Raw genomic sequence first — 72089 nt, 5'->3', positions numbered from 1 at the left:
CCGACTTCTATGACTCGCCATACTTGATAATTCTCTGCTTTGTTATAGATCTCCATCCTGTTCTTCTAATAGGCGTAGAATTTTCCATTGAACATTGGAGGTCTTTCAGTGGAATAACCTTCCTCGAGTTTCTCGTAAGCGTTCATACTTTCCAGGAATTTTTTCTCAACAGGTTTCCTGTATTTTTGTGAGATCCTGCTCTTATACCAACTGATAGTTCAGTAGGAACACTTGACAAGAGGGGGGTGAATTGTTTCTTGGGCACTTGGGTAAGTTTCTTGCGGAATTTAAACAATAAAGAAACTGTGATCAATGAGCGAAGATAGATATGAAACTAAGGAACCTTCTTGACCCTAATCAAGAAGAACCTCACAACTCTTTTGTATTGATGTAATACCTCTATTACAAATACGCTCTTTAACTCGAGTTCCTCTCGAACACGAGTTCCCTACAGCAATCCCCGTCGATTACTGTGCTCCTCTTTCTCACTCTGACTTAACTCACTCTTTCTCTCTCTGACTTAACTCAAGTCACTCAAGGATCACTCAACCCTTAAAACCAAAATACAATTTGATAGATAAACTCTAGTACATAATAAAGCTTATAGCAATAAGGAACTCAAGGAACACTCTTTTTGTAAACTGATTCTTTTAAAACGTTTAAGCTCTTTAAGATATATTTTGCAGAGATCAGTTGTGTTTTAAAAAGCAAAAACTCTTTTCCTTTTATAGAGGAGTTTTACCTAAGGTTGGATACCCATGTTCCCTTCAACTACCCACTAACTGTTACTGCTCAGTAACATGGGCATAGTTGGAGAGAAACAGGAGAGACCAAATCAAAACACTACTTGCACGTTTAAATGAAAATACTGGGGATAGTTTTAAGGATCATGGAAAATCTTTTGCTTGAGAAACAAGGAGAATGTAAATCAGAACCCTATGTTTATATTTATTAATTAAATTCATTTTATTTATTAACAAACTTTTTGTTGTTTAAAAATCTTCTATATTTACAGTTAATATTTTCATTTAAAATGTACCAAAATACTTATGTTCCTTTCTTTCCAAACTACGTATAAACAATCACTACTAGAAAATGCCTTTTTAACGACAACACAGTAACGACAAAGTCAATTTACAGTCGTTAAATGCACCAATTCTTAAATGGACTTGGTCCACACTAAGTTTATTGTGGACCATGCCTAAAAGAAGGTATAGAAGGTTAATACCTTGTTCCTAATTTATTTTGGCATATTTGTTAATGATTATTATGAAAAAAAATATATCAAATTGGTGTCGTAAATACATGTTGTGCTTGAATAATATGATTATAAGTCACAATTAACTTTTAAAAACATAGGTTACTATGATACAAAAAATAGTTACTATATCTAATAAATTTGTTATTTAATTAATTAAAGTAACTATATGAACAATAAAGGTCACTATGTATGTAAAAAGGGTGCTAAAGAAAATTATTAATTTTGGGTCCACACTAATATTATTGTAGACCAGGTCCACGCAAGTGTAATCCCGTTAAATGAGTTAGCGCGTTATTTTATTACGACCAAGGAATACGATCATCGTAATTTGTGAAAAAGGGAAGCTGGAAAATAAAGTAAAATAAAATTAGTTTGTCGTTATTCCATTCATTCCCGCAGATTTGTGAAGTCCGCCTCAAGTTTACTAACCCTCAGATAAAACCCTCAAACCCTAAATTGAACTTCTCAAGTTCTTCGTTTCATATGAGCAATGAGCCGCTTCTTCGGTCCGGAATTCCTAGCAAATTCTTCAAGTCCCTCTTTCTCTCTTTATTTCACCAAATATGCTATGGATTTAGGGGTTTATTAGTCGTTTTTGTTCAATTGATTGATGAAGTTGGGTTGGATTTGGCTGTCAAATTCTTTAATCGTAATTATAAAATTCTGGTAAGTTCCCTACCTTTCTTTAATTTATACAATTTCTTTCAAAGCTTACTTTTGGTTAATTGAACAGATAATTTGAATTTATTTATTTTTGCTATTGCAGCAGAAAATTATGTAATTTATTAACGCTCAAGCCGAAAATGGTTATTTCTGCAATCGAGCATATTGGTATCCTACTTTAGGGATATACGAGTCTAGTACAACCAATTCGCAGGTAAATCTTCAAATTCATGTCTCAAAACCCTAATTACCTATTTCTCGGGAGTTTTTCATATGCATTTGTGGTATTTTACTCCTTGGAATGTTTGTAAACAAATGGGTATGTGTTGAGAAAATTTGAGAAGATGTCATTGAATTGATGAATATATCTTAGCTGGGTACTGAGATTCATTAGTTAGTTTTATGTTTTTAATATTTGTCACGTTGGAGTTCGCAGAGTTCTCTTTGAAAAGACAACCAAATTGCCTGATACTTATACCTGATACTTGACTGAGGCTCTGATGTTCGCAGAGTTCTAAAAGTGTAGTAACCTTTAGGGGATGGTTAGTCTCTTACATGATATACATCAAGGAAGTAAGCGTATTGTTACACGCAACAACTAATGTCAGCATGCCATAACCCAGATTCTGAATCTAGATGTATGAGTGCCAATTTCTTCAGTTTATTGCTCTATCTTGATGCTGGGAACTGATGATTTACTTAATACAGATAACTTGACTGAGGCTCTGATGTTCCTGTCACATTTTGTTGGTGATGTTCACCAGGTTAGTGCCTTTTCTTGAGACAGTGTGACTCTCAGTGAGGATGTTGATGAAAAAAGCTATCATGATTCATTTACTTAGTTGCATATATTTCATACAGTATTCCTTTCTGTTGGAGTCAAGTCAGCTGTGGGACTATAGTTTGTGCTTCAGATAACCAAACTACAGTTCAGTATATCATGATTCATTTACTTAGTTGCATATATTTCATACAGTATTCCTTTCTGTTGGAGTCAAGTCAGCTGTGGGACTATAGTTTGTGCTTCAGATAACCAAACTACAGTTCAGTATCCTTTTAGCATATAAGCATGTGAATGTAAAATGACTTGTACTGAAATATTTCAAACTATGCGATGCATATTGTCAAGCTATGTAAAATGTATGTATGTCTTTTTTTTGACTGAAAGTGGGCAGTGATACTGAATCCATTTATTAGGGGATCACAGCTTTTCCTGATTCTAAGTTCTAACAGTATATCAACAAATTCTTCTATTTGCTCTTGCAAGCTGTCTAAGATGGGAAGAAAGGAGTCCGTCGTATATTCGTATGGATAGCAGTATTCATAAATGATGTTTCCATATTGCTATAGGTTAATTGAAACTGTTTAAAAACTTTGGGAAGGAAAGTAATTATGATGAACTGGAGGACTAAGCAGACTGAAGTTAGTAACTCCATCTGTTGTAAATCTTGTGATTAAGACTGCAAATTTTCAAATGAAATAAAATATGAATTATCGAGCCTCGGAGTTGGTTGGGCTACAATTTGAATTCTTTCTATATAAAGATATCATTTCTTGTTTTACATATGCTTTTAGTCTTGGTCAGTAGAGCCTGCTATCGCCACTACAAGCAACTAGCAACTCTTGACTACTTATAAGTAGACCTGTCAAAAATCGACCCGACCCGAAAACCGACCCGAACCCGACCCGAAAATACCGGGTCCTGAACAAGATTTTGTGACCCGTAACCCGATTTTATCCGAACCCGAGCAACCCGAAAAGTAATGGGTCAAAACCCGACCGAACCCGTTTTGGACCCGACCGATTGAAAATCATTGTATTTATACTAAAAAATGAGATTATGAGAAAATTTAAGCATAATAAGCACGTTGTTTTTACTATTGTTGTGTGTAATATGATTTTATTTATACTTATACGTCATTTTATAGTTGAATTTGACTAAATATAAACTTGTGTAGGAAAATTTGTTAATTTCTGCTAATACTTTGTATATTTATCACCTAAATTAATGAAAACATAATGCGCGTTTTAAAATCTCTCAACCCGTTGGGTCGACCCGAACCCGAAAGTTCTGGGTCTTGAACAAGCATTTGTAAACCCGAACCCGAAAATGACCGACCCGATTCAATCCGAACCCGAAAATAATTTTTTACAACCCGACCCGACCGACCCGTTTGACAGGTCTACTTATAAGGGATGCTTTAGCAAGTTTATTTTTAACAAGGGTGTAAGCCTCTAACTGTAGTTTTGATTTTATATGACATGACGCCACATCTTCGCTGATATAACCTTATAGCATTCTTTTCATGTTTACATTTTTCTGTTACCAACTTCCGTAATTAGCATTTAAATAATTCACTACAATAGGTTACGTTGTTCTTAGATCCACTATTTGGCTTGTATCTAGGTTGTCAATCATTTGATTAATTAGCTGAGGCTAGAGATGTGGGGGATTGTTTGCAAGCACATGAAGCTCGGATATCTCATATCTGCTTCTAAGGCTCAAGCAGCTTTCAGGAGGCAACGTTCCATTGGTATTTTTCCTCTTTCATTCTGAATTATGATTAACAAGATGTCATTTTTACATTCATGGAAGGGCCACAAAATCTCTTGTAAACTTTATAGATAGAATACTCTGCATAATTTCTTGTTTTACTCTACAAATTTACTTTTCTTGTTATTAATGTGATTTTTTTGTGCAGGTAGCACATGAGATTTTTAAATCCAATCTCCAGATCGAGTTATAGGTTTTAAAGGAGTAATAAAGTTTAAAGATACAAGGGACAACATTGTAGTAGAAAAAGAACTCCACCAGAACAAATTTCTTGCATGTCACGTGGAGGAAGTGAAGAGAACAACGAAATGAAGACAATATTACTTTGGTTGAGTTAATGAAAATATTCGAAGATATGTTGGTGTCACAACTTAATGTTGCAATTCCTACTTCACAAGATGGTTCTGAAATGTCCAAGTACTTAAAGATGTGAAGTTATCACACTTCATATCGGTTTAGAGTCTTTGATTTTTGTTTTTTTTGGAAGTTTAAGAACAGGAAATTATTTAGATATTCCTCTAGTTTATGACATGAAATTTAATCTTTAGTGTGGATGTTTGGTTGTTTTGATGAGCCGTATCATAATTTTTATTGATTTTGTTTAATGAAAATTTTGTTTAGTTTATTATGTATTTTTGAAATATTGAATAAAATAGCAGGTTTAGCCGATTAAAAAGACAAAATATGTTTGTTATTGTTCAACTACAAATCAAATTTGGTGGTATATTAAATTTCTTTTCGCGTTGATTTAGCTGGTCTGTTCGATGTTATTGAATGCACAATAACGACAACAAATTGAATCGTCGTAATAAATGAACGTCGAACAAACTATTTTGTCGTTAATAAGGAACGACAGACACATCATTTCGTCGTTAAAAATTCGCGACGAACATTGTCGTTAAAACCAATAACGTCGGAACCTGTTACGACAAAACCAACGACGAACTTTGTTCGTCGTTAAAGGTTTTAACGACAACTTTTTGGCCTTATAACGACGAAAAAGTTCGTCGTTATAAACCATTTTTCTAGTAGTGAATATTAAATACTTACATAATCCTAAACATAATCTCATATGTTATAGTCTTCATCATGCTTGCACCTTTAGGAAGCTTCACTCGAAGTCTTCACAGTTTGTTCCTTCTCTGGAACAACGAGGATCCACATAGTATATGAGGATCTCGCCTTAGGAACTCGCCTAAGGATCTCGCCTTTGTAAACTTGCTAAATGATTAATTTTTCAACGTAGTGTCTGACATGGATCAAATACTCGCATATATTCCACGTTGCTTAGTTTATCCAACTCGGGGTCTCCTTAACTTAGCATTATCCCTCTAAGGATCTCGGAACCTAATTTGCAACATAACGTAATCAATAGTCAGGAGTTTGCTTTGTCATCATCAAAACTTTAGGGTCAACAATAAGTCTGCGCTCAACACATCAGGCTAGATGGATGTGTTTCATCAAGTTTATAATCATTTTCAAGAAACTTATGCATATGGAAGTATGTATATGGTGGATGCACGTACATACGTGGGCAGACCAATTCAAATACATCAAGACTCTTTTTATGACAATTATTTCATGGGCATTGTTAAAATATAAAAGTATAATCTACATGTGATTATGGGATTGAATTAGTTAGTTGTCCAACGCCGAACAAATAGAGGAAACTTAACTTAGATACTCCCTATGTACCTAAAAGATTGCCACAATTTCCTTTTTGGTTCGGCCATTTGAGCTTGCTCCATACCATATTTTTTTTGGGTACAAATGAGGGCCAAGCCCTAAACACGAAACAGAAAAATAAAATTAACTACTAACTAGACGTGGCAAGGTCACACCTACAATGTCCTCATGAAGTGTGCGACCAAATTCAAGTGGCGGGACCTGTATTGATTCTATATTTGATCCTTAAGTTACACCATGATTAGCTAACCAATCCGTCGGTCTATTGTCCTCTCTAAAACAATGAAAGAAGGCCACTTCCCAATTACAATTTCCAACTAGGTGTCGACAGCTATGTACAATTTAATGTGAGTACATTCTCCACCATAAGGCTCTGATCCTTGTATAGCAAGTAGAGCCACTTTATTGTCCATATGTACCATCAACTTCTTCACTCCCATTCTCATGGAAAGCTTTAACCCAAGTTTAGCCGCCTTTAACTCGACTTTGAAGGATGAGCATACCCCAAAATTCACTGTGAAGGCATGCATTGTAATAGCGCAATTTTTTCCAGGTGTTTTTAATTAGAGGCTAATTACATTTTATTATCTTAAAATAGATTAAAACAGTTTTAATAAAAGATGAGTATTATTATTGTATTTTATCTGTTCAATGTGTAAGAGAGGAAAATCTGTTTTTTTTTTATTTTAAATATAAAATTACAATTTTTCCCTTGGTGAGAAAAATAAAATAATTTCATATGCCTTGCTCTTCCATGCTATGTGTCACTCATGGGAGTTGCCACACACAAATATTGGTGTCATTTTCTTGTTGATTCTTCACAATTGAGTGGCAAGTAAGGTAGAAAATAAATTTGTTTAATGGTTTCTCCTAGGTGCAAACACTCACAACCCAAAAATCTCTCTCCTCTAGCTTGATTATCTGCTGCTGCTTCTGTTTCGTTCGTTTTCTACAACACGAGTTCGGATTTTTCCAATAGTTTCTTCAGGAAAGTTGTAGCCCTTGAAAAGCTAATCAATTTAGTCTCAAGAATCACTCAATTTGGAGTTGTATTGTGGGAGATACACCCTCTTCTTGTCACTGCTGCTGCAGTTGTTGTTTCCAGAACTAGCTTCTGTTTGTGATGTTTTGAAGATCTTACGCTAATTTTTCCCTTCTTGTTTCTAAACAAAAATTTTAGATATCTTTGCGTAGATGAATTTAGGCTCAAACGTCACTCAATTTGGAGCCGTATTTTAGGAGATATGCTCTTCTGAAATCAGTCGCTGCTGCTGGCTACAAGTTGTTGTTGATACCTCAATTTATTGTTGTTGCGGCCTTGTTGTTGTTGATCTTTCCTCTGAGTTCCCAACTCTGGTTTGATTAGCGAAGTAGAACCCTTGTTAAGATAATATATGGAGCTTATTAAAGAGCTGAGTTCATGCATATATTATGAAGATTGAACTATGGATGTATAATTGGGAGTTCAAGCAAAGGAGTGATGGGTATCATGAAATTGGTGTTGATGATCGGATTATGAACCTGAGATCGTACTCTTGGGGTATTATTGTCGTATGCTTAAGGTACACATTGTCCATCCACTTTGATGAAAATTTATGGCTTGTGCTAATTATCTTTACTTTAAGAATGTGATTTACGTATAACAATATGAATTTTGATTTAGGTTTTACTTATACTATTGTGATTTGGAAAGCCCAAATATGATGTGAATATGAACATTTTTAGAATTTCAGTGAGTTTAATAATTTGTGTTTTTAATTTATATATCCCAATTGATTTAAACATGTGGATTGTGAAATCTCGATTTTTGAGACTTGAAATTTTGATTGTGAGGCATTTTGATAGATTTGAACATGAGACTTGTGCCAATTCGATTGTGAGACTTGTGAAGATTTGGTAGCAAGATTTATTAAAATTTGGTTACGTATTGGAGAATGTGACCAATGTGAGATTTGTAAAGATACATATACTTGTTAAGAATGAAATGGGTTGTATTGTGATCGGAATTCCATACTCTAAGTCGGCTTATGTTAGCTTCCTTATATTTAGTACATTTCGAGAAATACAATTGAATATCATTCTGGGTAATCAAGTTATAGATATGACAAATTTTGAAATAAGGTACGGAGTACAGAGAACTATGAGTGTGACTCATATATATATTAACCTATATTTGGATTAATAAGGTTTAGCAAGAACTATCGTTTGAATCGTAAGCGACAGACATATTTCCTTTGTATTCTTTTGTTTTTCTTGAACTATTATTTGAGCCATATAATTTTATAAAAAGATCTATAAATTATCTTTATGAAATAATTACTTTCTTTATGTTATAGTTAACGTTATCACTAAACGGTAGTTTTACCAACATACTAGTTATTGTATAATTTTAACTCGGATATGACGATAAGGATTGGTTACAACGGAAAAGGGCTTTTTGAAATAAGTTTTATGAATTGGGTAACCATAAAAATAAACTAATTTATTCTTCTAAAAATCAAGTTTTGAGCAACTCAACATATAATGTATTTTGATTTTCCGAATTATGATTTATGGCCTATATTTACCAAGTTATCCTTTATCGAGTTGTGAAGCTCGTCGTTTATTAAATTATTTTATTTGAGATCTTTATATGGTTTCTGTAAAGAGTATGTTTGAATTTAAAAGACCAAGATTATTCTTTGACTAAGATGAAATAATATAAATGATATATATTTTGATACGATTAGAATGTGTATTTATACATCATTTTATACTTTATTCTTAATGAGAATTAATTTTAAGATCTAAATTACAGTGTTGGGTCTGTAACCACATACGGTCAAGAGAAAATTAAGTTCACTAGTCTTAATCGAGCTATTAAGCTAACTTGGGTATAACCTATATGCATCTGGAGTTATTATAAGGGAGATTTTGGGTTATTATACTTGGAGTTATGAAGGTTACGCATTAAAAGGATATGAGCTTATTATGCTATTGTGATTATAAGCTAATGGTTTGGAGGTGTGATCTTTGTGTCACAGATCAAATTGAATGCGCAATTGTGTAATTCAGATTAAGGATTTCGATGGATTAATAGTGAATTGGAAATTTAAGCTGGAGAATATGATTTGTGATAAGCTTAAGAAATACGATTTGCCTTGAAGTATCTGTATTCGAGAGTGTCGTTAAGAATATAAACCTTATATATATACTATGTTAAAATTGTTTTTCAAGAATCGTGTGTACGGAATTTGTGAAAAGCTATGAGTAATACATTATGATCTTTAAGCAAATATTTTGGACAAATTTATCACTTTGTATAAGTATGGTTTGTGCCAAGATTTTCAATTGTGTTTATGATTTCAGATGAGGTTTTGTTGTGACACACGACTTTGAGTAAGTGTGATTATATATATTTCCTAAATTTATTGGATAAGTTTTCAAATGTGTTTTAGTGGGGAAGAAGCCGTTAACAACGGCCATGAACAACATTTGTGTATTTGTGTGTGATCTGTGTATATGCACATTTGTGCATTTGTGTAAATGTACATATGTACATCTGTGTGGGGACATGTCCTAAAAGTCTTGTAAGCATGTGTGAAAAGGTGGGTGACGACCCCTAAAAGTTTGGAGACAGTGGTTCTTCAACCCATCTCTATTCGTGTTCTCTTCCCCTAGTTAGTTTATAAGTTTTAAAGACAAACATGTTAGAATTTGCTGGAATAAGCAAATATTGTGAAAGAATAAGTATGTTTATGTGTTTTGAAATATCAAACATATATTGTTTGCGAAATTCGAAGTGTGATTTTGATACGTTATTTATCATTTATAAGAAGTATTTTTGGAAAATTTATAGTTTTGGAGTATCAATAACTTATAGTTACTCTTTTGAAAAGTTTATACTAGTATTATGATACAATTTCAAAAATAAATTATCGAGATCGATACGAATCGAAGTTCCAATGGCTTTGAGATAATATATATGTGTATTGGTATGAGAGATTCAGTATGGAGAATCATTAGTGGCTATTATGTTCGAGATGTGTTTGTACTTAGCTTATGTTCGTCATTAAAATCATGAGAGACGAATTGTGAATCCATGATGGATACTTTTCCGGTATGTGTTAAGGTTTGATTATGTTGAATTGTGGATTTGAAGACTTCTTATGCTATGAACATCTTTTGAACACCTAGTGAATAAGTCTGAAACCTTTGTTTAATTTATTTAATCAATCACGAATACTACAGTTATGATTAAAGATTTTATGTGAAATGATTTAAGTTCTTGCAAATTTGAAATATGATTTTTGATCGGATCAAATCGATTTTACCTTACAAATAAATAACTCACGAAATTATGTTTTAAGCCACTAAAATGAGTTTCAGGTTGGGCAATGTGTACTCAGTTTCCCTGACTTTGTTCTTTGAACCTGTCCTGGTGGGGGCAGATTCCTATTCGTGATTTTGCAGGTTTAGTTAATGCTGGAAGTTGAATCAGGGATCGCGAATGCAAAAAAAACGATATATGCTAGCTGAATTTCATATATAAGGTTGTAATAGTTTTTGTGTGAATATTCTTAAGCTAAATATGAAGAGTTATTGAATTTCATGGATTAGTTCCTTGTTGGTTAAGAGCTAAGTTTGATTAATGCTATTAAGTAATTTTACTTAGCAGCTCGTTAAGAGCGGGCTGTTACATGCATAATGCATCCTCCCTGTTTCATCCCTTATCAGCACCCCCCTCCTCCTGCAGCACCGGCCTGGAAATCCTTTCGCAACACTATCGGTGTTAAGATCATACCAATCTCGTGGTGGGGCTTTTCATCTTTTGTAGACTTCGCGAACCTGTCTCATAATATTACTAGAGTTGTTGACAATCTCCTCACCTAGAGTTGTTGCTCCATGCCGTTAACAGTATTTGGTCCTCACATGTTTTCTGTCACAGTCTATTATTTAAATTAGCAAAAATATAAAACTACCAACCCACATTGTTTCATTTTACATTATATCTTACTCTCTCCGTATTTTAAAAAGATATACACTTTGACCTGCACGTAATTTTAGGAGAGTGAATTGAATTTATTAAAATAAGATGAAAGTGGCCGGGTAGTGGATGAATTATTTATTTAGTAAAAAGATAATGTAAGTAAGTGTGAGGACCACAAGAAAGAGAAAAATATGAATATAATTGGAAGTGGAGACCAAGACATATCAAAAAAGGAAAGTGTATCTCTTTTTAAAATTCGGAGAGAGTAATATAGTGAAAAATGTGGTATGGAGTAATCTTTTAGGAACAAATAGAGTATAAGATTGGTGGACTACTGCACCTTTCACTAATTGATTTTATCTCTCCCATCTCCTCGTGTATGTTTTGTGTTTGACCAATTGTTGTTTTATCGGGGATTGAACATCATAGAACCCATAAACAAACTACTCAATAATATTTTTTTTAGGAAAATGATACCGATCATTAGTTTTCATTATTAATCAAGCAAAAATCAAATGCAATTACACCCTATACAATACTCGGGCAACCCCTTATCCATACTCGTGTAGAAAATTCGAGTGGGTTAAGGTATGCCATAATATGGGCCGCTAAGTTGTCCTATCTATAAACATGAACAAAACTAATTGAATAAATAAAATTAGCTACCTCATGAATTGAATTTCCCTGCCAATAATTCCCAAGTACAGACCATCTCTTGTCTCCTCGGTCAATTACCAATTTAATGACCTGGAAACAATCACTTTCTACCACCACTTTCCTTGCACCACACTGTATTGACAATTTCAATCCAAGTACCATTTCTTTAGCTTTTGCTACACTTACTTCCACTAATGTACCACTTGTAGACATGTTTCTTGCACCACAAACCCCTCCTCGTCCCTAGCTAATAACCACCCCCATCTCATCCCCTACACCTTTGAAGATAGCCCCGTCAACATTAACCTTCAAGAACATTGCAGTAGGTGTCCTCCAAGTTTCCCTGGTGTTGTCTGTCATGCGCACCTACACCCCCACTTGTATGTCATCTTCTAGCCCTCCCCGACGCCTTACACCAGTACCCTCCTGCACAACCTTCTCAAATGCGTGCAAGGCAGAGGTTGTTATTGCTACTGACTCACTTGGTCACTTAGGTAAGGTACCATGAACTACCGCATTACGTTTGTTCGAGCACATCAATGTAAGCATTGCGCCTCATTTTTATCCTCCTCATTCAGATAGTCCACCCCCACCCAACTCAATCGATCACATTACCCATACTCGGACATTCCATCATCCACCGACAAGTTGTGGGTACAGTGGGTGAATGTGTACTATATGAAAGGGCATGATCCTTTGCATTGCTCTATTCCTAAAAACTGTTCTTGGGATTTGAAGATGATATTTGATTGCAGGGATTTAGTTCAACAATTTGGAGGTTGGAACAACATTATTGTCGGGGAAAAGTTATCCATCATTAAGGTTTACAAAGCTCTTCAAGGCCCTGGGGGGATTGTGCTAAAGTGCCTTGGAAAAGAATTGGTTGTAATAACAAAGCTACTCCAAGGAGTGTTTTCCACACTTGGTTGGTTGCTCATAACATGTTGTACACAACTGATAGGATTCATGCTTGGGGCCTTAGTTGCTCTGTTGATTGTATTTTTTGTAATACTGGAAAGGAGTATGTGGAGCATCTCTTTTTTGAATGCTCTTATGCATTTGAGGTGTGGCAGTGCTGTTGGTTTTGGATATTGTCAGAAGAGTTCATATATGGTTTCTCCAGGAGCTGAAAATTGCAAGCAAAAGAAGCTTGAAAACAAGAGCCATTTCTCAGCTATATGTTATGTGCTTTTCTGAAACAATTCACCATATCTGGTTGTCCATGAACTCTGTTATTTTTAGGCATATTACTAAACCTACTTCTAGCATTGCAAATGAGATCCTTATTAAGGTCTCTTGTAGAAGCTCTGATGAGCTTAAGAGCATATTATTGAATTAGGTTTCTTTGGCAGTTAGGGGCTTGTTAATGCCTTAATGGAGTTGTTGTTTTAGAGCCTTGGGTTTCTTGTATTCCTTGAGTTCTTTTTTCTCAAGGCTTTGGTTATTAATACAATCAATTATTAATTGCCAAAAAAAAAAGAGTAATGCTCTCACTCTCTCTCACATCTATACCTAGTATTTAAAAAACAAAACCAAAAATCAAAACTATAAGGCCACGTGTCTCCTCCCAGCACCCTCCTTTTCATTAACCCCCCCCCCCCCCTCCAAATTCCTACTCATATCACTACTCTTCCATCTTCCCCATTCTCATTCAATTCCAATTCAACCTCCTTTTCATTAACCATCATTCAATTTCATAATCAATTTCAACTCTCAAATTTATGATTCACGAACATCACCAGTCTCCCATATCACCATCAATTGGAATTGAATATCTTGATTTTATAATCAATTCAAATAAACCCCTAAAAAAAATCTTCAATTGAACCTCGAATTAGCATCAATACCTTCAATTCCATCCCACAATCTTCTCCCCATATTTAATAGCCTTCACTTACTAATTAATTTCCCCCCAAAACATTAATAATTTCTTAAATCGTGTTTGTTACTCTTTGTCTGTACAAACGGTCATTGATATTATGTCTCTCATCTCTTAATCCAAATCCTTCATCTATTTAACACAGTATATTCGACAATAATAATGGTATAATCGGGAGCCGAAGACATGTATTTTTTTTTTGCTTTTTTGTTCCCATTTTGTGTGTGTTTAATTTCTGATTTTCAGGTGCAAAATTCTATGTATTTTTCTTTAATAGGTGTAATTTCCAACTTGTAGGATCGAAATTGATGTATCGTTGCATTTTTTATAGTTCTTGTTTGTTGAGTAATGAAAATTTTCCCCTACTTAAAAAAATTTGATATTTCCCCCTGTTTCTTTATGGTATTTTGTAGATTGTATTCTCATACGAAGTATTTAAATGTGCTTGATTATTTTGTGGTTATGTATTTGTTTTTCTTCGTCACAATTGCATGGTATCAATTTGAAGATAAGAATAGGAGACATCACAAGTGCATCTGCTTGCTATTGCCTTCGTCATGCGTTGTATACACCAATGAATGAGACTCTGTGAAAATAGATACACTACTAATCAAAAACTATGATTTGTTGGTATTGCATGATTTAGTCGTGGTAGTTGAGAAGCTAAACTCCAGATTAGCATTTTTAGATTAAAATTGATGTATTGTTGCTTTTTTACGAAGTACTTACTGTCCGTTGAATAATTATCTTTTTTCCCCCTGTTTTTATACTATTTTGTAGTCACGATGTTAAATTGTGCTTGGATTATTGTTGGGTTGTACCACCATAGTTTTTGTTAGTATACTTTTTTTTTTCAATTGATAATCTTAATGCGATATTTACATATCAATGAATATTCTTATATAATATCATGCGCGTATATATGTATGTATATATGTGAAGGAAATAATGCCCTTGGTCCAAGTATGCATTCTATGTTAAGTCTAATAAATGCGGTTCAGTATTAATTAACAAGTTAATAATTCAGTGAGATCAAGTGAGCTGAATGCCTAGCTAGAGGCCGCTTCAGTTCAAGTGGAATTAATGATATTAATCCACAGCTTACTCTTGACTGAACCCGTAGGGTCACACAAATAGTACGTAAACGAATCAAGTATTTAATGGCATTAAATACTCCATCTATGAATATTCGGAACCGACGGATCTTGGTTTCAGTGGGAGCTAAGATCGTCACAGGCAAGAAATGAATACTTCGGAAACGATGATATTGCCGGAAACGGAAATATGGATCGTATCGGAAATGTAAATATTATCCAAGTCGTAGATGTTGCCGGAAACGGAAACATGGTACGTATCGGAAAATATTATCGGAAATGGAAATATTGCCAGAATCGGAAATATTGCCGGAAACGGAAATATTGTCAGAATCGGAAATATTACCGGAATCGGAAAATAATTCCGGAAACGGAAATATTAAATATTTGTTCGAAACGGAAATTAATTCCGGAATCGGAAATATTAAATATTGTTCGTATCGGAAATGAATTCCGGAATCGGAAAATTTAATCGGAAGCGCATCGTACGAATAAGCATCGGACGAGGCCTGCCGGACGAGGCCCAGCACGAAGCCAGGCCATCGCCCAGCAAGCCAAGCGCGCCGCACAAACAGCCACGCCAGGCCCAGCGCAAGGCCAGGCCCAGCAGGCTGCGCAGCGCGCACAGCGCGCGCGGGCGCTGCGTGGGCTGCTGCTCGCGCGCACGCATGGGGCCCATCGTGGCTGCCGTGCGTGTGTGTGCAAGTGTTTGTGTTCGTGCACGTTTCCTAAAACATGCAGAGTTCGGTTAATGATTAAATTCCTAATTCTATTTGATAAATTAATTAAATTAGAGTTCTTGTAGGATTCTAGGTTTAATTAATTTGTATCTGAATAGGATTTCGATTCCCTTTCCATACCCCTATAAATATGAGGCTAGGGCTCACAATTTATAACAAGTTTAAAAGTATTCAAAGTGAGTTTTGAGAGAAAAATTCAGCCACATTCCTTGCTCAAAAGTGCCGAAAATTCTAGTACCTTAAGGGCGATTCTAGTTGGTCAATCTTAAGGCGGATCCGGACGTGCTGTGGACTATCTACGGAGGGACGACACTTGGAGTCCTAAATACTTGTTCTTGTTCGGTTCGGGCGCAGCTAGGGAAGGCACGCAACAAAGAGTATGCATCTAAATTATGCTATATGATTATGTGTAAATAATATGTATTCCTGGGTTAATGGTTGTTTCCGCATGATTTATGTAATATCATATGTATCATAACCTAACAGTGGTATCAGAGCCCCTTATTATTTTCATAATCTAAATTGCATGAACATGGTTAAATATTACAAATTTGCAAGAATTAAAAGGGGTGATTAATTTTCGTAATTGTTAATTAATTGCAAATTGCGTTTATTTAATTATACGTACGCAGTTTTTCGGCAGTTTCTTCGTTACTCATCCGAATTGAGTGATTTTTGTGTCAATTCCGCATGTAAAAGGCATTCTAAAATTTTAACAAAAATAGTATTTTTCTGCCGAACCCAGAATTCTCAAATCCGAAGCCCAACTATGACTTTTCGAAGGTTTTAGTTTTTCGAATGCAAAATTTCGTAAATTTAAGATGTTAAATTAAATATTTGCGATTCTTGTTGATAAATCTTGAATTTTTGATTGACCTACTGCATATGTTTAACAAGTTTGAATGCCTAGTCTTGTTAATTATGCAATCTAATTTGTAATTATGATTAATTTGTTGAAAATTAGAATAATTTAGAATTAATTTGATTTTCATAATTAATTGTAATTTAATTAGAAACCTATGATTAAAAACCACCATAAAAATTGTAAATTTATGATAAATTTTAAATTTTTATGACCTAGACTTGAATCCATAACAATCGGAAATCAATTGGATAATGAATTTTCGATTTTTCGCCCTAAAATTATGAAATTAATATTATTTATTAATTTGTCATTAATTTTAAATATAAATTTTAAATTTTTATGCGATTCGTTCATAAAACTTGCACGCACGAAGCAATGGACGCTTCGTGTTACCCTTAAGGGGTGTTGTATAATGCGGGCATGCGACGACGAGCAAGGGAGCTCGTCGCCCGTGCGGCACGAATGCAATGAGCAAGGGCGTAGTGCACGAGCACAAGGCAGCAGCCCTGCCTTGTGTCGTGTGCCACGAGCAATGGACGAATGGGCATGGGCGAAGGGCGAGCCAAGGCAGTCGCGTGTGGGCAGCAAGCGAGCTGCGCCACAACGCGCGCTGCCTCGCACAAGAACGCGCAGCCTCGCGCGCAGCGAGCGCAAGCTCGCGTGCCACGAGCGCTGCGCCCAGCATTGCTCGCGCGCACAACGAGCAAGGACTCGCGCGCACAGCCAGCATTGCTCGCGCGCACAGCGAGCGATGTCGCCCGCCCAGCGAGCGATGGCTCGCGCGCCCAGCGAGCGATGTCGCGCGCCCATCGAGCGATGTCGCGCGCCCAGCGAGCGATGTCGCGCGCCCAGCGAGCGATGTCGCGCCTGCACTGCGAGCGATAGCTCGCGTGCGATGAGCGCTGGCGCGCGCAGCGAGCACCAATGCGTGCGGAGGCTTGCGATGGGGATGCAGCAGCTATGCGACGAGCGCATGGGCTGCGCGCACATGGCCAGCAATGGCTGTGTGCGTGCGGCCCATGGGCGTGCAACGCGTAGGGTGTTTGCGTTACGATTAAAGATCGTTTTGAATGTTTAATTTGAAAATTTCAGTTCACGTAATTTTAATTAATTTTAAAATTAATAATTTAAATTATTTTCTTGGATTTTAATTTTGAATATTGTAATTATAATAAATTTTATTTATTCTAATTATTTTACTAAAATTAAAATCATGAATTAATTTAAATACGACTGAAATTAAATTAAACTTTTGGATTCAATTATAAATTGATATGAGCTTTAAATTTTAATTAAATTTGTATGTTTCCGGTTGGACTAGAAATACATTTTTATGTTTAAAATTAGTAAAGCATATAAATTTATTGGTTTAAGTGGGAGCGCTTTTTAGTCATAAACTCTTGATTAGGTCTACAAATCCTTAAGGTTAAAACAACTTGATTAGAATTAATAAGGACTGAATAATTGGTAGATTATTGGTGCCCTTGATTAATTGCTGCAAATGTTTACGTGATGCATAATGTGTTTTACTAACCAGCTATGTGGGCCATTCATGATAATGAATGGGTGAATGGTATATATTGTATATGTACTGTTTTGCAGGTTATGAAGTGACTAGTATGGCCCAAATAGGATAGAAAATATGGTCTGCGTACCATTAATTTGAATGTAATTGGTCTAAAGTACCAAAGTTATTTTTCAATTCAAATATGGTCTGCGAACCATCAAATAGTTGTAATTAGTTATAGCTTATCCTATTTGAAGAAAATGGTGCCTCCCACGGAGATTTTCAAGACGGACTTTGAAGCCAAAGCTTCAAGATGAAGTCGGGCCATACTAGATCACATTTATCTTATGCATGTTTTAAGTTATTTATTGCTTTTAAATATGTCTTAAAATGCATGAGATCAAAAGCTTGATTATGTTGCATGATTAAGGATTTTAGTTCACTTAAAATCTAACCAACATAGTAAGAGCCTTAAGTTCCAAACTTAAAAAAATTGAGTTAAAAGGTGCCATGCCAAAATATACACTTGCTTGGATATCCTTTACATCAATCTAGTAATAGTTTCCGCTCAGCGAGGTGTTACTTATTGGTCCTAAAGGGGCAAGGTACACAAATAATTGTGAGTACATGTTAGTTTTGGTGAAACTCAACGATATAAGTAAGGAGTCCTTTTATGTCGTGGCAAAATCGATAGGTTTACCTAATAAGTTCTTAGACGTACCTATCAACCAAGAGTAGTTTCTAGACTATTAGCAAAAGGCTTTTGCTTACCTAAAATGTTTTAGAATTGAGTCGACAAACTGTGCTTAATTCTTCAATGGTTTTAGGGTCTTGGAATCATTTTATTCACACCTGCCGGAACAATAAAATCGAATAAAATGCTAATAACTTGTTTGAATTGCATGGTTGCTTTAATTTCAAGTTATTATTCATGATAAATGTTTAGACTTTGCATGCTTCAATGTATGTTTTAATTATTGTTTATAATTAAATATCTTGCACTGCAATAAATCCTTTTAGAAAGGTAACAGTAAATTTCCTCGATTGGTAGTGAATCCAAGAACGATTCACGGAAAAGAGAGAAAGTGAGAAATTTAAAATGTACGTTTCTTATATCGACTTTTATGGTTGTTTTCGAATATCAAAATCGAATGGCAAACCAATTGGTGCTTGTGAATTCAAAATACAATGTAGTTTTGAGATCATAAAGCATTGAGTTTAATACGCTCAGCTTTACCAATGGTTAACAACCTAATATCTTTGTCCATTTAATTCTCGAATGAGTCTAGTCCCTAGACATTCGAATAGATCGATGCTTAGAGAACTTTAGAAGCTTCTGGTAAGATCATCTAGTTGAAACAAAATATTCAACATAAATTAAAATGGTAAAGAACCTTGTTGGTGACATTGGACATGTCTAACAAAGTATAAAAGTCAACACTAAAGAATTTAATTCTTAAGCCTATAAGAAAAGGTACAAGAAATAGGAAAACGAGGAACAAATGAAATAAATTTACGATTCCGTTTCTACCTATAAGTTTATGTTTAAAGAGAAGTGACCTAGCAATCAAACTTCCTTGGTATCATATACCGCTTGAGGTTCTTACTTCGGTAATAACTCAAACAATGGAAGCTAGGATACACTAATGACCTACAAGTGGGAAATGAAGCATGGCAATGCTACATTAATTGTAGGGTCATCTAAGTTTGTTTTAAGTCCTTTCAAAGGCTGGAACTAAATGGCTATTTTGTTCCATAATCAGCATACCTAAATTTCTGCTTCAAACACAGAAAGACTCACATTCAGAAGAACAAAAACAATGATTGTTTGTTTGTTTATTTGAATGAAATGGTCATTTAAGGAATGAGTCAATATGCTTGATTAAAACAAATAACTCTTTAAAGAACTTTACTAGGTTCAAATCAACCCCTTGATTTGAGTTCCACTAATCTTTGGCATTGTTGCTTAGACCATATCAACAAGTTAACATTCAAAAGCTCTATTTTAATGGACTTTTGAAAGTTGATTGATTTCTAGATCATTTTAAGACAGCTAGTCTTACTTGTTGAAAGTAACAAAAGATATGAACTATTGTTAGAACGCCTAGACAATAGAGTTCAAAGCTAAAGAAAGATTTTATGACTTTATTATTTCACACAGATTTGAGTGAATATAGGTTTATTTACTCAATTTGATATAAGTTTGAATCTGTTTGGCTAGTTCAAAGATTCAGAAGTATAAAATCCACTTGGCAAGAAATCATAAAGATCTAGGTTAGATCATGTTGATGATTACTTGAGACCAAATATGATCATCAATGATTGTGTGTTATAATTTCACAATCTAGGTCCATAAGTTATGGCATATCTACGTTGGAATGATCGAAATCAATTAGTACTTGATTCGATCAATGATGAATCATAAAGACTTTTCCTATAATTTCTAAAACAAAATGCTCAACTACCACCAAACTAAACCAAATTCGTCAAAGCTATTGAAAAGTAATTTCAGAATATCTTTTCATAATATATCTAAAGAGTTCCTAAACTCAGTGGGAGCTTACTGTTTGTTATTCAACAAACTAAGGCCCAAGTATAGATATATGTTTCATTGTGATTTATTCAAATGAAACACAAGGGTATTGTTTCTACCACGAATTTTTGAGAACATAATGTTTGTTTGCTCGAAATAATGTCCTTTTGGAGATTCGTTTCCAAAATGACAAGTGGGAGAAAATAGACCTCGAAAACTTTCGAGGCGAACAACAAACATAAACGGACATTCCGGAGGCTTTTCGAAGTGCTTCAGAAAATCCGAACTTATTCTTTAAGGACTTTAGAAGTGGCTTTAAAGAATAGATATCTCTTAGAAGACTTTACAAGTGCTTCAAGGAGAACAGAATATTCAAAGGACTTTCAAGTGGCTATTGATATTCTATTGTTTGATGTTCTATACCCAAGTAGGCATAGAATTCAAGTCATTGAAACTATGAGATTCTTCTATTAGATAGTGAAGAAACATAGAGATCAGGTCAATGAAACTATGAGATTCTTCTATTAAATAGTGAAGAAACCTACAACTTGCAGTCAAACTATTATCATGTAGATTAATGAGTTTGTGACTTGTAAGAAAGCTATGACGAAACCCAGATTCCCTAAAATGGTTAGAGGCCATATATAGACTCAAATGTTTTAAATGGTTAGAGGCCATAAAACATACTCAATGTTTTGATGACAAAATTGAAATTTTGTTGATTTGCAAGAATAGTTTCACACCTATTGGTTGCAAGTTTGTTTTAAGGATAAAAACCATCAAACATGGAATTGTGTTCACACACAAAGCTAGATTAGTTTCTAAAGGTTACAAGCAAATTCATGGCATGGATTGTGTTGAAACCTCATGCAAAACCGTAATGCTTAAGTCTATAATTCAAGCAATGATTGCATATTGGTACATATGGCAATTGGATGACAAAACGTATTCCTCAATCAAATGATGGAATATAATATGTACATGGTATGTCATAGAGTTTGTGGATCCAAATAAATGCTTGAAAAGGAAAGCTAGCTTATAAAATCTAAGTACAGATTTAAGCAAGCAATTGGGAATTGGAACTGTATTTTAGTGAAACTAATAAGTATTTTAGTTTCATAAAATATACATGATTCTTATAGATATATAAGAAGTTTAGTGGGAGTACTTAAAACTTAATTGGTCCTATGTGTATCACACACATATCTCTCTATTGTGAAATAACATTCAAATGCTAATGACTTAGATTTGAAATTATTCATCAATAATGGACCATGGCGAAACTTAGTACATACTGGGTATTAAGATCTATTTACAAAGATCTTATGATATTATTTTGGATTAAGTAATGGCATTTACTAAATCAAACACGAAAGTCTCCATTGGAGATATTCGACCCATGTGAATAAATCTAAGTAAAGGATGTTTGAACTATGTATAAGCATTTACTAAGTTAACATCAAAGAATCTAATGAGATTCTTCACCTATATTATATGTCAAAGAATTTAGCTGGGTTCAGTATCTACTGAAATTGAATGAGCTAAAGTTACATGAATAGAATTCAATTGGGAATTATTCTACAAAAGAATTTATCATGTATGATATAATATGAGGATCGCCAAAAACGTATCGTATGACTTTAGGCATGACGAACATATACCAATCTCTATTGATCTAAATGAAGACCAATTAGATTGAGATCAAGAAAAACTTATGGTACCTGAAAAGGTACATAGGATTACTTCTTGATTCAAGGAAATAAAGATATGCTAAATATTGATGCTACACGCATAAACACTGGCAAAGGATCAAGCAAGACCCTTTGGAGTTAACCATTGACAAGGACGAGCTAAAGAGCATCGTGTTTTGAAATGGCAACATGGATTGAAGACCATGAGTTGTTGCGTGGGAAATTAAATATGTTCTAAGATATAGCTGGAAAGTCTTCCACATATCTGTGAACTGCTTGGATAAGCAAATCCAAACAAAGCATCACTAGCAACCTAAACAGTTGAAGTAAAAGTACTTATTGCCTAAGAAGCAATAAAACAGAGGTGTTTATATTAATGAGTTCTTCATTGAACTTGGGTGGATCACATGTCTGCTAACTTGATGATTCTTCATTGCAAAATGCGTAGAACCACTATCGAAGTAAGAAAGACTAGATCACATAATAAACAAACTCAAAAGATCTTATCATCATATCTCGAAGAACATTCGATGAAAAGGATATTAAGATTGGCAAAGCATGATAACTAAACCTATGCAACAAGTGAGAAGCAACACTCACATTGTAGCACTGGAAATCAAGCATAGCTTTGAATTCCATGAACTGTTTTAGAAGATGGGTTTGAGGCCCATGGTTGTAAAACATTGGGGTTGAACATTTATCATATATGAAATGTATTTTCATATTCCATTTAATCTTGGTTTAGTATTAAATGATGAGTCCCTTCAATTTGACGATATATTCAAGATAGACTGTCAGGACCAGTCCTGTGACTAAGAAATGTCTATCAAGTGAACTTGAATGTCAAAGGTTGAAAATGGTCCCTAATCGGAGTTTTCTATAAAATTGGACGCATAGAAAACGTTAGACGATTAGAATGCAAGATGACTAGTAGTTCTGTTTCTTGAACTATGTGGACATGGCAATGTCATAATCATTTGCATAGATACTTACTTTGGGAAGACTAGTATCGGACAAGACCTATGAAACTTTACTGTAAGAGATGAAAGTCTGTCATAAGTAAATTTCATTAAATTATTAGACACTAAATCCTCAATACCTGAGTGATTTGAGATTACTTGTTTGAGAACTGGTTGCTTTGACGTTGACCAACCGTCGCACCGTAAAAGGAGGCTATAAAGGCAACTCTCAGGTAATCACCTATCAAACGAAGTCTAATCTCAAGATCGCAAGATTGGGATTGTCCTCCCATAAATCGGGATGAGATGCTTAAAAGTTGTACAAGGCCACTCGGAGAGCTAGAAACTGTGAAATGCATGGCCGTGCTCGGATGAATCATAGGCTATGATTATCTGTTTATTTGATCAGTTGAACTCTGAAACCGAGGAACACCTCTGGACATAATAAGGATGACAACTCTTACCTTATGTTCAAGAGCAAGCATCGAGCGACAAAGGAATTAGGAAATGCACACTTGTCCCTAAGGACAAGTGGGAGACTAAAGGAAATAATGCCCTTGGTCCAAGTATGCATTCTATGTTAAGTCTAATAAATGCGGTTCAGTATTAATTAACAAGTTAATAATTCAGTGAGATCAAGTGAGCTGAATGCCTAGCTAGAGGCCGCTTCAGTTCAAGTGGAATTAATGATATTAATCCACAGCTTACTCTTGACTGAACCCGTAGGGTCACACAAATAGTACGTAAATGGATCAAGTATTTAATGGCATTAAATACTCCATCTATGAATATTCGGAACCGACGGATCTTGGTTTCAGTGGGAGCTAAGATCGTCACAGGCAAGAAATGAATACTCCGGAAACGATGATATTGCCGGAAACGGAAATATGGATCGTATCGGAAATGTAAATATTATCCAAGTCGTAGATGTTGCCGGAAACGGAAACATGGTACGTATCGGAAAATATTATCGGAAATGGAAATATTGCCAGAATCGGAAATATTGCCGGAAACGGAAATATTGTCAGAATCGGAAATATTACCGGAATCGGAAAATAATTCCGGAAACGGAAATATTAAATATTTGTTCGAAACGGAAATTAATTCCGGAATCGGAAATAATAAATATTGTTCGTATCGGAAATGAATTCCGGAATCGGAAAATTTAATCGGAAGCGCATCGTACGAATAAGCATCGGACGAGGCCTGCCGGACGAGGCCCAGCACGAAGCCAGGCCATCGCCCAGCAAGCCAAGCGCGCCGCACAAACAGCCACGCCAGGCCCAGCGCAAGGCCAGGCCCAGCAGGCTGCGCAGCGCGCACAGCACGCGCAGCGCGCAACGCGCGCGGGCGCTGCGTGGGCTGCTGCTCGCGCGCACGCATGGGGCCCATCGTGGCTGCCGTGCGTGTGTGTGCAAGTGTTTGTGTTCGTGCACGTTTCCTAAAACATGCAGAGTTCGGTTAATGATTAAATTCCTAATTCTATTTGATAAATTAATTAAATTAGAGTTCTTGTAGGATTCTAGGTTTAATTAATTTGTATCTGAATAGGATTTCGATTCCCTTTCCATACCCCTATAAATATGAGGCTAGGGCTCACAATTTATAACAAGTTTAAAAGTATTCAAAGTGAGTTTTGAGAGAAAAATTCAGCCACATTCCTTGCTCAAAAGTGCCGAAAATTCTAGTACCTTAAGGGCGATTCTAGTTGGTCAATCTTAAGGCGGATCCGGACGTGCTGTGGACTATCTACGGAGGGACGACACTTGGAGTCCTAAAGACTTGTTCTTGTTCGGTTCGGGCGCAGCTAGGGAAGGCACGCAACAAAGAGTATGCATCTAAATTATGCTATATGATTATGTGTAAATAATATGTATTCCTGGGTTAATGGTTGTTTCCGCATGATTTATGTAATATCATATGTATCATAACCTAACAATATGTACGCTTGGTATTATATAAAAAAGAAAAGTTGTGTTATTAGATTTTATAAATCGAATACCGAATAATAGATTAGGTTGCACAGTTACTTTCATGTAGGAAAAGAGAGATTCTATTTGCGATTTGTATTTAGTTAATGGTTATGTTGATTTTAAATAATCATTTTTAAAATTAATTCAATTAAATTGTTAAGTTAATGAGGGTATCATGATCATAGTCTATTTCATAGAGGCACTTAAAAATCATTCTTGTTTATAGTCTCAGGAATTCTCACAGAGATCAGCTCAAAAAGCCATAATAGAGAATTTTCGGAATATTTGAGCTCAAAAAGCCATGACGAAAAATTTCACAAATCTAAATGACCTCTTTCACAGAAAGATGGTTAATTGAAGATCTGAGGCTTTGCATTCATAGGAAGATATATCAATTGACAATAGTCACCTAAACTTCGAATACAAATTGACAGTTACGGAGTATAACACTAAAATATTTTTTCCTCCTTTAAGTGTAAGTATGTATTACTCCGTATTCAACAAGTTGTTACTCCATTAGTCATTACTCTATTATCATTTTTCCAATGCGAAAAAAACCCATCAATAATGAACACGCCTCCAAGAGAGGAGACTAACTATTACCAATGCCTATTTTTACTTTTTCTTTGAAGGAACCAATGCGTACTTAAATAATTGGATATTTTAAAAATGCTTTTTACATTCCCGTCAAACCAATATATAAGTATATAACCATCCCGTTCATCGAAGGGTGAGCAAAAACTAGTTACATTAAAATAAGCACTCAACTATCTACTTTTCAATAAAATAAGGCAAAATTGCCAAAAAGGACCTTTTATAGCTTAAAATTTGCGAGAAAATGACCTTTACGACAAAGTCAAATCTTAAACAAAAATTTCTTTGCGAGAGACAACTTGTTCCAACTTTCCGGCATTGACTTCAATTTTCAGCCTTTGACCACGACGTATAGGACACGTGCTACTTACTTTGGCTATTTTCATCATTTTCCCTCCAATTCCTACATATAAATAGCAAAAACAAAAAAAATTGACTTTTTTTCCATCTATTCCCCCCACCCCCAAACCCAGAATATCTTAGAAAAAAAATCAATTCATCCACATCACTCAATATGCAAGTTCGAAAGGTGGATGTTTTTTCTAATCAATCATCCCCCATCGGAATTCGAGTGTATTCAGCCAAAATTTGGTAACAGTGGTGTTGTAATTTTTTGGAATTTTGATGTAGGAAAATTAGGTTTTTTCCCCTTCTGTGAATTCAATTGAATTGGACGTTGTTTGTTACTTGTTTCAGAAAATATAGCTCCCATCACAAAGTGAAATGTGAATGTGGGTTTCCTGTTACTAAGATGAAAGGGTCCAGAGGTTTTGTGGAAGAAAAAAAAGTTCAATGTTTTTGTTATTTATATGTGCGAATTTGGAGGAAAAATGGCGAAATAGCCAAAACTAAGTGGCACGTGACCTACACGTACGTGATGGTCAAAGGCCGAAAAATAGAAGTCAATACCGGAAAGTGGGAACAGATTGTCTCCCGCAAAGAAATTTTAGTTTAATGAATTTGTCAGAAAATTTTTATAAGGTCATTTTCTCGCAAATTTTGAGCTATAAAAGGTCCATTTTGGCAAATTGGCCATAAAATAATACCCCACTATCTATTTTCCTTTTTTTTTTCTTATAAAATAATATTTGATAACCTAACAACAACTTATCTCCTAAAACTATGTGATATGGTATAAGTGTTAAAACTTATTTGAGAGGGAGTACTTTGTTTGACTTATCAACATATTACCCGAAAATACCATTTTGCCTTTGGGTAAGAGCATTTTGCCCGTTGTCTAAAAGCGGTAGAGCATATTAAATGCATTCAGTTGTACCGTGCACTCTCTTACATTTTCTCCTTACATGTGTTACAGATCATAATAAGCATAAAGATACTCTTTGTGTACGGTGCACCTAATAATTTTCATAATAGCGGTGTATCACTCATCCCGAGGCAATCTTTTAGTCACTTTTTCCACATGCTCTCTCTATTTCTTTTCCAAATGACCCACTTTACCAATCTATGTGTAATTTTTACATCCGTAAATTAGTTTAGTGAACTTTATTATATGAAAGAATATTTTAGGGATGGAGGTAGTATTTCATTACCTAGGTTAGGGCACACCCTTGACAAAAAAGAGTTTCCTAATTTTATACTTTTCCATTAAAATAAAAATAAAAATAAAAATAAGCGACATATATTCGCTTTCTCTTCTCTCTCCCGCCACTCTGCAAGCTGGGGCGACGGAAATGGAGGTTCGACCGACGATCATGGTAACCAACGACGACGGCATTGACGCTCCTGGCTTGCGCGCATTAATTCGTGTCCTCGTCTCCACCAAGCTTTACCATGTTCGAGTCTGTGCACCTGCTTCGTATGTTCTCTCGCTCTTTCTGCCTTCAATTTCCTTTTCAATTCTATGCAAAATGTAGTATAGTAGCTTCGAAATTGATATCACAGTTACTTTCCACTCCAGAAATTTGTAGCATAACCCTAACATGATACTGATGACGTGATATTGGGCTCCTATTTTGAGCATCAGAGAAAAGGGTTTTGTGATTGTAGGTTCTAAAATGTTTGTATTTATGGGATTGTTATATGATAGAATTTAAAATTATGTTACTAGTACCATTTAGAAATGATTTTACTAATTAACACTAAATTTTACTAATCATTGTTGTTTTTGTTCTATAGTATTACCGATTAAAACTGAATTATATTGATTGAAACTTATTTTACTTAATATTTCGAATTTTTTTCGTAAGGTAAAGAGATCAGGTCTTTAGTGTTAGAAAATAATATTATGTAGATCGGTATAGTGAGGTATTAATATTAATAAAAGTTTTCCATTTATAGAAAAATCCGGGATGACTTTATAAGGAAAGTGGTGCGAGTATTCCGGGACGAAGGGAGTATCCAATAATTAGGGAGCTTCATCAATTTCACACATAAGGTTCTTCAATTGTAAATTGGCAAAGCTTTGTCAATATCGGATGTATAATTGGCCTTTTTTTAAGGTCCTCCTTCAACTATAGTATAACCGAGTGCTTGGATGAGTATTCGTTCTGTTCAGTACTGACTATATATCTCTTAACTATGTAAACTCCTTGGTTGCAGCTATTTGTAATGTCCATTTATATGGTGATTCCAATATCAACCAATTTTTTATTTACTATCCTGTGAAACCCTCCCTCGTCTTAATCCTGTCTCACATAATTGCCTCCAATGTCTATTTACGTTACTTTTTGATATGATCTGGTGAAGCTTGTTGATGATATGCTAATAAACCAACCAGACCATTGTTTTGGACTGTTCCATACTTCCATTAAGTAATGCTAACACAATTGTGCTTACAGGGAACAATCAGCTATTGGCCATGGGATCACTTGGCGGCATCCTATCTCTGCCAAGCAAGTGGAGATTGAGGGAGCAACAGCTTTTGCAGTTGCTGGTTCGTGTTTTTCTCATTAAATAGTTCTGCAACCATATTATTTGGCATATATTCTTCCCGATACATTAGTTAATTAGCTGCTTTCCCCTCTTTCCTTCACCGTTATATTGCCCCACTGAGCCAGAAATCACATCTGTTTAAGCTTTACGTAAATGCAACATTTGTATTTATATGGTATCAAGCTTCTTTTTTCTTTTATTCGAATTGGGTTTCCCTATCTGAGGTATCAACCAACACTATTTCTGATACAAGGACCACCAAAAAAGTGACTAGTACAAGATAAAACAATAAGACAAGTACAGGGTGAATGCAGCTGACCAGAGTCTTACATTTTCTCCTCATCTACTGAAATTGATCACCTGAAAAAAAAACAAAAGATTTGATTACTTGAGAATGCACATTACAATCTGTTCAGGGCCTGTTGTAAAATTTTAAGTATTTTACTGCTAGACAAGATGAGAGTTACTAAATGAATAAGCAGGCTAACTCAGAATCAATGGGTTATCTGCTCAAATTTATTTGTCAATGGGACAGTTTGTTCAACTCTGCTGTTTTTATGTGTTACTCACATTCATGATTGGTTGAAGTTTCATAAGCATTCATATTAGAATTTTATGCTTACCAAACATAACCTTGCCATGTCATTGGGAAGTTCAGTTTAGAGACTCATGAGTAAGGTGCATACTCCTTGCAGGCACGCCAGCTGATTGTTCTTCTTTGGGAATCTCAGATGCACTGTTTCCATCAATTCCTGACCTGGTAGAATTCTGAATCTTTTTATGAGACACTTTTTGCTTATGAGATTATTATTAGAAATTTTCAGTATAGTGATGATATTACTTAATTGATAATTCAGTTTTTAATGATGGGCTAGTCGTGTTGGAACTGGAACCAGAGGCTTTGCTTGCACCTTTTCTTGTTTAGTTTACTTTTTGATATTAGAAGGGCACCTACTGATTTTTTTTTATCCCTTCTCTATCTCACTTCCCAATTTTCAAAAATAAGTATCTCGCCATGCCACTAAGTTATCAAGGAGGGTTAACGTACGAAGGTGAGACATAGAAGTTAAAACGACATAGATCATAAATGGACAACACCATGAATATGCTAGCTTGAGACAACTCTTCCGTTTAAGGACAACACCATGATAAGGTAGATTTAACTGTCTCGTCTAGGGACACCACCATGAATAGGCTAGATTGAATTAACTGTTCCTTTTCTATGTGGATTTACTCCCTCCAATCCAGATTTAACTTAGATGTCCCATATTTGAGTTAACATTTACTTTTGACAAGTTTTTTCCTCTCTCCTTAATCTTTGTGCAAAGAGTATATTTTAACTTGAATTCGAGACAGAGATACTAGTTTTTATGGATTCCTTGGAACCCAGGGCCTAGGTTTGAGGGGTAATGATGACTGATGAGAACGTTGAGTGCAAAATTTGCTAAAAGAATGAAGTGGATATTGCTCTTCTGCATCGTAAATATATAGTACACCACTTATTATTGAATGGTGGCAGTCAAAAGAGCTCAATTTATTAAGGGAGAGATATAGAATTGTTGAACCGTTGAATCTTCTGCAAGTTGGAATATTTTGTTAGCACTTGTCAGTACCTATTTTTAGCACTGCCAAGTGCTTCCCTCCTCCCACGAGAAGACCTTTTTATTCTCTAGTCTCAAAAGTCTATTATTGTCTGTTTATAGTGCATTTGTCATTTATCCTAGATTGTGCAAACTCCTTTTATGGTTGCCTGCAGGTACTTAGTGGCATTAATATGGGAAGTAACTGCGGTTATCATATGTAAGTTGCATTGGAGTTTGAAACTTTCCTTCTATGATATGTTGTTATGTACCATAATCATCCGAAAATCTTAGCGAGACAAACGTAGAATATATCTTTCCATTTGTATCGGATCAAGTTTTATGTTATATGGTATAAATTTGTGGCCTAAAACTAGTCGATTAAATTTTGTATTTAAAAAAAAAAAGGAAGATAAGAGAAAATCCTTAGATGATTTAGATTGGGTCGATACTGATGCTTATACTTGTGGATCTTCCCCAAGCTCTCTTTCTTACTTTCATCACTCTATGTGGATGTAGGGAGGTAGTGAGCAGGAAGATGACTGATTTTGCTAGGGATTAGAGCTTTATTTTGGTGATCCTATCTGAAGAATATTTGGTGCTCATCTTAGATGATTGGGCTCTTTTTAGTTGATTAGAATACCCTCTATAGGTTTTAGTCTCTCCTTCAATGGGTTTTTCCAAGTTGAGAAATTGAAAGTTTGTTCATAACTAGAGTTTGAGGATGACTAAGCTTGGTTGTACCCAAAATGAAATAGGAACTTCCTTGCTCTGCATTTGGTGAACTGGTGATTAATTATTTTTTTCTTGATGGCTAATTGCACTTAGGGGATACGACACATGCATGTCGACTTTGTTTTTGTATGTTATAGATTATGGTATGACATCGACAAGGGAGAATTTGGTGGTTAATGAAAACTTTATGTTTTTGTCGTACATTATTAAAAATGGTAGTGGAGGATCTGATGGAGCTATGCAGTATGCTAAATCCATTTTAGGATAATGATATGAACTGAAAGACTCCGGAGGAGGAGATCTCATATTACGGGGAAGTTAGAAATATCAAAAGTGAATTTTAATTTTATTTTTTATTAGTCTTTATTTAAGGTAAATATTTTTAAATCAATATAAAAATTATGGGATAAGGAGTCGTTTAACCGAAACAAATGCTTAAATAATGTGCTATCTGCAATGAGGATATTGGTACTGTCACTGCGCAGCAAGCAAAGGATTGGGATCCAAAAGACAAGTGGAGAAAAGCCCCATACAGTAGGATCCTAATGAAGCTAGAAACAACACTCTAGTAAGGAAAATCGTATCATTCTTCTACAGCCTCAACGCCTATAATGGTTACGCTATTCACTCATATTTTTCCCTTTAGTCCATCCAATTATAACATAAGTAATCTGCACATGATGCAGAAGAGAGGGAAAGGGTCCATGCTTAATTTTATAAAGCACGCCTTGGGTGCGCCTAGGCTCGAGGCGCCTAGCCAGGCGCAGACACCCTCCAAAAGGCGTGTGCCTTTGCGCCTTTTTCCTAGGCTCAAGGCGCAACTCCTCAAGCGCCTTATGGTATAAGGCTCCAATTATTTACAAGTAATATTTTTTTTAAAGAAAAGGCCAAAACCACGTGACTTTAATTGTTCCCTAACAGTTAGAATGTACTACATTGAAAAGAGGAGAGAGAAAACCCTAAAATTTTCCATATTTTCCTTGTCTCTTTCAGCGGTAGGTCATGCAAACTCTTCCCTTTTCTATTTTAAGCCGTTGAATGTAAGGAGTGGAGCACTTCTTTTGATAATCTAAATAAATAGTGAGTGACTAAAAAGTTACTTGAACCTTCCTTAGTCCCCTTTTTGTTTGGTTTTTTTTTTTCCTAAAAAAGGCTTTTGATTTTATTGTAATTACTATTTTCCCCCTTGTGACAACAAGTACTATTATTTTGATTTTTTTTAAGAAAATAAATACCACAAAAAATTGAAAAATTGTGCTCCTTGAGTACGAAAGGCACACACCTTCGCCTTGCGCCTAGGCTCCACGGACTTTTGCGCCTTGGTGTGCCTCACGCCTTTTAAAACTAAGGTATATAACTACCTGTCCAACGGAAGATCGTTTGCCTCTTTCACAAATCTCTGGAAATGCACTTATAGAGTTCTGAATTTGAAGATTATCATTTGTGATGTCTCAACCAAGTATGTTGTACATGCAAAGGCTTTTACCTTCTTTAGGCCCTAAAATTCCCGAAGAAAAGAGGTTATTGTAGAAGCTTCTGAAGATTTTTGCAAACTAGACTAGATATATTATAAGCTTAGTTTAAAAAAGCGCGCCCAAGGCGCGCCTAGGCACAAGGCTCACCTAGGCTCAGCCTTCGGCGCCTTGAGCTCTCCAGGCTCACTGATGTCAACCAGGCGTGCGCCTTTGTGCGCCTTAAGTAAGGCGAGGGGCGCAGCGCCTTGTGCGCCTTCAGTCTTCAGGCGCAATAGGATGACGTGGATCTTTTATTTACATTTTTTTTCTTTTTTAATGATATAAACACACCCCATGTGACCTATCAATGGTCATATATCTACAACCTTAGCTTTTTGGGTAGTGAAAGTAGCATAAAATGAGTTAACTTTTATATTTCTAGCTTGTAATTACCATGGAATGTTCTAATTTTGGCACTCCATTGACGGGATCACGCAATACTTATGAACCGGCAAGAAAATATGGCACTCCAATAGAAATATGTAGTTTTGAGTATAAATTGTGGTAAATTTTTTTCTATACCGAATTTTAAGTTTATTAGAAAATTATGTGCGCCTTGTATCCTAAAGGCGCGCGCCTGAGCCTTGCGCCTAGGCTCCATGACCCTTGTGCGCCTTAGCGCGCCTTGCGCTTTTTTAAACTAAGATTATAAGAACGTGATGAGTCTATCACACAAACCCTTATATATGCTTAGTTTCATAAGGCGCGAAGTGCACAAGGGTTCTAGAGCCTAATCGCAAAGCGAAAGCGCATGCTTTTCAGAGGCAAAGCGCACCTTAAGTGTCGAAAACGTTTAAAATCATTTCTAGAACATAATTTGTACTCAAAATAACATGGTACTTATATTGTAAATGCATAAATTAACAAAGCGAAGCATAATTCATTACTAGACATCAAACCTAAATATCTCAAAGAGGCTAAAGTACGAACTAAAGACTTAGAGTTAGTCACAAGCTCACAAAAGTCACAACCAACATAAATCAAGTTAGTAGAAAGACTAGAAAAGGAAAAAGAAAAGCAAACTCCGTTCTTCAAGCTAATTTAATTGTGCCCCTAAACTCCTAAAGCACATCTATGTCATCATCATCTTCATCATCATCATAAGCATCATCCTCATTATCTAGATAATCTTCATCTTCACCAACATCCTCTTCCATCTCATCTTCATGGTCATCCAATGTCACAACTCGACGAGAAAATTTAGGAGTGAAGCTAGTAGTTGGACCCTTTCTTTTATGAACTCTAGATGAGGATGACATGGACTCTCTAGCAACCCATGTTGTTCATCTCCGGTTGCTCTACTAACCGTAGCACATGTCAAGTCATCGTCGTCAAACACAAGATCACCTTCATCATCCAACGAGTTCTCTTCCATTCTCCCGAGTAACTACTCATTACTCTCGTCAATCTCTCTCAAATGAACGGGGTCAATGGTGTCATTACTCTTATATCGGCGTTCCAAAGCTCGGCTAGCTTTCACATACACCATGCTATTTAACCGACTTTGTGCTAACCGATTCCTCTTTTTGGAGTGAAGTTGTTGAAAAGCACCCCGATTTCTCTCACCACCCGTAGCACTACAAGTGAGGCTAAGAACCTTCATGGAAAAAGTTTTGAGGTTGGGAGTTGAAGATCTATAACTAGACCACCAATCCACTATTAAAAAAAACGTTAATAATCAATTAATTTTCTAATATAAACAATTGATGCACTAACATTTTATTAAACTTTGGTTGCTAGTTTATTACCTTGCGATTTGGTCTTTCTTTGTCTCTAAGAGACCGGTGACATTTTTAAATGCATCCAATTCTGGAAGAATTTTGTCTTGACTTTCAACATCCGGAACCAACGTTCCAAGGCAATGACACAAGCCCTTAATCACTTCTTCACATTCGATATTTTCAATTAATATAATGGATCTCGGGGTTTACATAATAACCGGCTGCTTTCAAAGGTTATTCAAGTTGAGAATCCCATCTTTTTTATCAATGAATTCAAACGCTTGTTTGTATTGCTCCTCTTTAGTTCCAAACTCTTAGAGATAACCTCCTTAGTGCTATCCATGGCTTCATAATATATCCCATGGAAGGTTTTTTTTTCTCTCCATCAACAATCCCAAGAACTTTAAATAGTGGACCGGTCAACTTAAGAGCATATACGACATTTCTCCAAAAGTGTCTTGCAAAAAATGTATGTTGCTATTTTCTTTCCTCTTGCATCCTTTGACCACTTAAAGGTATTCTACTCTTGAGAAGTAAGTCAAGTAACCATCTTCCTCAAGGTACTCTTTTGCTCACGAAATTGAGCAAGAGTAATGAAAGATACAGATGTAACAAATTTCTTATCCGCCGGCCTATGCAAATTCCTTTGATTTGTGAACTTTTTCATCAAGTTCACAAGACATATACGGTTATAAATATAACCATTCATGAAGATGCATTTCTTCAAAGCATTCTTGGCCTTAGGAATTTTCCCCATATCTCCTAACATCAAGTCGTGCAGTGCAAGGAGTCCAATAAAGATGTTGTCTTTTAGCCACCCATAATCTCCCTACTAATTTATAACAAAAGAAAATACATTTAGTTTCAAATAAAAGGGAAATAAAATGTAACACAAAAAGTAAGAAGAAGAACTATATTTCTTACCGTCCTTGACATAATTGGATGCATTGTCCGTCACCACTTTGATTACATTTTGTTCTCCAACTTCCTCTATCATGTCATCAAGCATATGAAACAACAAATCCACATCTTTCGCAACATCGGAAACATCCATGAATTTTACGAAGAAAGAACCCTTTGGAGAGTTGTCGCAATATATTTTGAGGCAACTGAATCACGACATCAGTAAGACATATTTGAACAACCTTTTGTTGCCCACTCTTTCTTGTGCTCTTCCTTTAGTTTATCAATCTCCTCTACTCTACTTTTAAGGAGAGAAACTCTTAGCTCATGCATGTTTGGTGGCTTGAATCCCATGCCATATTATGCAACGGAATCAAGCATAACTTTGAAACTAAGTAACCACATGACAATTCCCATGCATGTATTGTTGTTATCGTGAATATTCATACATGATTTTATATGCTGGTAAATCTTAAAAGCTTTAGTTGTGATTAAAAATCTAGTATTTTTGTTACTTTGGGGTACCAGATTGCTTTCTTATTCTTCTACTAGTAGGCTATCTCAGGATTCAGCAACGCATTGGATTTAGAATTGAAATTGTTGAACATTCTCTTTGGTATTAGAGAGTCCTATACCAACAAAGTTGTGCTTTGTAATCACCTCTATTGACAATTATGGTGTCATCATTATAGCATAGTTATCTGTTCTTTTCACCAAATAACCAAACTTTACCACAATGACCCACTATCGTAATTCCTAGTCTTATTTTCGTAGGTCACCTTTAGCCTCACAAATGAATATCAATGCTCTATCATTTCCTTGAATTCAGCCTTTTCTATTAGTCTTACATGTGAATTGATTAAATTCCAACTAATTTGTGAAAGTTGTACCTAATTGAGTTCAATTGAACGTCTAAATATGGTGGAAACCCTAATATGTGAACTTCCATGACGCCGCTTCATGAAATTTGTTAAGCTTTTGCACCTCCTGATCAAAGAATTATCTTTACTGTTCATTGGAGTCTTTATGAAAAGTTCTTTATTTCTCATTAATCTTGTTCATTGAGGTTGTTATTGAATATATCATTTGGTAATGTTTGATGGATATGTCCTCTTGGCATGAGTGTTCCTTCAATGTTTTTATTTAGCACTTAAATTGCATGTGTTTATCATCTACAAAACGTAACTTTTAATTTTACAGGTCTTAAGTTATACAGGGAAAGTTAATATTTTCATTGGAGATTTAATGACGGACTGACCTTTTCAATATATCATTCGCTTACCTTTTAACTAAGAAGATGAGACTTCAATCGCATGCTAAAATTTGTCAGATTAGTTGATCCTTGTTGTTTGGAATATGAACATTTCTTTTATTCTCTTCAGTTGTTTATTCCTCGTCATGTGTTTAGTGCTTGCAACTGCAAAAGACATCACTCTCATGAGTGATACAATGTAGTTTGGCAGTGCATTGACAAGGAAAACCTTTTGGAGTTGGACTTGAGGAAAATAAGTTAGATGGAGAAGCTTAAAAATTGTCAAACCTACCTGCGTAGCTATATTTTCCAATACTTATATCATCCTGCTTGAATTTGCAGTAATGCTCTTTTTCATTCATCATTGACTCAGTGTTTACTCTGGGACTGTAGCTGGGGCTCGAGAAGCATTCTTCAATAGTGTACCAGCAATATCTCTGTCATATGATTGGTAAGTATCTGAGATATTTTACCTTATATCTTTGATAAGTGAAAATCTTATGTGAGTAATTGCTAACAAAGATGGAGTATTGGGCGTTTATATATGAGCCTCTAGTTATCTATATTCTATGCCCTGCAATTCCTATTTCCACAAGCACATGTATGCTTATTATTAGTGATAGCTAAGTACTCCATATTCTAGAAGTTCAAAATCATATTGATAATGTGCCATAGACATCTTAAGCATCCTCGATTTTCTGGGAGATCTATGGAATCTAAAATGTGGGAAACTCCAATTTAAGACGTAATATCCTAACGAAAAGCCAAACTTTGTAAAATGATTGTTGCAGTCTTCATATGACTAGAGTGCACACTATAAAGCACGAATTTGTTCTGGCTATTTGAGAATAAACACAAATCACGTTGTGATCATGGACAACGAACGTTCTTGGTTTTAATAGGCAATACAAACTGCTTTCTTTGTGCTTTATAGCCACACGACTCACATGAGTTACTGACTCACTGTTTTCTTTTCCATGTTAGGGCCAATTAGAACTTATTTGTGTTGGGTGCTTATTCTCGTTTCTTGATTTTACATGTATGCATTGTTAGTAAAGGATGTAGCAAAAATAGTTATGCACTAATGGTATTACTTAACATTCTACTTATCTAGGGTTGGAGGTGTGAGCAATATTGACGACTATGGTCTAGCTGCTGAAGCGTGTCTACCTATCATAAATGCAGTGCTAGCGGAGATAAAAAACAAAACCTATCCACAAAGATGCTTTTTGAATATAGATCTGCCCACAAATATTCGGTGTCACAAGGTATTCCTGCGACTTATTAGGCCATATCTGACGTAAAAGTTGTTATTGAGAAAAAGATTGCCTTGTAGGATCTCTTCTTTTCATGTTTTTCCCTTTCATATGTTTTCTAGATTTCTGGTTAATCACTAATCCATTAACTTCAATGGTAGTCTAATATCTGGAAAAAAGAGATGTTTGTGATGGAAATGTCCAATGTTCTTTTAACAGTTTTAACCGTTTTTTTTTCTTCGTGCATCTTCTCTATAGAACTTTTGTTACTTTTTTCTGTTAGTGTTATTTGATCATAGCTGTAAGCTACTAGGCTGTAGCATTTTCACAACGATAAATAGCCGTTAACTTGCTTGTACTGTAGAGGTCTGCCTTTTCTTCTCAATTCCTTAATGGTGCAATATTAGTTAACATGGACCGCATTTTTAGCATGTATAATCAACGGTACCCTACTTCTGGGCCAAACATGAAATGTTCTTGCACTGCATTAGCTATTCCAATTTCCAATTATTAAATTTTCTCCATGAGTCAAAAATCACTTGCCTTGTTTACAAGCCCCCCTCCCCCCTTCTCTCTCTCTCTCTCTCCCACCCAGGGCCTGGCCTGGCCATGTGATGGAAGATCATAGTGTTTATTAAACCAGCTGATGTGAGAACTTTTTTTAAGTGATCTTTTCCTAGTGCTGATGTGGATGGCCATGAGAGAAAAATTCTTGGTTCATGCAGCTGATTGCTGATCGAATCCTTTTGGGAACAAGGCTTTGGTTTTATTTTGTTGCTTTCCTACTGCTAGTGGTTGCAAGACCTGTCTGCCACCATCTTCTCTTTTTAATTTAATTTGATATTTGTTTAATTAGAATCACCATCTACTTTAAGTACTCCCTTTCCCTTTACTGAATTACTTGTGTGTTCTTACTGTGGGGAAAAGAAACAATTCTTGAAATTTGGGGCGATGCTGCATTTGTGCTCCTCAGAACTTGTTAATGCTGGGGATCAAAATACCCTGGGTTGCATTAGCTTCACAGTGGCTTACCATTGACACAAGAACTCGTCTCTTAAAATGCTACAACATAGTTTATTTTTCAGTTTCATGATTACAGAAATTTACAGCTTTCACAGAGGAATTGAAGTTATCTCCATTAGCTTTTGATAATGTAGTATACTATCTTTGCTATTGTCAGGGTTACAGACTGACAACCCAGGGTAAGAGTATCTTTAAAATGGGTTGGAAGCAAGTTACTTCCACCGCCCGAGGAAAACTGTTGTCAACAATGGAGATGGATATGGACTCATCAGAGTCTCAAGAGGTCAGTTCTTCGGCAGTGTCTCAAGGCCAACGATTATTTAGGAGAGTGGTATGGTCTTCCTCCTTGTTTCCTTATTTTCTTTAAGAAGACATTATTTCCCTTGTATGTCTGGTTTTAATACCTTAGAGCATTAGCATTGATTTGGCTTTTAAGCATCCATTTCCACCTCTGACCACGTAAAGGAATAAAATGGTTCCCGCATGTGTGGGTTGACCAATAAATTCACCATTCATGCATTATATTTCCTAACCGTTTATTTTGTGAGAAATATAGATGAGCTCATTGGGCTGGTTGAGAATGGTATACTATGTTAATCAATGTTTGAAGATGTATGTCAGTCACAAATGCAATAATAGTGCAATAATGGCTGCGGAAACAAAAATGATATGCTGATCACAGCTCCAGTCACAGTCTCATGGCACAAATTTGTTCTGAAGGTCCTTTTAGGTGTTATTACTACTCATATACATACATTACAACTAAAAAACCTAAAAGTTGTAATGGAATAATTGATAGAACAGTCCCAACATAGTGTCACCTTTTGATTAACTAGGAATAGTATCAGCTCTAACGGATCCCTTCTGTGTACCCATATGACAAATTGCCTTAACGGGTACAGTTTGGCTTTGTGGTATTGACTTCAAAACCATACCATTTGATCTGATTTAAATAGGAAGACAAAGATACCCACATGTTTCTTCTTTTCCATATTTGCAAGAAAAAGCAAAAAGAGTCTTCCAGCCAAGGGAGGGGATTGATGTATCATCCTTCACGGAAAGGAGAGAATGAACCCGAAGTTGTAAATTTTCATTGAAGAAATCAGGAGGTGGGTTCAAAGCTTCCCAACTTCTTTTGCTTCAACACAATGTCACAATCTCTTAGAGCATGAATAGTGGATTTATTCTGATCTGGCAAAAGGGGCAATAGAGACAATCTGACAACCTCTTGCAGAGATAACCAAGTTGGTGGAAGCCTATCCCATAGAGAGTGCCAGAGAAAAACAATTGAGTTTTTGAGGGACTTCAGCCTTCCAAAGCCAAGACTGAGAATCAAAAAAGTGAGCTGTATTTGTTGGTGATGATGGGGAGGACAGATGCTCATAATCCTTCTTGGAGCTGAAAAGCTACCATGGCCCAGTGAGCACCGCAAAGGGCTTATCTTATACTGGGATGGATTGGAATGTGAATTGCTGAGATAGTGTGAAGGGCAGTTGAGGGAAGTATAAGATGGAGGCAATCTAGATTCCAGGAATAATTATGGACAAAATGGCTAATTGTGTAAGAAATATCTTGAGCAGAGAGAGGCCCAAGGGCATGGGACCACCAAAGAGGGCCTATAGCAGTCCAAGAATCAAACCAAAAGATAACAGTGTTCCCATCTCCCAACACCCAACTCTAATTCTCACTAAACAGATCCCAACCTGAACCCAAACCCTTCCAACAGTGGGATCCTTTTTTGAAATTGAAATCAGGGGACTTCTTGAAGTATTTTTCCCAAATAACCCTACAAGCAAGATTGGAAGAGGAATTTAACTTACAACACTGGTTGGCAAGGAGAATTTTGTTTATCACCATAGTATTCCGAATACACAACCCACCCCGTTGGACTGGAAAACACTTTATCCCAACCTACCAGGCGGAGCTTCTTTTTGACACAGGATTCATCCCAAAGGAAGTTTGTGCACAAAAGAGATATCCTAGTGAAGTTTATTTGAAGTTGGATGTTATCACATAGTTACGGATAGTTGTCTTAGTGCTTTTGATAGCTGACATAGCTAGGTAAGTTTTCCGGCTCTTGATAGATAAGAAGCCTTCCAACCTCATAATTTGCATGGAGCTTCCCTACGACTTCTGTGAAGGAATTAATGGAAGGTCTTTTCACCGACTTGGGGAAACCAAAGTAAGTAACCAAATCTTGGGTTTGGGAGACATCAAGGAAAGAGGAGTATAGATCTCTGTTTTTTGACCAGATAAGGGAAAGAAAGAAACAAGAGTGTCAGTCATAGTAAGTAAACTAGGTTAATCCCGTGCGATGCACGGTTAACAAAAATATTTACGAAATTTGTTCATAATAAAAAAAAAACTTAAAATTTTCATATATAATTTCCAAATATGTATCCATACAAAAAATTTCAAAACTTTCTTAAGTACTCTGTAATTGATAAAATTTTGCATATACAAAACTCAAAAGCATCTATAAGTTGAAAATTGTTAGGTGCACTCGTGTTAGAATCAAACCTTCCTTTAATTGTATTTTGTTTATTTAGTGCTTTCTAGGATTTTTCTAATAGTTTTCTAGGCTCTAGATAGAATTATTATGTTACTATCAATCTATGTAGCACGGAAACGGGTACGAGGACAAAAACCGGGACGGGAAACGGCAAAATCAAAATTTCAAGAAACGGGTACGGCAAGGGTACGGTAAAAATATCCAAAAAAACAAAAATTTAATAATTAAAAGAGAGAGTTTTAGTCAATGCATAAATCCTTAAATATTACAAACCATAAGCATAAGTCACAAACAACAACATAAAGTAGCAAAGAAGCAGAGGCATTAAATCAATCTTGAACAAGTAATGTGCTTTCCAATTCCGGTTCATCAAGTGAGAGGTCCGCAAACTCCAAAAATCCCACGTCTTCCATGGAAATGGAATCAAATGCATCTCCACCAACGTCCCACATCTTTGTCTTCTCATCCGCATATTGTCCGCTATTTCTTGATAGAAGTCGAAGATTGTTGTGGATGGCTACCAAATCTTGTGCACGACTTGGATTTAATTTATTCCTCCTAAGTGAGTGAATGAAGGCATATGCACTCCAATTTCGCTCACAACAAGACGATGAGGTGGGCTGCCCAAGCAACTTAAAAGCTAAAGTTCGGAGGAGAGGAGTTTGTGCTCCAAAATTTTCCCACCAACTCTTAGGTTCCATAGTATACATCTTTGAAATGACGGTTAAATCCTCAAAAGGCCCACTTTTGATAGAGAATAGTGCATATTCATCCATTACTTTACTATGATCATCACCAAGTGGAAATAACCTACGAAAGCACTTCAATCTCTCTCGAGAGATTTCACCATCCCTATGAGGAGCAACTCTAGAAGGGTCCTCAACTAGCCATTCATCACTATAATATCTTCAATGTGAAAAGAAAATAATGTTAAAACAAAACATCAAAATAATGTCTAATAAAAACTAATTACTTAACTAGCATATCTCTATTCAAAAGGAAGTTAGGAATTACCAAACTGAAAATAAACAAAACGGACAAAGTAGAACATGTACCTTGGGTTCAAGGAGTGGGCTAGACAGTGAAGAGGAGTGTTGCTCTTTGTCCAACAAGCTATTAAGATGTCATAAACCACATCAAAAAATAGACATTCGTCTGACAGTTCAAGTTCTTCAAATTTGTAAATTGCAACCTTCACTTTCTCACATGGAGTCCCACATCTCATATACTAAGTGAAGACAAGGCTTATCAGTGTCGCAAAAAATCTGAACATATCATATATAGGCCTTGTCATTTCAATAATGTAATCCACTTGGTGCCAAAAAAGATCATTCATAATATAATCCTTAAAGAAGGCAGCCTTCTCCTTGTCGTCATCTCTATAAGAAGACTAGTCATCACTAATAACCATGCTTTGAAGACCTCGTTTGACAAGCTTTATTCTTCTGATCATCACGATCCATGTGGCAAAACGGGTGTCGGCCACAGCAAGCAATCTAAGAGGAGAGAACTTTTGGAAGATTGATAATCTCATGTTGTGGTTCATGATGAAATTCTTTATCTGCACAACAGTCTCATACATAATAGAAATCCAACTACACTCTTCGTATGTTACTTCATTGGATTCGACATTTCTTGCTGCACAAATGTTTTTCAAGGCAAGGTTAAGAGTATGGACGACACATGGTGTCCAATAAATGTGAGGAAACTCCATCTCAATAAGCTCTCTTGCCCCTTTACAGTTTGGTGCATTGTCGGTTATTATTTGCACAACATTCTGATGACCCACCTCTTGAACAACTACTTTCATTAAAGCAGCAATGAAATGCTTATCCTTCACTTGACCAAAGCAATTAATAGCTTGTAGAAACATAGGGCCGCATCCAGAAGTAGCCATGAAATTAAAAAGAGGCTTTCTTGCCGGATCAGTCCAGCCATTTGACACAATTGACACACCTTTTTCTTTCCAAGTTGCTCTAAGCGGTAAAAGTTGCCTCTCAACATTATTTCTTTCTTTTACAAGCAATGTAGTTCTCAACTGATTATAGGTAGGAGATGTATAACCAGCTATAGGATGGGCAGCAACAAAAGTAAAAGACCGATAATAATGTGGATTTCTAGCAAGATTGAATGCCAAACCTCCTGTGTAAAACATTCTTGCAATTTCTTGATCCAGTTCATCTCTAGCTTCAACACCAAATGCTCTACTAATAGGTGAACTTGCAGGTTTTCTTTTCTTACAAGACCTAGATTCAGTTGTATCAACTTCAAATTCACTTGGCAAAGGAACTTCTCTTGGTCTTGACTCGCTTTTCTTAGTCTCATACTCTTCCACTCGCCTGTCCATTTCAAGTTTATCACTTCGACTCACTTTCTTGCATGGTTTGGCCCCTCCAAGTGCAATGCCAAGTAAATGGGCTCTCACTCTTGAATAACTTCCTTTTCGAATTTCATTACAGAAATTACATTGAAATTCCCATGTACCTCCCGTTTCCCCCACTTTGTTCAACTTTGTCACAAAAGCCCACAAAGGAGGACCTCCATCATGAGCGATTGTAGAAGAAGTAGTTCCAACGGAAGGTTGAGATTGAGGAGCACTACCGGTACTACTAGTAATGGCACAGTTTGGTTTTTAGGAGCCATTATACCACCTGAACTGCATTTAAAAAAAAAATTGAAGTCAGTAGCAATTCACATCCGTTATCCACTACATATAACAGTTCACCAAAGCTCAAACATACATGTTCTGCAAGAAAGAACCTATAATGCAAACTTGTAAAGATGTTATTATGGTTTAGGAGATTGCAGGTAGTTTATTTTGTTTAATGTGACACCTTTTGTTTAAGTTTGCATAGTCCTTGTCCCCTCACAACTGTAACTAGCTAACAGATACGTATACACTATAAAGAGTACAAGAAACTGAACCAAAATAAGGCCATGAGCAAACTCTGTCTAGCATGACAGTGTAAAGAATTGTGCACTCATGCTAGTGCTGTTTTTTTTTTGGTAGAAACAGGGCAGCAGTTAAATAAGTAAATAACTTGTAAACCAGCTAGTACATTTATCCCACAATGGGCAATGGCATAGTCTAGAAATAATCATACTATTGTTGTTAATTTGTTATTGAGCTTATAATATGGAAGTATTAATTTACTTAACCAGGAAACTAAACAAAACAGAAAATAAACAAAACGGACAAATAGACAATATTCCAATTGAAATTAAACAAAACAAACGCCAATTACACCAACAGCCAAATTGAAATCAATTAAACCACTCATTCTAAAATCAATTAATCCCTAAACAGACAATATTCCAATTGAATTCAATCTCCAATTAAACCAACAGCTATAACTCATCTCAGAAAATAAAAGTAACCGAAATCAATCGCTGGAATAACAAGTTAACAACCATTACTTATTATTTTATTCACAATTATTCCAAATTAACCTAAATCTCAAAACATAATTGACAAGAGGAGGATCGAAAATATGGATAAAATGATATTGGAGAGAAAAGGAGTAGAAAGATGAAAGAATTACTTACCGGAGATGAAGGCCGACCTCGCCGGAGTAGAGCCACCGGTGGAGCAAGCCAGCAGAGTCTGGTTGCTGGTGCTCATTGTTTCGCCCAAGTGCAGGTGGTCGAGAGGAGAGAGAACAACAATGACCTAATATTTTGGCCCTTTTTTGTATGGGTACCTTAATTTTAGGCCCAAAAGTACCCGATACGTACCCAGGAAACATGTTGACCGTACCCATTAACGTTTAGTACTCATTTTATGGATACGAATCCGGTACGTACCCTTGAGGTACCCGTACCGTACCCGTACCCGAGAGGTACCCGGTACGGATACCTCACTAAAATGAAGTACCCGTGCTTCGTAGCTGTTAATAATATCGTGTTCACTGGTAGTTTGTAGCTAATTCAAAATAAACCTCTATGAGGGTATGAATGAATGAATTCCTACTTCTCACCAATTGTTGCCATCACTTTATTGCTTGTGTTTTGTTGTAGGCCTTTATAGATATTGTGCCGCCACTTACTCTAAAGCATCCCAAATCCCACAAAGTCCCGCAAACAGATAAACTCTCGTCGCCGGTCCCGCTTGTGCCTGTTGTGCGCACACAAGCGCCCCGGTCGACCCTCGACCCTCGCTCGTGTCGCCAATAGGCAAGAGCCCCCATTCAGAATCAGACGCTTGCTCGTGCCCCTACGAGTCACAAGATACTCATTCCGCACAAGGCTCGCATCCTTGCCGCCAATAGGCAAGAAGGCGCCGCACGGATCCGGTGTCAAAACATTTGGAACGTGACAGTGGGTATCAAACCTGGGCCCCGAGAGACCCAAGGAAGCAAACTGAAATGGAATCAATCGAAGAAAGACTAGCCTGGCTAGAAGGCAAGCAAGTTAGAGAGCTGGACTCGACTCGAGGAAGTTGTGATTGGGCAAGCCAAAGAAATAGAAAGACTCGAGAATGCGGTCGATGAGTTCATGCAAGAGAAAGAAGCGCTTCAGGAACAACTCAACTTTCTTCAGAAGCAAGCTGAAGATACGCAAGACAAGTGCGGGACCCTAATCCGCGCCGCAAGGACTTACTCGGGCGGAGGCGGTGCAATGAAAATCAAACCTCCAAAGCCTCGAGACTATAATGGCGCTAGAGACTCAAAGGAAGTTGATAACTTTCTCTTCGACATGGAGCAGTACTTCAGAATTTGTCAGTTGAGCGACGATCTAAAGGTTGATACTGCGTCCATGCATTTTTCAGATGATGCGAACCAATGGTGCCGTACAAAGCACGCCGACATCGAAGATGGGAAGGTCAAGATAGATACTTGGGAAGAGTTCAAGAAGGAACTCAAAGATCAGTTCTACCCCGAGAACACCGAGTTTGTTGCAAGAATGAAGCTGGAGGAAATCCGCCACAAGGGCTCCATACGTGACTATGTGAAAGAATACCCGGTTTGCATGTTGGACATCCGAGACATGAATGAAAAGGATCGGTTGTTCAACTTTGTTCACGGGCTACAAGAATGGGCGTAGCGTGAAGTATTGAGGGCGAAAGTTGACACACTTTCGGCCGCTATGACTGCTGCAGAGCGGCTAATGGACTATTCCACTGGGAGGGGCCATCGAAAAGAAGAACCAAGGGGGATGCCTATAAGTTTGGAGGGCTCGACTCCAAACTCACCTAAGAGCGCAACAAGTGGCTCGAGGTGCCGCCAGCTCAGTCGAGGGATTCAAGCCAAGAAGTGAGGGAAGTGACTCTCATAAATCATGGTGGTCGCCATCCCAATCAACGAGAGAATCCAAAGTCGGCACGCCCTCGGGAAACATCAGTAGGCTTAATTTCTTGCTATGTCGAGGGTAACACAAACGGTGGGAGTGCAAACACAAAGGGGAGAGCCATGACCGTCAATGAAACAGGTGAGTCCGAAGAAGAAGAAGATGTGCAGCCTCAGAGAATGGGTGCCATCTACAAAATGGACGCCGTGAGAATGATAATTCAAGAAGAAGAGGAAGAAGAAGAAGTCCGACACATGTCGGCCATGCGAGTGATGAATTCCCATAAGAAGGCAACATCCCAAAAGCAACCTCGCATCAGATACCCACCAAAGTGAATGATGGAGCCACACAGAAAGGACATCTCAGAAACACCCTCGCAACAGATACAAGAATCAAGATCCAAGTTCAGGCCAAGCTGCTCCGAGAAAGAAACAAGAATCAAGGAAGACTTGGATTCACAACCAATTCAACAAGACTCCAACAGAAACAAGCCAAGCTACCAAGAGACAAAAAGATCCAGGAAACCGCCATTAACCAACGGCGCAGAAAAGACTACAGAATTTAGAATATGAGCTTTTCTTTTATCTATTGTAATTCTTGTAAGTCGACGAGGTCGTCGACAACTTAAGTGGGGGAGGTTATTAGAATCCAACCTTTCTTTACTTGTATTTTGTTTATCTAGTGCTTTTTAGGATCTTTCTAATAGTTTTCTAGGCTCTAGATAGAATTATTATGTTACTGTCAATAATATAGTGTTCATTGGTAGTTTGTAGCTAATTCAAAATAAACCTCTATGAGGGGTATGAATGAATGAATTCCTACTTCTCACCAATTGTTGCCATCGCTTTATTACTTGTGTTTTGTTGTAGGCCTTTATAGATATTGTGCCGCCACTTGCTCAGTTGTTTTAAAGCATCTCAAATCCCACAAAGTCCCGCAAACAGATAATCTCTCGTTGCCGGTCCCGCTTGTGCCCGTTGTGTGCACACAAGCTCCCCGGTCGACCCTCGTCCCTCGCTCTTGTCGCCAATAGGCAAGAGCGCCAATTCAGAATTAGACGCTTGCTCGTGCCCCTACGAGTCACAAGACACTCATTCCGCACAAGGCTCGCATCCTTGCCGTCAATAGGCAAGAGTGTGCCGCACGGATCCGGTGTCAAAACATTTTGACTGTGACAACTCGGGTACACGGTGCACCCAAAAGTATATTTTAGTCCATTGGTGGTCCCTAACCCAGTTTCTCCTCACGTGTAAGGAGAAAATGTGACATGGTGCACACGGTTGCACCTAATATGCTCTATCTACAAGTCAATGGGAACCTAAAAAACTGTAGGCACTCGGCACACAATACATAAGAGATACCCGTGATTGTATCTTTTTACAATCCTATTCATGAAAATTAATCTAATGCAACTATTGATGATTACATCAACAAATCTTGTCGAGAAAAGTAGAGCTTTCACTACCTTCACGCATTTTAGTGGCTAAGATTATGAGGAAGAAACTCAAGCTAAGGTAAAGGCTTCTACGTAACCGTAATCTTTATGCCCAAGGAAGCAACTCAAGCCAAGGTAGCCAACATTATATTACAGATTAACCTCATGTCATGAAACTCAGCCATAAATCTTTATAACATCATTAGGAGATATTGGAAATTAGAGATACATCCATATTTGAATTTGATCAAAATCAAGTCCGGTTACAACTTGGCATCCTTTACACTTTTTCGAGGCCAGATAAAATTAGAGAAATCACCGATGGTTAATATGTTTAATCTTTCACTCGAAATTAAACTGAAAGGAAAACAAAATCATAAATCCCGCAACAATGTTAAATATTACTCTGATAGAAAATAGACCCCATAACAATATAAACATTCAACCAATACAAACATTCAACCAATATGAAGACCTTAAAAAGAATATACGGAGTAGCAGCAATGATAAAGTTATCATCTCCCGTGGAAAACCTCCATTGGAATTCTAATCAACATCGTCCCCCGAAAAAACGAAATGCTCAGTACTAAGAAATTAGTAAAAACACACATCAAATTTTCAGAAAGCACACATGCTCGTATAAAACAAAGAAACCGAGAACAAATTAAAGTTGAAAAAAACTTTACCTTTGCATCTTAAGATTAATGGAGATTGGATGAAGCTCAAGAAGTCCGAAAAATAAATAAGAACAAATCTACACATAGATCGAACAAAGAAAGCTGAAAATTAATGGCGCAATAAAGAAACCCAAAAAATAAATTGCAACTTTGTAACTTCTAATTGAGCAAGTTACACAATTTAAATCAAATAAGAAATTAAAAGCATATCTTAATTATAGGACATTGAAAAAATTCGTACCAAGAGCGAAATCATATGAAACTGGTAAAATTCAAATTCATACCAGGTGCAGGAAAAGCATTGTATTGATTTTTCTTCACTATCTTTTACCGCCGGTGAATATGAGGAAGTGAAAGGAAGAGAGAGAGCATGATGAAAAAGTTGAAGGGGCGAGACTGTGAGAGTGAATTGGAAAGAAAGGCATTGGGAACAATTATTTTTTTAACAATTCATATTCCACTTTCCAATGAGAGAGAGAGATAGTTACAGTAGGATGCAATATCCAATGAAAAATAGCGCGTGAGAGTATAACTCATTTGTGCTGACTTAAAAGGGTCGAAGGAAGCAAAAAAATAAATGACGTCAAAAGTGGGTTGGGCGGGAAAAAAATCCATGAGACAGTGACACGTGGCCAAATATGACATCAGCGGTATTTCTTTTAGTAATAGTTATAGAATTGTTAGCCACTCCAAACAAGATTAAGTCATCAACAAATAGTAAGTAGGAAATGGTTAACTTGGGGGTTTGAAAGGTTAATTGATCAGCATGGGTTAACGGGACTGCGGAACGCCGCGTGTAGAGAACCCAGAGTAATAAATAGACAAACTTATATGAAAAAAAAAAAAAAATTACAATAAGTATGTCACTTGCCCATAAAATAATTTCATTTTTGAAATTTATTCAGCTGCGTAGGTGGTTAAAATTATTGTAGTTGTAAAGACAATAATGGGCATCCTACTATAAAGTACACAAAGAAAGAGATAAATTTTCACTAAAAGAAGTATAAGGTACTAGAAAAGGACAAAAGTATAAAGAATTTTGTGGATGGTCATTTCTGCTTTTTAAAATATAAAAAGTGTGTGGTAATAAATAAGAATTTTTTAACAGATTTCTTGTTTCACTTTCCCCTCAATATTGGTTAACATGGTAATAAATAGGGGGAAAACTAGTTAGATGATGAAGTGGGGAATCGTGGAAGAAATAAGCCAATACAAGTTAACCAACGCCCTATCTAGTCTCAAAAAAATTTGGTTTACTTTCCTTTTATTCGACCGGGGTGTATTTTTGGCTCTTAAAACCTAGATCAATCAACCCACAATCATTCATACAACTCATGAAATATTTCAGTTTATGCAAATTACAATGTTTCCCTCCTAATTTCTCTGATGGACGGGTAACCTTATTGGAATCTCAATACTTAACCAAGGCAAGTTGACAAAATTAGAAAATCGAACTAAATCGTGCCAAAGCTCTACTCTCTTTAAACTTAGTACTTGTCTACAACCGAAATAAAAAAAATTAACCTGGAAAATGCACCACTTCAAAAATTCCATATGATGATGATTCCACCAACGAGATCCATAGGTTTTGCAATTTCGAATTCCAATTTCGAGTGATGGAGGGAGGTGAGGATTTTGATGGTATTAGCCATGCGAGTCCTTGTTTCGGTTAGAATGACAATATTGGGTGTGTGATCAGTGATGAAGTTTGGTTTGATGGATTTTCGGGCATGCGCGTTCAAGGATTGTTGGGGCAAGCCTTGGACATTAAACTTCGTCTATGTTGAAAAATGAAAGAGCCTCCTTTATTCTCTCTAAATTAACAAGTTATTTTTAGTCATTACTATATTACTATTGATGCTTTTTTATAATCATTCTAATTTAAGTAAAGTGTTTACGATGTTTATGTAATTAAAATTGTTGTATAAGCATTGCAAAATATAAGAAATATATCAAATAAAAAACATAGTCATATTTTCAATTTCTTTATTATATTATTATTTATGCACTATTAGGGTATCTGAGCTATAATGATCAAGAAGGCTCTAGCTCGATTTCCGCAACGTTAGGAATATTATCTTAAAAAAAATGGCATTTTCAAAACCAACATGTTCCATTATTCAATGGTGATAATTACGAATATTGAAACATTCGAATGAAGGTTGTTTTACATGCCTTTGGAACATAGAAGTTGTTGAAACCCGCATACCAACAACACAACAAAGCAGAGGAGAACTAGTTGTAGGAGCAATTGATTGGAAAAAAAAGATATAGAAGCATTAGCCAAAATTCACCTTGCTACCACAAATTCAGTATTTCCTCGAATAATGAATGCTACATCAGCAAAACAAGCTTGGGATACCTTGAAAAGGGAATTTCAAGGAACCGAGAAAATTAAGGCGGTCAAACTACAATTGTTTCGGCTTGAGTTTGATAATTTAAAAACGGGAAAAGATAAAAGTATAAAAGATTACACTTCAAGAGTAATAGAGCTTGTTAATCAATTAAAAGCCATGGGTGAAAGCATAACTGATCAACAAGGTTCAATATGGTTGTTGAAGAGGCAAAAGATCTCACAACATTATCTCTCGTAGACTGTATTTTATGAAGTCATGAACAAAAAATGACGGGGATAATGAAACACCTCTAGAGGGTCCAGAAGGAGCTTCCAATCAAGACATAGACCCTTGTCTTCAAAACCTCATGATTCCAAGACGAAAGTTCAAGCAAAATAATCCATAGAACAATAGAGAGAGATCGAAAAGGTAAATTTCCTCCTTGCAAAAATTTGCAAAACTAGAAATCATCGAAAAATAAATGTGGGATTATTGCAAGAATTTGGTCATACTAAAAATGAATGCAGGTTTAAGAAGCAACAAACAAGTGTTGCAGAGACAACTACAGAGACAACCTATGAAGAAGGATACCTTTTTTATAATAAAAACAATAGTAATAAAAGAGATGATTGGCTTATAGATAGTGGATGCGCAAATCATATGACCAAACATTAAAATCGTTTATGACAAAGTTATGCACAAAATGATTAAAGATGTTCTTTATGTCCCTGGTTTAAATCAAAATTTTCTTAGTGTTCCTCAGATGTTTCAGACTGGCGACCAGGAGAGGGGTAGGGGGTGGGGGGTCAAAAGAGGTAAGAATTTTTTCTTTCTCCAAATTTCCTAAATGCTTATAGATCGCCTGCAAGTTCTATTGGTAGTTATGTAGTAGATCATATAATCAGAAAATTAGAAATGAACGAGAAGAATTTCGGGGAAATGATAGTAGATTGTAATGTGACTAAATCATCAAATTGAGCATAGAATCCCAGCTTCAAAGTAGCTGGGCAGAGTCACTAAAATAATACTAGTAACAAAATAGAAGTCTAATCAATTATCATTCATGATTGGCTGATATCTTTCTCCCTAAACTCCTTTATTTATAGACTAGCTAATACCCCCTTCTTGTAGCCCAAGTTACCTCTCTTTAATTTACTTCTAACAACTAATTATGCATTTTCTAGACTACCCCTCCCCTTAGGCTAGTTCATTACAGGTTATTGACTCAACATCTCACTTCTTACTAAGCTTTAACATATTTGTTGGTTTTTCAAAAGTATTACCAATAGATGCTCTACAAAGACAGGGGTTTGGTGGTAGACGATAATGGTTGTATAAGGAGAAAATTATCTTTTACATTAACAGTCATTATTGGATCATCTTGTACCATTAGTAGTCACTGTAGGGTTTTAGAGGCGTCATGGATCTCCTATACTGGTATTTTGGTCTCAAATTGACTTTCTTTCTTTTGTACTTGATGAATTCTGTAAAGGTTTTAATTTTTACGTCTAGTTTCTATTACTCCACTATTCGGAATTGGTTACTTTGCACTAAAAGCTATTGAAAGTCCTTCCGAAGAGGTTGGGAACAGAAAACTCTTGCAAACACCAAGAAGAAGTTGATCATTGTGTCCTACACTTTTTATGCTATATTGGATTATTTATTTCCAATCCTCCCTGTTGTCGTGAGCCAACACTTTAAATGGGGATTGCTTGTGCTAAATTAATTCTTCGATGACATCCAATTTCTATTGAAGCTATTTTCTACAGTCTTTACTTCATATTATAAGCTGTGAAAGAGTGACGCTTCCATAAGTTTTGAGGTATATTGGTGGTATGCTGTTGAGCTTTTATTTGTCAGACTTTGGTTTAAAACCGGGATAGTTGCTTATAGTAGCTTGATTTTTTATGCATCTGCAGTTTAGGATGCCGTTTACTGAACAGAAACTCATAAGTTTTCTGGTTCGTACTTCCAATAGCGTGCAGAGATCCAAGATTCTGCTGTGTAGCTTGTTTATCATTAAATAATGTTTATTGAGGGAAATTAAATAATATATTTATAATGTAGGAATTGGTTTTCAAAACAGAAAACCCAAAAAAACTTTTTGAAGGGAGCAGGTGAGAGGGAGAATGTTTTTGATCCCCCAATATTAGTTGTACCTTTATCGTAGTATGGTTATGATTTCTTTAAAATGTACTCCGTATTGTACTTTAAAGATTTATAATGCACAAGTTACCCTGACAAACTTTTAGACCTGGCTAATTCTATGTTTTAGGCAGTAGTAAATTCAAAAGTTTGTGCTCTTTGTTGCCAGACTTTTAATTCGTGTCAAAATAGTGGAAGTGTCAAAAACATGATACTGGAATCTTTTGTTTTAAAAATACTGTAGGACACTTCTGTAGAATCACGTTTGCTACAACTTTGAGAAGATACTAGCACAAAGGTTTCTTTTATACAAGCATTTTTGTTCTTTGGTTGCACAGTGCTTATTGTGAACCCTTTTCCACCATCTAAATTGCATATTGGACATAGACAGTTGGCTCTTGAAGGAAATGGTGACTGATGTTCTCTAAGAAGTTTGGTGAAAAATCCTGGTTGCTGAACGACCACGATTCTGAACCATTGGGTGGGTCTTTTGATCATTTCTGTGTAGCTCTTTTCCTATTGTCTCGGAGGTCTGTGTCCTGTATTCCTGACATGTACTGGAATTTTACTTGTGTTTGTGGTGTCACTTATCCATAGATGGTGCTTTTCTTTATCCTTTGCCATTATGTGCTGCGCGGCAATTCATCCTACAGGCGGTGACAGCTGTCTGTCCAATATGGGCTCTTATCATAATTGTCCCAGTTTGACATAGGTGATAGACCCTAATAGTATCTGTTACTCTGTTAGTTGTCCAGTCTAACATAGGCTCTGATAGCGTTGGTAGAGTTCTCAGTTCTTTATAATTCTGTTCTGAACAGCTAACCAGGGCACAAAAATGCTTTTGGCGTTGGCTATGCTGTTGCCCACTAACCTTTTAGACGTAATCTGATCAAAACCTATCTCTATTCTCTCATGCATGAGGGTGACACTTTCACTTCAGAATGCTTGTGATTTCCTAAATAGGGATAGCGGGCAATTATTTCTCGATAAAATACAAGTAATTCATATGTCTTGCTTAATGGAGTGGTTCCTCTTGCAGGCAATAGAACACTCAATTGAGGATAGTGATAACGACATTCGATCTCTCCAAGATGGATATGTATGTAGCATTTCATTTAATATTCTATTATGATTCCTATGTCTGGAACTAATGCATGCATGCATGGATGCTGCTTTCAGATATCAGTTACTCCTCTGGGTGCAATCTCGCCTGCGGAGGCAGAATGTCAGAGATACTTCAAAGATTGGCTTCCTGGTGTCATGGAGCGCGCTTTTTCAGCCTTGTAATCTTCCAATTCTCATAATCATGACATCCATTTGTTTCATAAATAGTTTTTACTCTCTTTTTTTTTATTATTGTTATCAAGCCATGTTTTCGCTTGTTGAGGTTTTGCTGTGACGATAGATTGCTCTGAAGTCTTAATCTGTATTGATAAAGGTAACATGAATTATGTTGCAAAATCCATATCTTAATATTCTTTCATGATTTTCGTATCTTGAAATTTATCGTCTATGTCAAAACCTGGTAAAGTCAAATCATCACTTCATAATACATAACCTTGTTCTCTGACCAAAAACCTTGACGCCTCATTTGATAGCTAATCATAAATGGTGTCAATGAGAAAGAATTTGTATGTAAATTTATAAGGAAAATCATTTTTCATTCTCATGGTAATGATAGTTCACGCAAATTATCTCTTATATTTTCATTCCCACCATTTTTTACTGATTGTCAAACGGAGCGTGAACTCCATAAGAATTTCCTAAACGCACATAACTTTTTCTATTTTGAAAGACCATCAAGTATCACACTATCCTATTTATTAATCTTTATTTCCCTCTTGTGGTTCTCACACTTACTCACATCATATTTTTACTAACAATTTCTTACAATAAATATAACTTAATACCTCACTTTCATCTTATTTTAATAAATTAAACTCACCGTCCTAAAACTATGGGTGGATTAAAGGATAACTAAATACGGAGGGGTTAATGACTTGTCTTCATCTTAAAGCTTCCTATCAACTTTTCTTATTTATTCGGATTTTCTCAAAATAAACAAACCGCTTGAGTCACATTTCACTCGCTTCTCGCGAGATTAGTTTGCTTTTATTTTCCCCTTTAGCGGGGGTGGACGGCCGATATTTTTATTTTGTTTCCTCTTATATTATACTTATAATTTGGATTGTGCATTATAACGGATAATTCTGGATCCGGAAAATCTCGAAGGCTTGGAGGAGATCTATAGATACTCTCTTTATTCCAAATTACTTAAAATATTTGAAGTATTACTTTTTTAATTGATTTGATTGATTGTGTAACTTGATTTTTTAAAAATATTTATACTGAAAGTAAGAAACTCGAGGAGATAAAAAAAAATGAAAAGATAGAGAACAAATTCAACGTGAATAATTTAATTCAACTCTTATTTCCCTCAAAAGAAAAATAAATAAATAATTCAACTCTTATTGCAGTTTACAAACCTCTACTAGAAATGAGTCGGATCTTTTGTCTACCAGGAAGTCATTGTAATGTTTTAATCAAGGTTTGAATTGGTTTGGGGGTCATTTTCATCTAAGATTTGAGAAAGGACTTGAGAACCTTGTAAGTTCTCCCATCCATTCCAAATTAAATACTACCAAGTATGTGACTTTTTTTTTTTTTTTATAAAGGTAAGAAAAAGAACTTAGGATCCCCTTCGTATAAGGGTAAATCCTAAGCTAGAGACTTGGATACATTCTTTATTTTCAACATTTACAAAGAAACAAACTGCTTATCCACCGTTGAAACCGACAAACTAACAACATGAAAAGCTAAAACTATGAGATGGTCGCTTAAAAATTGTTCATTGTCTTCTTTTGCATATACGTACTTGTAATTTTTGGGACTTTTTATTTTTGTGAGTGGTAGCCATAAATCTCAAGTCTCTAATACGTGCACCAAGTAACAATTTACTTGCTCCAGTCTCATTGTCATTGTTCTATTTAACTATTTTTATGGGAATTTTCTGAACAAAATGGAGCAAGTAAAATGAGACGTACGTTGAGAGTAGGAATTATGATAATCTACATTGTTGTGGATGCATCAATTCAGCTAGCTTGATTTGTTATACTCTCGGAATTTAGAAGGTCATATGATTGAATCATACCTAACGATTAAGTATTTAAGTGGGATCAAATCCGGTTCCATCCTTGTCCTATGACACTCTATGCAATAAAAAGTAAAATAAAATAAAATAAGTGTGGTGATGTACATTGTTCAAATGGATGAATCTAAACATCATGTAGTTTTATAAAGAATGAAAAATAAATTATCAAAATCAGGGAACTTGTTATTCAACCTAAGTTGTTATTCATTCACACTGGAAACCGAAGAGAAAAAAGGTTTTACGTACCAAAAGAAACACATTAAATAAAAATATGTACCAAAAAAAGACATTAAATAAAAATATGTACAAATGGAACCAACCAAAATGGTAGTCGGATCATGCACTCATCCTCTCTCGTTAACTTGTTTAGGAGGTGGGCATAAGAGCTTCGCTTGTGTAGACGGCAAAATTACTGGTGGTTTATGTGACGACGACGACTCAACTAGTATCGACCACAAAACATGAACATCTTCATACTGGCAAGATTTGACATCCTCATACAAAATGTATATCCCTCTTCCTGTTTCACGATTAAATCAAATAATAACATTAAAAATGTATAAATCACATCTAGAATTACACTATAACTAGTAATGTGACAACGGAATATATAGTATAAGGCCGGTTGAGAATAGGTTAATGGACTTACTCTTATTTTGAGCCGAATGAGCGCGTACCCATAGCTTCTTCAACGGAGATAACAAGGATTGTAACCACCCCATGTAGGAGAATAATGGGTGTGGCACAATATTAGGTAAGGCACTTCATGAGGATGAAGGTGGAAATAAAAGCATAGAGAAAGAGAGCAAAGTTTGCTTAGATAAGGGTCAAGTATTAGAGAAAGATCATTATTTTGGTTTTGCTAAGAAATATTTGTATTTACATTTATTTTTCCCTTACAAAATAATCATGAAATTATTATATTTATCACATTTTTCTTGTATCTTTGGTGAAATGTCATTATCCATGCCTTTTATCCTTGCTAAAGAAGATGAAATTCAGCCAATGAACAGAGTTTTTGCACACTTTCACAGTTTCCCACAAAGTCTTTTTTAATCTTTGGTCTTTTAATTTCCTTTGCCTTGTATCTCAAGCTACTCTTTTTAGTCTACGTGGCATGAAGATATCTGAAATTGTATTTTAAATTAATTGAATAGACTCTCAAAAATGAGTACTATTCAAGTATTCTTTCACTAACATGCACCTACTCAAGTGACCCACTAGAAATTGATGGTTTAATTATGTAACATAATAATATTAATTAACCTCATGTTCGGGAACTAAAATGACTTGGCTAATTGTACTAATGTTATTCTACGAACAAGTGTCAAATTAGGGAGTGATTGGTAAAGAGTGGCCAATTTAATTCATCCAAATGTCGATTTAGAGTTCATAAAACTAAATCTCAAAGCAAGAAATCATTACTACCTTCATCCTATAATATTTTTAATGTTTCTCATTTTTTACGGTTATTAAGAAAATATAAACATAGGAATTGTACTGGAGAAGTAAAATATGGAGGAGGACAGAGCATCCAGAAAGTTGTGGAAAAAGGGAGACAAAGCATTTAATGAAAGATTATTGAGGATAATAATTAAATAATATACTTTATCTATATACTTCATTTGTTTAGAAATAGTTGCACCACTTTTTTTTTTTACGTTTGCTGACACACAACTTTAACCGTTAACATTTTTAATTGTCGATTAACAAAAGTATTTTCTTTTTATAATTTGAAACGTAGACATTCAGACTAATCCAACCATTTTTTTATGTGATAACATTTATCATATACGTGTAAAAGAGTGTCAAAGTTAATACTTACCACCAGGGGCGAAGCCAGACTCGGTTATCAAAGGGGGCCGGACACTAATTAAGCAAGTAGGCTTAGCCACTTAGGGGGGCCAGTCCAATAGAAAACTATCTAATGTTAACTCGTTAGTCTTTTATAATAGGTGTGGTTTGGCCTTTAGGGGGGCCATGGCCTACCTAGGCCCTCACTATGCTTCGCCCCTGCTTGCCACGCTCAATAGATATAGCACCATCTTATTTTTTACACTATTTACACTAGCTCTTTGATCATCTTTTGTGATTAATATCTAAGAAAAATTATAGTCATGTGAGATTTTGTTAGATTTGTATCGATGTATATTTTCTAAATATCAACTTTTAAAATGTTTACTTATAAATAATTCGAGATATTAATATTTCAAGTATGTGTTGAAAGGCATAAAGTCAATCATGATGCAATATTTAAGAAACAAATGAAGTACTCCGTATATAAATAGTGTATAAAGTTAAATTGATGCAACTATTTGTAAACTTATAAAATATACAAAAAATGACGGGAAGGGCCGCGGAGTGCAATAGAGTGAGCTTAAATGCGAGACATTGTGTTGAATGAATAAGGTTGAGTCCCCGTCAAAACTCTATAAGCTATAAGCTATAAGCTATAAGCTATAAGCTTGCGCCAATATAAATGAGATGGTCCACGCCGCATTTTGGACTTATTAGTAGACTGCTCCTTTGTTTTGGGCTTTGGACTCTCAAAATTAACTTACAACAAGACATTACAAAAGCTAAAACAGTTACTTTGAAGCAACAGCCAACAAGGGATCCGTTAATGTTATTAATGATGGCATGGGCCTATCACTGTTTCACTCTTCTTCTGTCTCCTACAACATAGCATTGTCAAACACTCTGACTATCACTCTAAAATGTTGTCCCGTTCCTTTTTGTTGTGCCCACTTTCATTTTCTACGCCCTCACATTCTTTTTTTCTTTCAAGATAAGGTGAAGTGTTCTATCTGGTCGGAATTTCTATAAATCAATCGTAGCTGGTTAGATACTTTGAAAATGGAGGGAATGGTAAGGAAATTCTCCCTCAAATTTCCTCATTGAGAATTAAACCACAACCTTTTGATTAGAAGGTGGAATCCCTTTCACTAGACCAAGGCATTGCTTGGTTCCTACGTTCTCACTTATGTTTGACTAATTACATATTTGATTACTTCATAACATAAAATACGAACACCGGTATGATACCGACGTATAAAACGCATACCCTAAAATAAAGGACAAAGAGAGATACGAATACGGGTACGATACCGACATATAAAACAGACACCCTAAAACAAAGGACAAAGAGACACAGAAAATAAATGTTTATAAAGAAATTTAATACAACTTACTCCCTCCGTTCCATAATGTTTTTCAATTTTTCATTCTTTGCAATCTCCAATATATTCTTTGACCAATTATTTTAGTTTCACAGTAGTAAGAATTATAAAAATTTGATATTTAGAAAAGTTTACATTGAAATGAATCCAATAATATCCCATGAGTTAATATTTTTCCTGTTATTTTACACTTTGACATATAAATAGTACACATGAGGAAGATTATGGAACGGAGAAACTAGAAATTATTAAATTACCAAAAAAAAAATTCCAAAAAGACCAAAACCATTAAATTTCCCACTATTTTTCGAGTTTCTATTGTGTCAATTTTTTAAAATCATAAAATCGTTCAAAAGCTTCTTATCCCTTTGTTTTTACCTGCATTGTAGTTTTTTTCTAGGCGAAAAGTCATCAAGTGTTTTGAAAGCATCGCACATATGTTATTATAACGGATGGAGGAATGAACGAGGAAGTAGAAGTCCACGAATATAGCCCATATAAAATTCTGTAGACACCTAGTTTGTGTCGTAAAATTAACCCTTACATGTTCCATTCTAGAATCAATTGACAATAGGAGAAGTAGTCCACTTAGGTTGTAAACTAGGAGTGATTTGCTTTATTTTACAACTAGTCTTATATGCACGCGATGCGTGCGAGATTATATAAAACTGTAGTATTAATCATCACAAATATGGAGTAGTAGGCAAGAAAAAATGTTCGCAAAGTTCATCTAAAAAAAAATTAATCGTCCCTATTTAAAAAAATCTAAATAGTAACACAATTTATTCATGCACTTAATTATATGATTAAAAATCAAAATTGTAGTACCGGAGTAACTATACATATTTCTCCAGCTCTTTACGATCTTAGTAATCAAACTACAATCTAACTAAGTCTCTAGGTTGTGTATCTTGATAGCACAAAATCTACTTGGCTGGAAACACTTGCATCGCCAAAATAAATCAAAGACAAAAGATAACACATTAAAGAAGCACCATCAACAATGGCAATGTAACTACTGGACTGTAAAGGCATAAGGTGGCTAAATTTACCAATTTAAACCATATTAAACAAACCCCCTGCATACACCAAAACAAACAGCATAACCGTAATCCTGAAACAACCAAAAGAAGAAGTTGTGCCCAATCTGAAAACAGTAAAACAGATCGCTACCAACCTGCACTCAGCAAAAAAACCAGCAGCAATCCAACAGACTCCCAACACACCTGTTGCAGATTAAAACAGAAGCACCATCACAGACTCACTATTAAGGCACTAAACAACTAATTCAGCCCTCTAAAGACACCTCAGGTAAGCTACAACCTGAATATCACTGTTATATAAGCAGTTAAATGCAGTGAAGTAAAAAAGATTACGACACCATATGCATAACTTGCACCCTCAATGGGAGCACACCTTGAACAATCACACGGCACCCAAAACAGATCACTCCCCGTGCCCACTTCTTCGGATTTACTTACTTTAGTAACAATTGCAAAAGAATAAAAATTTGTTGCATTATAAAATTACACTAAAAAAGCAAGGAAAAACTAAAGTGACATAACTTTTTATCAGTCTTATAATTTTAACCATTTTATTCATTTAGTCATTAAGAGAGTCAAAAGGTTATTTTTTTTAGTAAAAAGCAGAAAGTAATGAACTTTTGAATCATGAAATACTTATGATGTTTTGTTGGCCAGTTTAAAGGTCTTGAATTGTCTATACTGTAGAATCTAATAACCTATATTTTATTTTCTTGACCTTATATTAAAACATGTACATCAAGATCAATTGTCTGGTTGTTTTGAATAGTTCTAAATACCATAGTGTTTGTACTTTACATTCAATTAACTGATAAACCAACACAATTTCTCATCAAATTCATGAAAGAACTCACAAAAAATAATTAACCAAATAAATAAATACCTTTCTTTAAGAGACTGAAATGATACCTAGAAGTTGGGTTAATCAAAATTTGCGCCACTTTTCAGCTACCATAAACAAAACAAAATTAAACGCACAAAAATTCACATCAGGAATTCGAGATTTCATAATGAATTACCCAGTTTATAATCATGGTAACAAATGATAAGAATCGAACAAACAGAGTAGTTAATTAGGGGAAAAAGTTCTCACCTTTTGCTTAAAATCTGAAATATTTCATTTCAAATTTTCAATTGATCAATTGTATTAGAATTTCATCCAAAGAAGCAAATACAGAATATCATGATCACAATCATAATAACCACGATAAAAAAAAATACTCGTGTGAAATTAGCAGACCATTAATATCCAAGAATTAACCAAATAAATAAATACCTTTCTAAACTCACAAAAAAGAATTAACCAACTAAATTAATACCTTTCTTTAAGATATTGAAATGATACCTAGAAGTTAGCTTAATCAAAATCTGCGTCACTTTTTAGCTTCAGTAAACAAAAGAGATTGAAATGATACCTAGATCAGGACCATCCATTTGGTTGACTTGAGTACTTGACAATTAAAATATCTTAAAGCAAAATAGTTATAAAATAAAATTCATATGCTGAAAATTCAGTTTCTTCTATGCATAATTTTATCTACTTCCAATTGATTTGTTCATAATAGTATGATTTAGAGTTCGGATTTTAAATTACACGTAGTATATTAAACATTGCCTAGTTTGAAATCAATGGAAGAAGTCAAAGATGGCAGCGAAATGACTCCACATACATGGTTGAATGCAGCGGATCACCACAGTAATTTTAGAACAACCAAATACCAAGTTCAAACATTACCTGTGTTCTAAAAATGAGCTAATGGTGAAAATTAATCACAATTTTCCATGAACCCCAAATGCACAATTAAACATCAAACTCGAAAATTAGGAAATTAACACACACAAAAAAGTAAGGAAAAACAAAAAATTAATTGAGGGAGTAATGATGAAATTACCAGAAAAGATGAATTCCAAAATCAGAAATTGCAGAATACCAAATTCGTGCTCTGGATATCTTGTAGATTGTAGAAAGCTTCGATTTTTATTAAAAAAAAAAAAAAAACACCTGCAAAATCGAGAAACAAACAGAATGAGATATTGATCCAACAAAAATCACAGATCTAAGAAACACAATCAGAGATTAAGAGATCCCGAAAGAAAATAAAATCAGATAAAAAATCAAACCAAAAATTGCAGAAAAACTGTAATCCGCTAATTAATTATTGATCAAGACATTTAAATCACAAAATCTGCAAAATTAAAATAAAATAAAATTGAATAGAAAATTACTCACCTCACCTCGGTATCTTGAGATTAAACCTGAAAGGATGAAATTGAAGGTGAGCCGCCATCGCCGCCGCCTCCAAGGAGCCATCACCCACCATTGTTTTCTCTCTCCTCCATTATCGACCTTCAATTTTTTCTTATCTATAATCGAATCCCCTTCCCTAAACCTCTAAATTTGATTATTTATCACGAAAGTTTCTTATTTGAATCTCTCTCCTCCAATGAATTTTTTTTCCTAGAAATCCTAAAACCCATGTTGCAGAAGATGAAGAAGATCGAGGAGAGGATTGAGGAAGGAGATGATTTGAGGAAGATGAAGAAGATCGAAGGAGAGAGAAAATGGGAGGAAGCTAGGGTTGAATGTACGCTCCTCGGTTTTCTCTCCCTTCAGTAACGCTTCTATTCAGTAACACTCACTTAGAGAATGGGATTGAATCAGCTGTGTAGATGAGGAGGGCTATTTTGGTCTTTTAATTTGAAGACACGAAAAGTTAATTTACTATTTTAACCTCAACTGTTCCTTTATATAATAGAGATGTGTGACACATTAGTCACACTTACTTTCTAACAAATCCCCTTTTCGTGTAAGTCACTCCCCCTTGGATAGAACAAGCTAAAACACCCAGACCCTAGCTGAAGGAAATAATGCCCTTGGTCCAAGTATGCATTCTATGTTAAGTCTAATAAATGCGGTTCAGTATTAATTAACAAGTTAATAATTTAGTGAGATCAAGTGAGCTGAATGCCTAGCTAGAGGTCGCTTCAGTTCAAGTGGAATTAATGATATTAATCCACAGCTTACTCTTGACTGAACCCGTAGGGTCACACAAATAGTACGTAAACGGATCAAGTATTTAATGGCATTAAAATACTCCATCTATGGATATTCGGAATCGACGGATCTTGGTTTCAATGGGAGCTGAGATCGTCACAGGCAAGAAATGAATACTCCGGAAACGATGATATTGCCGGAAACGGAAATATGGATCGTATCGGAAATATAAATATTATCCAAGTCGTAGATGTTGCCGGAAACGGAAACATGGTACGTATCGGAAAATATTATCGGAAATGGAAATATTACCAGAATCGGAAATATTGCCGGAAACGGAAATATTGCCAGAATCGGAAATATTATCGGAATCGGAGAATAATTCCGGAAACGGAAATATTAAATATTTGTTCGAAACGGAAATTGATTCCGGAATCGGAAATATTAAATATTGTTCGTATCGGAAATGAATTCCGGAACCGGGAATTTAATCGGAATCATATCGTACGAATTAGCATCGGACGAGGCCTGCCGGACGAAGGCCCAGCACGAAGTTGGGCCATCGCCCAGCAAGCCAAACGCGCGCCCAGCCAAACGCGCGCCCAGCCAAGGCAGCGCCCAGGCCCACCGCAAGGCAGGCCCAGCGCGCGCCAAGGCCATGGCCTCGCTGCGTGGGCTGCTGCTCGCACGCACACGCATGGGCGGCCCATCGTGGCTGCCGTGTGTGTGTGAGTTTGTGTTCATGCACGATTCCTAAAACTATTAGAATTAGTATATGATTAAAATCCTATTCCTAAAAGGATAAATTAATTAATTAGAGTTCTTGTAGGATTCTAAGTTTAATTAATTCGTATCCTACTAGGATTCCAATTCCCTTTCCATAACTCTATAAATACGTGCCTAGGGTCACATATTTTCAGAGATTAATTCAAGTATTCAAAGTGAGTTTTGAGAGAAAAATTCAGCCATATTTCTTACCTAAGAGTGCTGAAAATTCTAGTACCTTAAGGGCGATTCTAGTTGGTCAATCTTAAGGCGGATCCGGACGTGCTGTGGACTATCTATGGAGGGACGACACTTGGAGTCCTAAAGACTTGTTCTTGTTCGGTTCGGGCGCAGCTAGGGAAGGCACGCAACAAAGAGTATGCATCTAAATTATGCTATATGATTATGTGTAAATAATATGTATTCCTGGCTTAATGGTTGTTTCCGCATGATTTATGTATTATCATATGTATCATAACCTAACAGTGGTATCACGAGCCTCTTATTATTTTCATAATCTAAATTGCATGAACATGGTTAAATATTACAAATTTGCAAGAATTAAAAGGGGTGATTAATTTTCGTAATTGTTAATTAATTGCAAATTGCGTTTATTTAATTATACGTACGCAGTTTTTCGGCAGTTTCTTCGTTACTCATCCAAATCGAGTGATTTTTGTGTCAATTCCGCATGTAAAAGGCATTCTAAAATTTTGACAAAAACAATATTTTTCTGCCGAACCCAGAATTCTCAAATTCGAAGCCTAACTATGACTTTTCGAAGGTTTTAGTTTTTCGAATGCAAAATTTCGTAAATTTAAGATGTTAAATTAAATATTTGCGATTCTTGTTGATAAATCTTGAATTTTTGATTGACCTACTGTATATGTTTAACAAGTTTGAATGCCTAGCCTTGTTAATTATGCAATCTAATTTGTAATTATGATTAATTTGTTGAAAATTAGAATAATTAGAATTAATTTGATTTTCATAATTAATTATAATTTAATTAGAAACCTATGATTAAAAACCACCATAAAAATTGTAAATTTATGATAAATTTTAAATTTTTATGACCTAGACTTGAATCCAAGACAATCGGAAATCAATTGAATAATAAATTTTCGATTTTTCGCCCTAAAATTATGAAATTAATATTATTTATTAATTTGTCATTAATTTTAAATATAAATTTTAAATTTTTATGCGATTCGTTCATATAACTTGCACGCACAAAGCAATGGACGCTTCGTGTTACCCTTAAGGGGTGTTGTATAGTGCGGGCATGCGACGACGAGCAAGGGAGCTCGTCGCCCGTGCGGCACGAATGCAATGAGCAAGGCATGGTGCACGAGCACAAGGCAGCAGCCCTGCCTTGTGTCGTGGGCCACGAGCTATGGACGAATGGGCATGGGCGAAAGGCAAGCCAAGGCAATCACGTGTGGGCAGCAAGCGAGCTGCGCCACGACGCTCACTGCCTCGCGCAAGAGCGCGCAGCCTCACGCGCAGCGAGCGCAAGCTCGCGTGCCACGAGCGCTGCGCCCAGCGAATGCTCGCGCGCACAGCGAGCGATGGCTCGCGCGCACAGCGAGCGATGGCTCGCGCGCACAGCGAGCGATGGCTCGCGCGCACAGCGAGCGATGGAGCACGCGCAGCGAGCGCTGGCGAGCGTGCACAGCGAGCGATGGCTCGCGTGCGTCTAGCGCTGGCGCGCGCGCAGCGAGCACTATAGCGTGCGATGGCTTACGATGGTAGATGCAGCAGCTATGCGACGAGCGCATGGGCTGCGCGCACATGGCCAGCGATGGCTGTGTGCATGCGGCCCATGGGCGTGCGATGCGTAGGGTGTTTGCGTTACGATTAAATCGTTTTGAATGTTTAATTTGAAATTTTCAGTTTACGTAATTTTAATTAATTTTAAAATTAATAATTTAAATTATTTTCTTGGATTTTAATTTTGAATATTGTAATTATAATAAATTTTATTTATTCTAATTATTTTACTAAAATTAAAATCATGAATTAATTTAAATACGACTGAAATTAAATTAAACTTTTGGATTCAATTATAAATTTATATGAGCTTTAAATTTTAATTAAATTTGTATGTTTCCGGTTAGACTAGAAATACATTTTTATGTTTAAAATTAGTAAAGCATATGAATTTATTGGTTTAAGTGGGAGCGCTTTTAGTCATAAACTCTTGATTAGGTCTACAAATCCTAAAGGTTAAAACAACTTGATTAGAATTAATAAGGACTGAATAATTGGTAGATTATTGGTGCCCTTGATTAATTGCTGCAAATGTTTACGTGATGCATAATGTGTTTTAACTAACCAGCTATGTGGGCCATTCATGATAATGAATGGGTGAATGGTATATATTGTATATGTACTGTTTTGCAGGTTATGAAGTGACTAGTATGGCCCAAATAGGATAGAAAATATGGTCTGCGTACCATTAATTTGAATGTAATTGGTCTGAAGTACCAAAGTTGTTTTTCAAATTCAAATATGGTCTGCGTACCATCAAATAGTTGTAATTAGTTTTAATTATAGCTTATCCTATTTGAAGAAAATGGTGCCTCCCACGGAGATTTTCAAGACGGACTTTGAAGTCAAAGCTTCAAGATGAAGTCGGGCCATACTAGATCACATTTATCTTATGCATGCTTTAAGTTATTTATTGCTTTAAATATGTCTTAATTATGCATAAGATTGTGGCTTGATTATGTTGCATGATTAAGGATTTTAGTTCACTTAAAATCTAACCAACATAGTAAGAGCCTTAAGTTCCAAACTTAAAAATTGAGTTAAAAGGTGCCATGCCAAAATATACACTTGCTTGGATATCCTTTACATCAATCTAGTAATAGTTTTCGCTCAGCGAGGTGTTACTTATTGGTCCTAAAGGGGCAAGGTACACAAATAATTGTGAGTACACGTTAGTTTTGGTGAAACTCAACGATATAAGTAAGGAGTCCTTTTATGTCGTGGCAAAATCGATAGGTTTACCTAATAAGTTCTTAGACGTACCTATCAACCAAGAATAGTTTCTAGACTATTGGCAAAAGGCTTTTGCTTACCTAAGATGTTCTAGGATTAAGTCGACAAACTGTGCTTAGTTCTTCAATGATTTTAGGATCTTGGAATCATTTTATTTTCACCTGCCGGAACACATAATTCGAATAAAATGCTAATGACTTGTTTAAATTGCATGATTGCTTTTATTTTTCAAGTTATTATTCATGATAAATGTTTAGACTTTGCATGCTTCAATGTATGTTTTAATTATTGTTAAATATCTTGCACTGCAATAAATCATTTTAGAAAGGTAACAGTAAATTTCCTCGATTGGTAGTAAATCCAAGAACGATTCACGGAAATGAGAGAAAGTGAGCAATTTAAAATGTACGTTTCTTTTAGCGACTTTTATGGTTGTTTTCGAATATCAAAATCGAATGGCAAACCAATTGGTGCTTGTGAATTCAAAATACAATGTAGTTTTGAGATCATAAAGCATTGAGTTTAATACGCTCAACTTTACCAATGGTTAACAACCTAATATCTTTGTCCATTTAATTCTCGAATGAGTCTAGTCCCTAGACATTCGAATAGAACGATGCTTAGAGAACTTTAGAAGCTTCTGGTAAGATCATCTAGTTGAAACAAAATATTCAACATAAATTAAAATGGTAAAGAACCTTGTTGGTGACTTTGGACATGTCTAACAAAGTATAAAAGTCAACACTAAAGAATTCAATTCTTAAGACTATAAGAAAGGGTACAAGAAATAGGAAAACGAGGAACAAATGAAAGGAATTTACGATTCCGTTTCTACCTATAAGTTTATGTTTAAAGAGAAGTGACCTAGCAATCAAACTTCCTTGGTATCATATACCGCTTGAGGTTCTTACTTCGGTAATAACTCAAACAATGGAAGCTAGGATACACTAATGACCTACAAGTGGGAAATGAAGCATGGCAATGCTACATTAGTTGTAGGGTCATCTAGTTTGTTTTAAGTCCTTTCAAAGGCTGGAACTTAATGGCTATTTTGTTCCATAATCAGCATACCTAAATTTCTGCTTCAAACACAGAAAGACTCACATTCAGAAGAACAAAAACAATGCTTGTTTGTTTGTTTATTTGAATGAAATGGTCAATTACAGGTTGAGTCAATATGCTTGATTAAAACAAACAACTCTTTAAAGAACTTTACTAGGTTCAAATCAAACCCTTGATTTGAGTTCCATTAATCTTTGGCATTGTTGCTTAGACCATATCAACAAGTTAACATTCATAAGCTCTATTTTGATGGACTTTTTGAAAGTTGGTTGATTTCTAGATCAACTTAAGACAAGCTAGTCTTACTTGTTGAAAGTAACAAAAGATATGAACTATTGTTAGAATGCCTAGACAATAGAGTTCAAAGCTAAAGAAAGATTTTATGACTTTATTATTTCACATGGATTTGAGTGAATATAGGTTTATTTACTCAAATGTGATATAAGTTGAATCTTTTTGGCTAGTTCAAAGATTCAGAAGTATAAAATCCACTTGGCAAGAAATCATAAAGATCTAAGGTTAGATCATGTTGATGATTACGTGAGACCAAATATGATCATCAATGATTGTGTGTTGTAATTTCACAATCTAGGTCCATAAGATATGGCATATCTTAGTTGGAATAATCGAAGTCAATTAGTACTTGATTCGATCAATGATGAATCATAAAGACTTTTCCTATAATTTCTAAAACAAAATGCTCAACTACCACCAAACTAAACCAAATTCGTCAAAGCTATTGAAAAGTAATTTCTTGATATCTTTTCAATTATATATATCTAGAGAGTTGCAAAACTCAGTGGGAGCTTAGTGTTTGTCATTCGACAAACTAAGGCCCAAGTATAGATATATGTTTCATTGTGATTTATTCAAATGAGACACAAGGGTATAGTTTCTACCACAAATTTTTGAGAACATAATGTTTGTTTGCTCGAAATAATGTCCTTTTGGAGATTAGTTTCCAAAATGACAAGTGGGAGAAAATATACCTCGAAAGTTTTTGAGGCGAACAACAAACATAAACGGACATTCAGGAGGTTTTTCGAAGTGCTTCAGAAAATCCGAACTTATTCTTTAAGGACTTTAGAAGTGGCTTTAAAGAATAGACATCTCTTAGAAGACTTTACAAGTGCTTCAAGGAGAATAGAATATTCAAAGGACTCTCAAAGTGCCTGTTGATATTCTATTGTTTGATGTTCTATACCCAAGTAGGCATAGAGTTCAAGTCACTGGAACTATGAGATTCTTCTATTAGATAGTAAAGAAACATAAAGTTTTGGTCAATGAAACTATGAGATTCTTCTATTAGATAGTAAAGAAACCTACAACTTACAGGCAAACTATTATCATGTAGATTAATGAGTTTGTGACCTGTAAGAAAGCTATGACGAAACCCAGATTCCCCAAAATGGTTAGAGGCCATATATAGACTCAAATGTTTTAAATGGTTAGAGGCCATAAAACATACTCAATGTTTTGATGACAAAATTGAAATTTTGTTGATTTGCAAGAATAGTTTCACACCTATTGGTTGCAAGTTTGTTTTAAGGATAAAAACCATCAAACATGAAATTGTGTTCATACACAAAGCTAGATTAGTTGCTAAAGGTTACAAGCAAATTCACGGCGTGGATTGTGTTGAAACCTCATGCATAATCGTAATGCTCAAGTCTATAATTCAAGCAATGATTGCATATTGGTACATATAGCAATTGGATGACAAAACGTATTCCTCAATCAAATGTTGGAATAAACTATGTACATGGTATGTCATAGGATTTGTGGATCCAAATAAATGCTTGAAAAGAAAAGCTAGTTTATAAAATCTAAGTACAGATTTAAGCAAGCAATTGGGAATTAGAAATGTATTTTAGTGAAACTAATAAGTATTTTAGTTTCATAAAATATACATGATTCTTATAGATGTATAAGAAGTTTAGTGGGAGTACATAAAAACTTATTTGGTCCTATGTGTATTACACACATATCTCTCTATTGTGAAATAAACATTCAAATGCTAATGACTTAGATTTGAAATTATTCATCAATGATGGACCATGGCGAAACTTAGTACATACTGGGTATTAAGATCTATTTACAAAGATCTTATGATATTGTTTTGGATTAAGTAATGGCATTTACTAAATCAAACACGAAAGTCTCCATTGGAGATATTCGACCCATGTGAATAAATCTAAGTAAAGAATGTTTGAACTATGTATAAGCATTTACTAAGTTAAACATCAAAGGATCTAAATAAGATTCTTAACCTATATTATATGTCAAAGAATTTAGCTGAATTTAGTATCTACTGAAACTAGATAAGCTAAAGTTACATGAATAGAATTCAATTGGGAATTATTCTGCAAAAGAATGTATCATGTATGATATAATATGAGGATCGCCAAAAACGTATCGTATGACTTTAGGCATGGCGAACATATACCAATCTCTATTGATCTAAGTGAAGATCAACTAGATTGAGATCAAGAATACTTATGGTACTTGAAAAGGTACATAGGAATAGTTCTTGATTCAAGGAAATAAAGATATGCTAAATATTGATGCTACACGCATAAACGCTGGCAAAGGATCAAGCAAGACCCTTTGGAGTTAACCATTGATAAGAACGAGCTATAGAGCATCATGTTTTGAAATGGCAACATGGATTGGAGACCATGAGTTGTTGCGTGGGAAATTAAAATAATAATTTCTATGTTCTAAGATATAGTTGGAGAGTCTTCCACATATATGTGAACTGCTTGGATAAGTAAATCCAAACAAAGCATCACCAGCAACCTATACAGTTGAAGTAAAAGTGATTATTGCCTAAGAAGCAATAAAACAGGGTTGTTTAAAGTTCTTCACTGAACTTGGGTAGATCACCTATCTGCTGGTGTAACACCCCGACAATTCTCTCTTTTCTAAAATAACTTTTAAATATAAAACGTAGAGAATTATCAAGGCATTATCGCCCGTGTGAAAACGTAACGGCTTATTCAGAATTTTGCAGCGGAAAACATAAAACTAACTGTAGGTTTATAAATAATCATTTTCAGAATAAATCCCAAAAACCAATCAACGAAAAACAAAGTTAATGTTACTAATTCAATAAGTTTTAGAGTCCACTTAAACAAACCAAATCCAACTTAGAAAATCAAATGAACTACAAGCTCTCTAATCCCGATCCCAATGATGCATCATCTTCAAACCTGTAGATGGGCAACGCTTATTGATCCTTAGAGACTGCTCACCAAAGATGGGTCATCACAGGATCAATAAGGCATAGCCATGATCATCACACACAAACAAAGCACGTAATCAGCAAAGCTGAGTACTACATACTAAAACAATAATAATCCTAACATGATACTATTAAACGATCAATCCTAACATGACACTAATGAACATACATAAGGGCAGACAAAGCATGATAATCTGACAACCATACTTAACTAGACTAGGCTAGACTGGGCTAGACTTTTATAACAATAATATTATTTTAATTTAAATAGGCAATGGACCGAGTTTTCTAGCTAGAAGTCTTCACTAAGGAAGACGAGGTACGGGCGCGACTCCGTAACCTCGGTGACCTGCGATATCGAGGAACGTTTGACTAAAAATAGGACGCGGTGATCAATCCGGTCCGAATGAAAGGCCATGGGCTACCACCATGAACCCCAACTCCTGTTTGTCCGTCACTTTAGACGTGCACAGTCTAAAGCTATTGCTACTCAGTTTCACTTTACATGATTTACAAATTGACACCCTGTTATGACTCAACAATCACATAAGGCATGCAACTCACATTTATTTACAACTGTTTTTATCTTGGAATTGAGTAAGTGAACACAAAGGCATCAAACAAGACTCATTCCAATTAACTCCAATCTTTTCTTTAATACTGATCAACCCCTGTATATGGGTATAAGGTTTCAACTTACTAAATAAGGTCCTCCGCCCTCATAAAGTAGTGAAAAGCTAAAAGGGAACAAC

The 72089-nt window shown here is 35.7% G+C and overlaps 1 protein-coding gene and 3 long non-coding RNA genes across 6 annotated transcripts in view; 2 read left to right on the top strand and 2 right to left on the bottom strand.

Moving 5' to 3' along the window:
• Positions 1 to 1609: 1609 nt before the first annotated feature.
• Positions 1610 to 5101, top strand: LOC130470265 (uncharacterized). Its single transcript, XR_008930255.1, has 5 exons — positions 1610 to 1927; positions 2028 to 2138; positions 2633 to 2688; positions 4332 to 4458; positions 4627 to 5101. It is a non-coding gene; the product is annotated as an uncharacterized lncRNA (long non-coding RNA).
• A 22120-nt stretch (positions 5102 to 27221) lies between these two features.
• LOC110796923 (uncharacterized) lies at positions 27222 to 54375 on the top strand. Of its 2 annotated transcripts, XM_022002011.2 has the most exons (9): positions 27222 to 27441; positions 28424 to 28518; positions 29213 to 29277; positions 30274 to 30317; positions 36596 to 36673; positions 37337 to 37490; positions 38659 to 38832; positions 53932 to 53991; positions 54072 to 54375. In XM_022002011.2, the coding sequence occupies exons 1-9, from the start codon at positions 27317 to 27319 to the stop codon at positions 54177 to 54179; spliced, it is 903 nt and encodes a 300-aa protein (XP_021857703.2). In that variant the 5' UTR covers positions 27222 to 27316; the 3' UTR covers positions 54180 to 54375. The 2 variants fall into 2 exon arrangements, with proteins under 2 accessions (XP_021857703.2, XP_056695973.1); XM_056839995.1 differs by lacking the exon at positions 30274 to 30317 and having other exon boundaries at positions 27273 to 27441.
• A 5706-nt stretch (positions 54376 to 60081) lies between these two features.
• LOC130470740 (uncharacterized) lies at positions 60082 to 62848 on the bottom strand. 2 transcript variants are annotated; one of them, XR_008931466.1, is made up of 4 exons: positions 62158 to 62848; positions 61149 to 61213; positions 60400 to 60448; positions 60082 to 60301 (listed from the first exon to the last, which is right to left on the bottom strand). It is a non-coding gene; the product is annotated as an uncharacterized lncRNA (long non-coding RNA). The 2 variants fall into 2 exon arrangements; XR_008931465.1 differs by lacking the exon at positions 60082 to 60301 and having other exon boundaries at positions 60336 to 60448.
• An 8205-nt stretch (positions 62849 to 71053) lies between these two features.
• Positions 71054 to 72089, bottom strand: part of LOC130470264 (uncharacterized) — a 2873-nt gene continuing 1837 nt past the window's right edge. Inside the window, exon 5 of the long non-coding RNA XR_008930254.1 lies at positions 71054 to 71339. This is a non-coding gene — a long non-coding RNA (uncharacterized lncRNA). The remainder of the gene's footprint in view (positions 71340 to 72089) is intronic.

This window comes from Spinacia oleracea, chromosome 3 (genome assembly GCF_020520425.1).
Source record: "Spinacia oleracea cultivar Varoflay chromosome 3, BTI_SOV_V1, whole genome shotgun sequence".
NCBI lineage: Eukaryota > Viridiplantae > Streptophyta > Magnoliopsida > Caryophyllales > Amaranthaceae > Spinacia > Spinacia oleracea.
Note: the sequence above shows the minus strand (reverse complement) of the source record. Positions and strands in the feature narration are given on the sequence as shown.

What these genes read in the sequence shown, in the direction of transcription:
- LOC110796923 (XM_022002011.2), top strand. Translation starts at nt 27,317, where the DNA reads ATGGAGGTTCGACCGACGATCATGGTAACCAACGACGACGGCATTGAC. An exon ending in TTCCATCAATTCCTGACCTG is followed by an intron (nt 29,278 to 30,273) that starts GTAGAATTCTGA and finishes GGTTGCCTGCAG; the next exon opens with GTACTTAGTGGCATTAATAT. An exon ending in AGTAACTGCGGTTATCATAT is followed by an intron (nt 30,318 to 36,595) that starts GTAAGTTGCATT and finishes TCATTGACTCAG; the next exon opens with TGTTTACTCTGGGACTGTAG.